Source organism: Aedes aegypti, chromosome 2, assembly GCF_002204515.2.
Source record: "Aedes aegypti strain LVP_AGWG chromosome 2, AaegL5.0 Primary Assembly, whole genome shotgun sequence".
Taxonomy (NCBI): Eukaryota; Metazoa; Arthropoda; class Insecta; order Diptera; family Culicidae; genus Aedes; species Aedes aegypti.
In genome coordinates, this window is record NC_035108.1 from 244650869 (window position 1) to 244722957 (window position 72089).

Below are 72089 nucleotides of genomic sequence, written 5' to 3' on the forward strand. Positions count from 1 at the left end.
TAGCTTATTTATAGTATAAATAGTATTTCGCGAAATGCTTGTCGATTGTGCAGTAATATTTTTGCTCAATAACCAGTAAAAAGCAAAACCGATCCCTCAAGGGTCATCGGATTGTATAAAATAACGATACGCGTAAAAAAAAATCACGCCTATTGAAAAACTGTACTGTGCCCATTGAAAAACTGTACTAGGTGGTACTGTATTTTTAGATAATCGAAAAACGAAAGGAAGCGCGTTCGAACTAAACACCCTAGGATAACACAGTAGGTTTTTCTGCTCAAAATTATACGAAAAGCAGAATCGATCCCTCCAGGGTCATCGAACGGTTAAAAAGCATCCATAACCGATTGTTAGTTGCGTAACACCCGCCCGGACAGAATGCGCAATCTGAACATAATTACCAAACTCCGAAAATAACATTTTCCGTTCAAGAAACGATCACAAGTTCCACGACGCGGACAAAAACGATCCGGAAGGCTCACAAAAGAAAAAGTATCTTACTGGAACAAACTCACCGGATTGATTCTCTAAATTTATGTGCTGCCTGTCACTTCCGGATGGTTCGGTGAACTTAGGGCAGCCAAAAACCAACAGTACTGAGGACACAAATCAAACAAATCACTTTTTCATTTTTCACTTTTCACTATTCCATTTCTGAATGTAAAAACTGTCCTGCTTGGGCTTCATGAAGCACTACCCAGCAAGACGCTCCAAAACAGAAAAAAAAAACAAAAGAATCTCCAGCGACGAAAACACGCGCGAAACCGTGAGCCGATAGATTTAGGACGACGCAAAACCGAACTTGCTTGGGCTTTACGAAGCACTCGTCGAAACGAAAAACAATCTCCTGGCGTCCCAAAAACAAACCGTCTTGCTTGGGCTCTCCGAAACACTGCCCAGCAAAACTCGCGAAACGAAAAACAACTCCCGGCGTCCCGAAAACAAAGCGTCTTGCTTGGGCCCTACGAAACACTGCCCAGCAAAACTCGCGAAACGAAAAACCCATACATGTTACATGTCACCAACACTACTTAAAGATTGCTGGTTGAAAATATAAACAACGATCAGCAGTTCCCAGCAAAATCAAATGGCAGCACGTGTTCGTGACACCGCTCGGCGAGAGCTCAATTCCCGAATAAACTCTGAAACTGATAACACCTGAGATGCACGACTTCGGGAAATATTGCAGATAAATTCCTTTGATGCTCGGTTTCGTGAAATTTAACTTCGTTGAATATCGCGTAGTCTGGGGACAATGTTAAAAAATTGCGGCATCTGAGGATTACTCCAGGCTCGAATCGTTCACTTTGTTCCGTTTCGTGGAAGAGGCAAGAACGGTCAATTTTTGTTACCGCATCGTAGTGTGATTGGAATGGTGAAAAGTGAACATAGTAAACTCGACAGATACATAGTTAGCTAATTTAGGTTCATTAATATCCCTCTAGTTGAGCGCTGGTCATTTATGCGCTAGCAATTTGGTTGTTTGATAGTCCCAGTGAAGTGCGATCACTGTTTCGAAGGTAAATGTGCGATGTGGGATGTGTGTGTTGTAATTTTTTTGGTTCAGGTTTGTGGCAGTAGAATGCAAAGCCGTCACACTACATCGAGACCGTTTTTGACTCCATGCAACGGCTTCAAAGCTTCCCGGGGTACACGTGGTCGGAGCACGACGCGATCGTCAATTTCTCAAGCCTACTTCGTTAATCAGCAAGAATCGAGAGGAGAACATACCCCCCCCCCCCTGCAGCGAGCATCGTAGCATCAAGCAAACTAGTAGGGGAACTTGGACGAACGATGAGTTTTAGAATTCTTTTTTGACGTTGGATAACGTCTTACGGCAACATACTGGGGTACAATTTCGAAAAACGAAAAATCGCTCGCGTCACGAAAAGTGGTTAGATTTTGACTGTTAATAACTTACTAACGCCCGCATAAATTTTCAAGATTCTTGCACCAATCGATTGCAAATCTTTCTACGAATCTACTAAAATAATGAAAACTATTGATTTTCATGACTAAACTATTGAACAATTGGTAAATATCGAGGCATGTCTTATTTTTAATAGAAAAGCACATTTTTCTAGCTGTTATAAGGTTTTGACGTTTTGAAGTTTACATGTGCCGTAATATAGTGATAATTGATCATTTTCCATGGTTTTTCTTGTCTGTTTTCAATCATGTTGAAAATGCCAAACAACTGAATACAAGTACGACGGTCAGCATCTTTGGCTCATGTGCCAAAATTTTATAACAAATGTGGTTTTAGTGCTAAAAATCATCCCTTAAATAGAAAATCGGGGAATCCCATTTCGGGGTGAAATTGATTACTTGTCAATGCGATTATTGTTATTTTTTGAAACGACTCTACATAATGAATATGAGCTCCCTGAATTCGAATATGCTTGCAAAATGCTTAATAAGGGATCATCCAAAAATGACGTCCATCATTAGGGGGAGGGGGGGGGGGTCTACGAAAGTGTGACAGTACGTGTAGAAGGTATTGGAAAAAGCGTGACAGAGGGGGAAGGGGGGGTCTAGAAATCTCAAAAAACGATGGACGTCATATTTGAATCGTCCCTAATGCAATATGTAAAGAAATAATGAATAGTTAATTTCAAGAATTGTGATAAAAACGCCTAGATGTAGGCAATTTCTTAAGGAAAAACCTGATATATAACAGAAATTGAATTATTTCAACCGTATGAGCTAATTGGTATCAGTTTAGAAGATGAAATCGGGCTCGGGGATATATTTTAAGCATCCTTACAAACTTCACTTACTTTGAATAATTCCGTTGTCGTCGTCGCTACCTACATGCAAATGCATGCTACAGCGATCAGAGTAATTATTTGTCAAACAAAAAGCTAAAACTAATCAGCAACAGCTAACTAGAAAACTAATCAACCAAAATTATAATTGATAAATAAATAAATTAATTAATAGTTATAGATGAAGTGTCTCTGGTTGTAACTCTTTTACATCGAATGACCCGTTTTGTTTGAAATTGTGCTGCAATTCAATTTAAGCGCGTTCTCCACGGATACGACGAGTCAGTTGGATGTCCTTCGGTATGATGCTGACACGCTTGGCGTGGATCGCGCACAGGTTGGTAATCTTAAACAAACCGATCAGATAGGCCATTCGCTTCCTGCAGGACCATGACGGCCGAGCTCTGGAATCGCAGATTTGCCTCTACATTTCCCCGGATACCACTACGAAGCAGAAAAAGTTCTTCATGGTGCGGAACTTTTTCGAGTATCAAAAGGAACTTTAACATCGATTTGAGCAAAGAGGAGAACATGGAGCTCGCGGACTACATACCTCAACCTCAAACTGGATTCGTAAACTACTAAAGCAACCAATCTTAGTGGATCATGCGTGGACCTAACGCTCGACCGAAATATTTGTTTGGGAAGCAAGAGTCGCTTATGCTTATTCTTCCATCGACCGAGTCTATCGGTGTTGAAGTGTTAACCGAACCAAACTTACACCACAGATTTTCTGTGCTAACACACAATGTCCACAATAGGTCAGAATTGACATGCAACAAATAATATGAAAATTGATTGGATTTTTATCAGTAGAAATCTTTCATAAGTTTGTGCCGGTCTTAAGCCAGGAAATAGATGAAGCTAACGTTACCCAACGTCAACTTGGCGGTTGTATCTCGGAAACAACCTCTTACTTTTTCACTCTAGATTATAGACAATGCACAATGGTCGGGCTCCATGTAAAGGGGCGGCCAAAACTACCAAAAACTTTTTTTGAGATTTTTATGTTTTTTATCATTTTAAAATATACCTCATGTATTATATTATTATGATCCTCAATTGAAATTGACCTAAAATTTGAATTTCTATGTCTTTTATGACGGCAAACTGGCTGAAGTCAAAAAATTGAAAAATGTTTCAATAAAATATAATACAAAATTTATAATTTAGGAATGCAATATTTTCTCAAAGTTACGCACTATCTGAAAGCTTATGGTTTAACACTTTTATCGAGGATGAGGATGAAAAAAATATTTGGTTGAAGTTTTAATTCTATTCAATATTACACTTGAGTAATTTTGATGATGTTTAACATGAAAAACAATTCTTGTCGCGTCATGTCGCCGCCATTCCGAATATTGCACATCAAAATGCATCCTTAGATCTTACAAAAAACGTTTAAATTTTTTGCAGAAATTTGCTGATTTGCAAGTTAAAGCTATTTGAATAATTCAATATTTTCATATATTTTGAAGATATTTTTCATACGAAGTTTATTTAAAATATATTTCATCACTGTTCATACACATTTTGATCAAACTCGGTCAAATACAAACAAAAAATGTGCTTTCAGCCCAGTTTGATAACATGTTTAATGAAAAAAACTTTTTTTTTTTAAATGTTACGTAATATGTGAATAACCCCTTCTGAAACAATAAAAACGCTAAATAACATATTAGGTTTACATATTTCATCGATTAAGGCAATAACACTAGTTTTGGCCAAACTTCATGTTTTTCCGACCATTGTGCAATGGATAAAAAAGCTTCTCTTATTATATGTTTACGTGGTTACGTGTACGTCAAGAAAATTGTAAAAACGTATAAAAACGTTTTTCGCTGTTTTCGTTGCAATGTTGTGCGACTTTCAATGTCATTTTTTACGTCGATAAATATCCAAATTTCTGAAACTATCTCCTAGAGCCAATTTATGCACTGTCATAGTTCGTATTACATGCAAAAAAAATTTGAATTTGTCCTTTAACAACTTATTGGAGGACCTAAACTTTAATCAAATGTACATTTTGTGCATCAGCATGTATACTATATTATTGAATAATAACATCTGAACAAACGCCCAGATGTACGCAACATATAAGCAAGCATGATTGTTTGCGTACATTTACAGTACGAGTAACGTCGAACTCAAGCAGGGGGTTTAACCCCGCAATACAATACATATGCAGTTAGGCAAGCATTTTTTTTAAATGATTTATAAACTCCAGAAAAGCTAAACTATTTAGCTGTTTCTACTTATTTGATAGAAAACATGTTTGTTTATCCGATCATAATTTAAAAAGAGCATAAAATAACGTTTTTCACTTCTGAAACCATTGTTTTCATTAACGTGAGCAAATTACCCCCAGTCCCCAAACACCGCCGTAGCAAATCCCCGACGGCGCCTCAACTCGTTTTGCGCGCCAATGGAGTATCGAGTGTATGTACCGCACTCACGCGTAAGTCCGCGCACCGGTGCGGGAGACATCACCAAAAGCATCGCCTGTTCGATTGCCATACCGACAAGAGTTTCAGGCTGGAGGTAGTGGGCTAATCTGCCCCAGTCATCGTAAGCGTCTGCCAATCCACTTCAAAACCCTAGGTAAAGAGTGAGTACCCTTTCATACTTGTTTGTTAGTGACGTCCATGGCCATGTAACTCATTATAGGCAGTACCTACATTTAGCAAGTCCGTCGTAGCCCATGTTCGACGGTTCTAGCATACACTGAGGCAAAACTCTCGCATGATTTTCATAAGATCACACTAATGAACACGTTTTTGATTATTTTGTTGGTTCATAAGACACTTGTGTATTCATACGACGTGATTGAAATTTATACGACTAGTGTAATTTTTTCATAACTATCAATTTTCAATATCATAAGAACGCTTATGAACCACATTGCTCATCACTGTAAAGAACCACGTGAAGCAAATTTTCTCGGTACATGCATCAGAAATTCAATATGGTTTCCAAAATTGACGTGTTTGCTGATTTTTCGCTGGTTGATGCATTGAAGGATAAATATTTTCTACTTATCATTGATTCTGCTGTAACTAACACTTTCTTTCGATCGGATTGAGGAATAGTATCCGATCAGTAAGATTTTTGTAAATTGCAAACAATTTGTATGACGCGCTAGAAATCCTAAACCCCCTCAGCCATTAATCCCTTCGTAATTCATGGACCGCTCCTAACGTAAACCTGCACCAATTGAAGCATTCTTCACAACTTTTCTCAATATTTTTCCGCAACTATGATATACTTAATCGCGTTTAAAATTGGTTACCAAATCGAATTTTCATGCACTTGTCGTATCGCAACTCGATTCTTATGCTTAGAGTAAAGTGCTTTAAAATCCCGACGAGGTATCTTATGGAAACAACATCTGCCGAAAATCATGCGATGGTCTAATGAATTTCAAAGATTTTTCTTGTGTCGTAATTTCATAAGCAAATCTTATGACAGTCTTACGTCCGCTTTCCCTAGTGTAGAGCTCCCTAGGGACTAAGTGTTTGATGGTGTGTGCTCCCAGGAGCGAGTGTCGGAGTTTGGAGTATAAGGAACAGAGCAGTGTAACAAAAGTCAGCCAGTCAGCTTACTTTCTTAGCAAGTGACCCTGCCCCAAAGAAGGTCTTAACCCGGACAATGTAATCTTTGTTGGGTGGTCTCTTTTCGGAATGGAGCATAAGCCGTCCAATTCATACCGTAAGCTCGACGAGATCAATCCACCACGCGCAGCGCTTGCATCGTTTTTGTTCGCGTTTGACGTTTACACACAACTACCATCTGTGGCCCACCGGCCAAACACACCGATTTCATGATTTGGCGTACAAGTTTTCTCGACTATGATTTTGATTGCGATTTTTTGTAACCCCATATGTACTGAATTCGAATCATATCTTTAAACCTTACAAATTGCTGATAAATCGATAAATTCTAGAATTGAAGATTGTGAATTACAGATTAATTCACATTAGACGCCTAAATGTAGGCAATTCTCAATGAATTTGGCAACCTGTTCAGGTAAAGAACATTTTTTCTCTGCTGGAAAAACATTTTTTTCGTCAATGCAAATTCCAAACTGGGTTCAGAAAACTAATCTGGAATATATGATACAGTTTATTTGAATAGAGTATTTGTATGGCAATGGAAATAGTCGATAGTTTAGAGAGTACCTTTCAAAGTTCATCAAACATTTTCAAAAAAAAAAACATGTTTTTTCATGCTACCGAGAAACGGGGTAACTTTGATAGTTTTTTGGAAGAAAATCTGAATGCAAAAATTCTGATTTTAGGATTTTTATTTTATATTTTTAAAACAAGTACTGGTATCTCAGTCATCTATTGCAGTTGAAAGATTGCATAACGATTTGTTTTGGATGCACCTATATTTTCTCATATAATCGAAAGTCGATTATCGATATTGGGGTAACTTTGATAATGTGTAGCTAGCCTTTCCGAGATGAACTAGCCTAGGGCTAAAAGTCATAACTTTTGAACAGCTAAACCGATTTCCAATCTTTGTTTATGGAATAAAAGCTTAAGATTTCAACTTTTCTGAAAAAATATAATACCGTGAAAAAAATTACATGAAAATATATAAAAAAATCCTAAAAACTAGAAATTTTTGTATTTTTTCACGTTAAAAAAAACGGAGGTTCATGCAAGCTCGATAATATCTGGTTCCAACACACCGTGTGGATTGTTGTGATACTGTGAATTTAAAGTTTAAGGTATACAGTAAACCCTCCATGAGTCGATGTTCTATTACTCGATATCGACTCATGGAACATACTAAATTCAAAAAAGCATGGTTCTATGATGGTCCCCTCAAACAGCTTTCCAAGGAATACCTGTACCATTACTCGATATTTCCATGAGTGGATGGTCCCTTCAATATCGACTCATGGAGGTTTGACTGTAGTTGCAAAGTATTTTTGAGTGGTTTCAAAGTAGTAAATTATTTGTGCTACTTTTTCCCAAATGTCAGTTCACCCAATGTTGTTTACCCGAATACCAGCTCTCCGAATGACAGTTTCCATAATACAGGGGTAACATTAATCACCTTTTTTTAATATTTAAAAAAATCATTGGAAAATGCAAATGCTGCAAATTTTATATTTTTGATTCAAGTATTGGTACCCATCATTTGTGACTATATACTGTATTTTGTTTCCTAAATGTTTAAAACAAATGTTTAAGGCAAGTTTTTGATGTAGCTAATATGCAATATGATCACCCATTGCAAAATGTTCGGTAATATTGAAAATGTCGTTATTTACTCAAATCTTGGCCCCTGAAGCATGAGCATGAGCATGATTGACCGCCCGCAGTTGCTACTCCGTTATTGCAAGAACAGCTACACTTACACAGGGAACCAACAGATGCTACTCAGGATCAGTAGCATCTTCAATGTGTAAGTACTGGTGCTCTCAGGTCAATTTGGGAATGTGAGGGAAATGTTGACGTGTTACTTATTATTATTATTTATCTTTATTAGGGAGATTTTCAGCCCTTGGCTGGTTCATCTCCGTAACGTGTTACTTGCTTTACAGAAGCCGAGCAGTCCTCTGCACTTCCACAAGAAAACACTGGGAGTTTGGATATGGGAAAGGATTCGTTTTGGTAAACGATAAAGTTATAATTCGAAATGAATACGTGAGCATATACACGGATGACCGACACTGATAGTGCGGTTACTACGCAAACCGGACACGATACTTATTTCGTTGCTCGCCCACAAAAGAGCATGCAACAAATTCAACGGATCAAGCACTACAGACGCGTTTGTTTTTTTTTTTCACCGTCACTCTTGGTTTTTTCTTCCGCGCAACGCGAACCGGACGCAATTGATCCGGATTGCGTCGCTCGCCCACAAAGAAGCATGCAACAGATTCAACACTACAGACACGTTTTGTTTGTTTTTTTTTTCACACTTCGGTTTTTCTCTCGCGAAACGCGAACCGGACACAATTGATCCAGATTCCGTCACTCGCCCACCTCAAATCTTGGCCCCTGAAGCCTAGGCAAAGATCTTCGGTAGTGTCATTTATGATCATGGAAATCACAGTTTTCAAAAGTTAATAAATATACGCATAAACAAAACTTAATTTCCGCATAAACCTTAATTCTCATATGTTAATAAATATAAGAAAGAGCTTTGAAAATAAAAATTCATGCTTTGAAAATGTTCCACCAAAAAAAGTGATTCGCACTTTTTACAAGGATGGTCATTCCGAATCACGTTACCCCGCTAATCAATGTTACCCCGTTTTCCCGAATATCCCATTTCTCCAAAAATTTTCTGGCATTCATATTTATACATTTCAAATTGTATTCATAACATTATACATTTCAAAATGGAGATGGCTGTCAGATATACACCCTTCTTTATTTAATCTGCGATTCTTTTGAGTTTAACCGTCCTCAGAATTTTTTTTTGCTATATGTGTTTAGTCGAGAACACCCAAATGTCTTCTTTATTTGATTGCTTATCGTTCTTTCTAGTTCACCACCCTGTCACCGTTAAATCTTTGAATTTATTGTTTGTAGAGCTTCAAAGAGGTTCGCCATTTAAAAAGGTTGGAACCCACTGACCTAAGGTGACTGCACTGGCTTCTCGCTCACAAAAGGGATGAGCCCGGGTAAGTAGAGGGGAACACTCAGCTATGGTGATTACAGTTTTGTTCTGCTTCGAAACTGAAGCTAGATTCGAGGGAATCAAGTGAATGCATTCAGATTTCAAAACTATACTCGGCAGTGAGGAAAATGCTGTAAGTGCAAAGGTGAACAAGCCGGCAGTATGTGAAAGAGGTGTACGTAAAGCAGTCATGAAGAAAAAGCTTTTCTCGAAAATGTAATCAGGAAAAAGGAGCCCAGGAAGAGAGAAAATGCGGTGAAGTGCAGCATAAAAAGGCGGCAACCCGTATTTTATGCAGACAGTGTTTGTGAATGATGGTAATACGTGCACCATATAAAAGATGAGTATGAATGATAAAAAGGTATTGTTGTATCATCAAAATGTTATATTCTTCGTTTCTGGCTCATTATAATAATGAATAATAAAGCTGGAGATGTGCTATGCGGCACGGTTTTGTGGAATGATGATGAAGAACGTGCGGATTAGAGTAAGGCTCAGTTTTTGGAACTGCTTTGTTGAAGGATGCTGCAATCATTGGCTCGTATGGTACACATTGCATAAAAAGTGTCGCGCTTTCTATAGGGGCAAATAGGGTGGCTGTTACAAGCGATCAGTATAGTTACCGTAACCCTAGGTCAAATTGATCACTGGCCAGTACAAAAAAGCATTTCCTTTTGAAGATTCTGAATGTTTCGTAGGCATCACAGACATTATATATCTTCTAGTTTATAGATGTCCAATTATGATTTAAACTGTTTTAGTTTTAAAAAGGATTGATTTGCATAGAAATATTCACCGTTTTTAAAGGTGTAAACAATACTGTTTGAAACTCAGCACTAAACAATCTGTTGGTGATTACTAATATAACTGATTAGCCTTCCTTAGTCCATAGCTACAATGGAAAGCCATACAGAAGGTTTGTCGATTACTTGTCGGCCCAGGATCTTTTCGTAATGGGGCTTTACTTGATTTCCCCAGTCATAGAGTATCATCGAGCCTGCTACACAATACACCCGATTCTGTTTTTGCACAGGGGATGCGTACCGTGCAAAAAAAGTTTTCATTTCAAAATTTCAAAAACCGTGCAAAAAAAGTAACACCAGTTCTCGACGATTCATGCAAAAATAAGATTTTTACGGAAAAAAAGGTATGGAAACTTTTTTTGGCACGGCCGTATAAAAATAATACGTGCAAAAACAGAATCTGGTGTATACGGTTGCGAAAATGGCCATCCAGCCGTATGACAGCATCTACTTATCAATATATCACTGAATTATTTTTTCATTATTTATTATACATATACGGCTACGTTACCTAACAGATCATGCATGTTTTCCGCGTGAAGATGCTTTATCAGCAAGCCTTCTTCGGTTGAACAGATTATATTCTGGACGGCCGGATACTGGAGAAGGCTCATGGGTATTCCGTGTTTGGTGAGAAGTTAAGCAAGGGTTGTCCACATAATCTGCTTGTTCATGCGCTCCTAAACACTACCAACTTACTTCGTTGTCTTCTGCAGAATTCCGCCCATGCTTTGGCCAATAATTTTCTATGCCGTATGAATCTAGATAAATTTTCTTAAATCAGTGATGATTTTACTTCACATTTTGCAAAAAGTATGTTTTGCAGCTGCAAACCGAATCTTCAGTAGTGAATAATTCTACTATCTTGACGGTGAAACTTGCCATTTCTTCATGGAAAAAAAAAAAACACTTTTACGGAAACACCGAGTTTGTTTTCATCGTCAAGTCTAAACGAATCATTAAGACACTTCAAACATAATCAAAAATAATATCTCCACTAACCGTTTTATGTGGTCCAGATCATATTAATCAACAGGTTTCAAGGATATTGTGAGAATAGTGAATGACAGCAGTATATGTCAGTGACTCCTTATTAATGTCTTCAACTAGACCGGAGCAGACACATATAGGTTTATTCATCAACCCTGATAAAATGAATCGACATACTGCCGAGTGTCTGGATACATCTGCGGACTATTCCACATTATATAACATACCATTTGATAAGTTGCTGCAAGGGTTTCCTCGTGATCCCACACTACACATATCCAGATCTATTGAAAGATTACCTACCCCTTTATCAGCACGATCGAAGGCCCTTCCTAGTTTCGGAAATCTAATTGACAAAAAAAAACCACAAGATATTTCAAAGTATACCTCTACATACCCTGCAGATTTAGTAGGTGAAGATTACGAGTTGGCAGAAATCCCTGGCTCTGTCAACCCTCATTATACAGAGGTAACTCCTGAAATCATCGGAGTTGAGCACTCAACATTGGCAGATACTCTAATGATTGCGGATGAAGAGCTACCATCAAGAAGACATACTCAGACTAATAGTGAAACTATCCATCTGGTCAGCAAAGAGTTAGGGGAGTTTACACTATCCGAAACATTGCTGCAGTCATCTGATGTACCGTAATTTCGGGTGAAATTGATCATTTTTCACGGTTTTTCTAATCTGTTTTCTATAATGTTAGTTGTTTGGCATAACTAAATGCAGGAAAACAAGTACGAAGGTGAGCCTCATCGACTCATGTACCGAAATTTTCTAACAAATGTCATGTTAACAAATATCTCTAAAATAAAAAATCAGAGGATCTCATTTCGGGGTGAAATTGATCACTTGTCAATGCCATTATTGTTAGTTTTCAAAACAACTGTACATGATAAATTTGAGCTCCCTGAATCCGAATATGCTTGTCAAATTCATAACAATGCAATATTTATATAAATAACGAATAGATAAATTTCAAGAATTACGCTGAAAACGCCTAAATGTATGCAATTTCCTAAGGAATCCCTGAGATCTAACAGAAATTCAATTATTTCAGCCATATGAGCTAATTGGTACGAGTTTTGGTGATGAAATCTGGTTTGGGGATATATCTCGAGCATCCTCACAAACTTTCAGGTTTATACCATGTTCGAATCTTTGCTTATAAATAGAAGTTCATAGGTGTTTGTCAATACTGCACCGTGCATGATTTTGAAATTTTACAATATTTTCATAGTAATAAACATTTGTTAACGCAAAAAACTTCACAACACACAATTTGACAATAGTTACGACAAACAACGTTCATTTACTGCAGCTTACATTGATATTTGTGCTCCAGTACGATTAAATAAAATCGTGTGATACGATGATCAAGTTCACCCTTCTGATCAATTACACTCGATTTTACGGTATTTGATCTGGGAATAGAAAGATCAGAGGCAATGCTCCGATTCCAAAAGGGGACAGCAACTGCCACAGATGCCACTGGTACACATGCAGCGGAGAATCGGGCACTTCCGAGGGATACAGGAACAGAGGGGGATTATAATTGGCTAGAGGATTGGCCTGAAGTAATCAATCGCTACATAACAGGACTCCGGCACAACTTTTGACGTTGGATAACGTCTTACGGCAACATACTGGGGTACAATTTCGAAAAACGAAAAATCGCTCGCGTCACGAAAAGTGGTTAGATTTTGACTGTTAATAACTTACTAACGCCCGCATAAATTTTCAAGATTCTTGCACCAATCGATTGCAAATCTTTCTACGAATCTACTAAAATAATGAAAACTATTGATTTTCATGACTAAACTATTGAACAATTGGTAAATATCGAGGCATGTCTTATTTTTAATAGAAAAGCACATTTTTCTAGCTGTTATAAGGTTTTGACGTTTTGAAGTTTACATGTGCCGTAATATAGTGATAATTGATCATTTTCCATGGTTTTTCTTGTCTGTTTTCAATCATGTTGAAAATGCCAAACAACTGAATACAAGTACGACGGTCAGCATCTTTGGCTCATGTGCCAAAATTTTATAACAAATGTGGTTTTAGTGCTAAAAATCATCCCTTAAATAGAAAATCGGGGAATCCCATTTCGGGGTGAAATTGATTACTTGTCAATGCGATTATTGTTATTTTTTGAAACGACTCTACATAATGAATATGAGCTCCCTGAATTCGAATATGCTTGCAAAATGCTTAATAAGGGATCATCCAAAAATGACGTCCATCATTAGGGGGAGGGGGGGGGGTCTACGAAAGTGTGACAGTACGTGTAGAAGGTATTGGAAAAAGCGTGACAGAGGGGGAAGGGGGGGTCTAGAAATCTCAAAAAACGATGGACGTCATATTTGAATCGTCCCTAATGCAATATGTAAAGAAATAATGAATAGTTAATTTCAAGAATTGTGATAAAAACGCCTAGATGTAGGCAATTTCTTAAGGAAAAACCTGATATATAACAGAAATTGAATTATTTCAACCGTATGAGCTAATTGGTATCAGTTTAGAAGATGAAATCGGGCTCGGGGATATATTTTAAGCATCCTTACAAACTTCACTTACTTTGAATAATTCCGTTGTCGTCGTCGCTACCTACATGCAAATGCATGCTACAGCGATCAGAGTAATTATTTGTCAAACAAAAAGCTAAAACTAATCAGCAACAGCTAACTAGAAAACTAATCAACCAAAATTATAATTGATAAATAAATAAATTAATTAATAGTTATAGATGAAGTGTCTCTGGTTGTAACTCTTTTACATCGAATGACCCGTTTTGTTTGAAATTGTGCTGCAATTCAATTTAAGCGCGTTCTCCACGGATACGACGAGTCAGTTGGATGTCCTTCGGTATGATGCTGACACGCTTGGCGTGGATCGCGCACAGGTTGGTAATCTTAAACAAACCGATCAGATAGGCCATTCGCTTCCTGCAGGACCATGACGGCCGAGCTCTGGAATCGCAGATTTGCCTCTACATTTCCCCGGATACCACTACGAAGCAGAAAAAGTTCTTCATGGTGCGGAACTTTTTCGAGTATCAAAAGGAACTTTAACATCGATTTGAGCAAAGAGGAGAACATGGAGCTCGCGGACTACATACCTCAACCTCAAACTGGATTCGTAAACTACTAAAGCAACCAATCTTAGTGGATCATGCGTGGACCTAACGCTCGACCGAAATATTTGTTTGGGAAGCAAGAGTCGCTTATGCTTATTCTTCCATCGACCGAGTCTATCGGTGTTGAAGTGTTAACCGAACCAAACTTACACCACAGATTTTCTGTGCTAACACACAATGTCCACAATAGGTCAGAATTGACATGCAACAAATAATATGAAAATTGATTGGATTTTTATCAGTAGAAATCTTTCATAAGTTTGTGCCGGTCTTAAGCCAGGAAATAGATGAAGCTAACGTTACCCAACGTCAACTTGGCGGTTGTATCTCGGAAACAACCTCTTACTTTTTTTTTTTTATTAGTATCATTCCAAACATTACATTCATTTCTTATATCTAGGTGTTCTGTGTTATTAGACAACACTATCATCCTAATTTGGTAAAATAAATTTAAGATGTATTTAACATTTTGTTAACAACATATTACATTTCATTTGCCGTAGCAGTTCAGATTTTTTGTAGGTGAGTAGATTTCACCTGTTTATAAGAGAAAAAATAAACGTTTTGAATATACTTAACCTAACTTAACCTAAACATATAACGCATTAATCGTGGCAATAGAAGATTGTAACGATTTTTGCCTGAAATTATTTATTATTTTATTTGACATTTGTTCCAATGTTTCAACATTGGATATTCTATGTAACTCATTGGTACTATACCAGGGAGGAAGCCTCAGAATCATTTTCAAAATTTTATTTTGAATTCTCTGCAGAGCTTTCTTCCTGGTATTACAACAGCTAGTCCATATTGGTACAGCATACAACATGGCTGGCCTGAAAATTTGTTTGAATATCAAAAGCTTGTTCTTAAGACAAAGTTTTGATTTTCTATTAATAAGGGGATAGAGACATTTTACATATTTATTACATTTGGCTTGAATGCCCTCAATGTGATTTTTGAAAGTTAAATTCTTATCAAGCATGAGCCCTAGATACTTAACTTCATCTGACCAATTTATTGGAATCCCTCTCATCGAGACAACATGTCTACTTGAAGGTTTCAAATAAAGAGCTTTTGGTTTATGTGGGAATATTATTAGTTGAGTTTTGGAAGCATTAGGAGAAATCTTCCATTTTTGCAAGTATGAAGAAAAAATATCCAAACTTTTTTGCAATCGACTACAGATGACACGCAGGCTTCGTCCTTTGGCGGAGAGGCCTGAGTCATCCGCAAACAAAGATTTTTGACATCCCTGAGGTAACTCAGGTAAGTCAGATGTGAAAATATTGTATAATATTGGTCCCAGAATGCTGCCTTGAGGAACACCAGCTCTTACAGGAAGTCTTTCAGATCTGGAGTTCTGATAATTAACCTGAAGTGTACGATTTGACAGATAACTTTGAATTATTCTAACAATGTATGTTGGAAAATTAAAGTTTTTTTTAATTTTACAATCAAACCTTCATGCCAAACACTGTCGAATGCTTTTCCTATGTCTAGAAGAGCAAGACCAGTAGAATAGCCTTCAGATTTGTTGGAACGGATCTAATTTGTTACACGTAAAAGTTGATGAGTGGTCGAATGTCCATGGCGGAATCCGAACTGTTCATTGGCAAAAATTGAATTTTCGTTGATGTGGGCCATCATTCTGTTCAAAATAACCTTTTCAAAAAATTTACTGATGGAGGAAAGCAAACTGATTGGACGATAGCTAGAAGCTTCTGCAGGATTTTTGTCTGGTTTTCAAATTGGAACAACCTTAGCATTTTTCCATTTGTCAGGAAAATATGCTAATTGAAAACATTTGTTAAATATATCAACTAAAAATGATAAGCTACTTTCTGGAAGTTTCATGATGAGGATTTAGAAAATTCCATCATCGCCAGGAGCTTTCATGTTTTTGAATTTTTTAATAATAGTTCTCACTTCTTCCAAATCAGTCTCCCAGGCATTTTCGAAAACGTTCTCTTGATTGAGAATATTTTCGAACTCCTGAGTAACTTGATTTTCAATTGGACTAGTAAGTCCTAAATTAAAATTGTGCGCACTTTCAAACTGCATAGCAAGTTTTTGAGCTTTTTCGCAATTGATTAGTAATAATTTATTTTCCTCTTTCAATGTCGGTATTGGCTTCTGAGGTTTTTTCAAGATTTCAGATAATTTCCAAAAGGGCTTAGAGCCAGGGTCCAATTGAGAAATTTTATTTTCAAAATTTTTGTTTCTTAATTGAGCAAAACGTTTCTTGATTTCTTTCTAAAAATCCTGCCATATAATTTTCATAGCAGGATCGCGAGTGCGTTGAAATTGCCTTCTCCTCACGTTTTTAAGACGGATCAAAAGTTTAAGATCATCGCCTATAATCACGGATTCAAATTTTACTTCACATTTTGGAATTGCAATGCTCCGGGCTTCAACAATGGAATTTGTTAAAGTTTCAAGAGCATTGTCAATATCAAGTTTAGTTTCTAAAGAAATGTTAACATCAAGATTAGAGTCAACATACGTTTCATATATATTCCAGTCGGCTCGTAAATAATTGAAAGTGGAGCTGGGAGTAGATTGGGATATTTGAAACGTAACAGGGACATGATCAGAATCAAAATCAGCATGAGTAATCAGTTAGCTACAAAGATGACTAGAGTCGGTTAAGACCAAGTCAATCGTAGATGGATTTCTAGAATAGGAAAAACATGTAGGGCTATCAGGGTATTGAATTGAGAAATATCCTGAAGAGCACTCATCAAATAAAACTCTGTCGTTGGAATTACTTTGAGAATTATTCCATGACCGATGTTTGGCATTGAAGTCACCCATGACAAAATTTTTTGACTTATTGCGAGTCAATTTTCGCACGTCAGTTTGGAGCAAATTAACTTGCTGTCCAGAGCATTGAAAAGGCAAATTGGCAGCTATGATAGTATATTTACCAAACTGTGTTTCAACAGAAACACCTAAAGTTTCAAAAACTTTAATTTCAAATGATGAAAACAGTTGATGTTTTATACGCCTATGAATGATGATTACAACTCCCCCACATGCCCCATCAAGTTGATCATTACGATAATAAAAAGTTAGGATCTCTTTTGAGTTTAGATCCAGGTTTTAAATACGTTTCGGTAATAACTGCTATATGCACGTTATTAACCGTAAGAAAATTAAACAGCTCGTCCTCTTTACCATTCAGAGAACGAGCATTCCAATTTAATATATTTAAATTATTATTTGGATCCATTAGAAAAACGTAATCCAATAACAATTTGATTTGTAAATTTTACACCTACTTGGACTGCTTCAGTCATAGTGGTGGCTTTGAACATTGCATCAATCATTAGATTCAATTGTTCAGTTAGAAAATTAAAATCAGAGGCAGACATGTCATGTGATTTCCCATTAGAATTTCCGGTAGACGAATATGCGGAGTTACCTGTGGCGGTAGGGTTTTTTTCCATTTGATTTGAAACAAGTAGAATGGGTACTCATGGAACGAATAGGGGAGGAGTTCAAATTACCTGCTACTATGTCGGCAAAGGATTTTCCGTGGGTAGATACATTCGAAATTGAAAGATTCGAACGATTAAAATTAGTTTGTGAATGAGCATGATTATGATCTTCTTGATGGGTATGATTCCTAATCAAGCGATCGTTAACTGAAAAATGAGCATTGTTCGATACTCTACCAGGCAAATTCCGGAAACGACCGTTATCGTAACGGATATTATCTATCATCTACCTGGCACGAGCCTCAACGACTCTCTTGCGTGAAGAGCAATTCCAAAAAAATGACTTATGATTAGCCCCGCAATTAGAGCATATGAACTTGGTGGTAACTTCCTTCACTGGACAGACGTCCTTGGCGTGAGAAGAACCTCCGCAAATCATGTATTTAGCATCTTTGCGACAATTATTTGTACCATGACCCCACTTTTGGCACCGACGGCACTGAGTGGGGTTCTGAAAATTTCCTCCAGGTTTCTGTAAATGTTCCCATATCACACGGACATCGAACATAAGTCTTGCTTTTTCTAAAGCTTTAATATTATTTAGTTCTTTTTTGTTAAAGTGAACCAAATAATATTCTAGAGAAAGCCCTTTCCGAACAATGCCAGATTGGGTTCTGTTTTTCATAATGATTTCTTGGACTGGGGAAAATCCAAGTAAATCATTTATTCCATTTTTGATCTCTTCAGGTGACTTATAGTCATCGCAAATGCTTTATCAATTTCTAAAAATACCATTCACACATAAATTTAATATAAACCAAAAAGGTGTGGTTTTTGTTTTTAATTTCAAAACTAAGCATTGATGACCGAATCCGCGATTGACAGAATAATCAAAATTGCACAGGGAATCAACCTGAGTAGCATATCATTTTCAATGTACAATTTCGAGGTCTCCAAACCTAACTCCAAACCATTGCTACTAGAGACCGAGATCACCTCTGTATCTCTATGGTTTTCACTGGAAGGAGTTTTGTTAGTGGGTAGGTTCAAAAGTCCTCCGATTCATGTAGCTTCAATTAAAAAAGTTGTCTGTTAGTGCGTCGACAATTTTAATGTCGAATTATTCAATTTATTTGTTTTATAGTAATCAGGCGTTGCAGAATTCGCTCTCATTTGAGAATGAAGCACGATCAAAGCAAGCAAAGAAAAACATCCCATCTGTTGCGGTCCACGATCGTCATTGTATCGCAAGGTGTAACAAGTTTGATAAATGGAAGCAGCGAGCGAGAGCCCCAACGAGAGAGCGATGATAAAATCCATTTTTCTCGCTTGTTTACCGTTGGGGATAGGTGTTTTTCTTTACTGGCACGATAAACAATCCACGAACTTCCAATAACAACAGTGTCCCCCAGGCTTGGAGCATGTTTAGAGGGGTTTTATCATGCACTACTATCCCCCCAATCTGATCAAACTTGTAGCAGTATACGATAAACAGTCTCTCATAATGTGCAGCATGTTATGATAGTTACAGAGAGCGATACGTGAGAGATTCTCTCAATTTTCTCAGGATTCAATCCCTGATAGTAATTGTTTTTTTTTTATAGTATTTGCAACAAATGAATAAATGTACCGTAAAACGGGGTAACTTTGATAGTTTTTTCGAAGAAAACTTCAATATTTATGCATTCTGTTTCAAAGAATTACAATTTATATTTTTAAAACAAGTACTGACATCCTAGCTATCGATTGCACTTAATAGATTACCAAAAGATTTATTCTGAATAGATATATTATTTTTCATATGATCGAAAGTCGGTTTTCTGTTTTGGGGTAACTTTGATAATAGAGTATAAATCGAACAAAATTGAATGAATTACGGAACATTCATAGGGCGTTGCATACCTCTAGGCGTTTAACGCTATATGGATTTTTCTGACTTCGATTACAAAAATGGTCCCAGTTTGTAAAAAAGGTTTTCTCTAAGAGATTTGAGACTGAATTCATGTTCTACTATAACTAGGCTGACAAGGATAAGTGACGAACTCATTATGGCTTCATCAAATAGTGATCGTAAAACAGATTGTTGGTAAGCATTGCAAAAATGCTACAATCTTATAAATTTTTAATATTTGCATATAAATCCCCAAATGCACTTGATTCCAACGAAAATAGCTTTGACATGAAGTGTCATACTAATACTCTTTATTTTTGCATTTGTTTTGCTTTGACCGTGTATTAAAAAATTAACATCTATAACGCTATTCAAATATCCAGTATTGTATTGAAGGACACAGGTAAGGTTTAGTTCTCCACAGATATAAAACATATTTTTATTATGAAGCCCTATAAACTACATTTTCATATTCCTGGTTTTAAACCTTCATTAAACTGTGTATTTTAAACCAAATCCCCTGATCAATCAGATGCACAAGTTGAATTACTTCTAACCAAGATGCTTCATTTTGATAGCTGTGGTTTCGCCCTGCAGATTCGATGGAATTCAGGTTCTGAAGTAATTATGAATGCCACTCGGTAAACCGCAACGAATTGGATCCCCCCACAGGTCTGCATTCGTCTATTTATGTTCCACAGTCGATAAAATCCATCGATTCGCTTGCGGAAATGAACAAACACTGAAATAATGAACGCTAAACTACCGCTCTGATTCGAATTCTCGAACAGTTTCAATTTAAGTATTTGCTATCAGAAACTTCTCTGGAGAGTAAAAATATGGGAGGTAAAATTTTATCAGGTCGGTATCCAACAGCATTTCCTTTCCAGGATGCTTCATACTTCGTTAGCATCACAGATATTCTATGTTTTCTAGTTCATAGATGTCTAATGATGATTTTAAACTATTTCATTTTTATTAAAGTCAGTTTTGCATAGAAATATTAACAGTTTTTGAAGCTGTTAGCAATACTGTTGGAAATGTCGGTACTAAACAATCCCCTGGGGCTAAGCCTGCATGCAAACTTTGAGTGTTAAAAATGTTGTGTAAGCTTCAGTGTGAAATGCTGAACTCATTTTTGAATTCGCACAGCATTACAAGAATAGTTTTTTGCTCGTAAAACCGTTTAGGGACCGTCTATAAATGACGTAGCATTTTTTCACTGATTTTTTACACCCCCTCCCCCCTCGTAGCATTTCGTCACAAATGCTGGTACTCCCCCCTGGAAAATACGTAGCATATCGAGCACCCCCCCCCCCCCATATTTTTTTTATTTGCTTTCCTTAGTGACTGGGTTGAAACAAAAAATTGGAATTGAGAAGTTCAATACAAAGTTTGATATTAATTACTGACTGAAATGAAAGGATAATCTATTCTAACAGTTTGATATACAGTAGCGCTCAAAAGTAATTTGGAAAAGTTTTAAATAAACATTTTCCTTGGTTTTGGTTTCCAGTTTCTTATAGACTAAATTATATTACTATTGCTGTTCTTACCATAAAAAAACAAGTTTACTATAAAAAATGTATATTATAATATATTGAACAAAAATTTCGTTATATTAGAGGATTGTTTTGTTTTAATTATTCGTTGTTAGGACATAGATTTCAATGAAGATGATGATGAAAATATATTAATTTGAAATGAATCATCGTTAGTATTATCCAATTTCAGTGGCCAGATACATAAAAGATTACACTTGAAATATTTGAAATGTTTAGAAAATTTTAGCGATTATTATACAAATACAATAATCACTGTTAATATTTCAGTTGATTTTCATTATCGTTTCCATACTGAAAATATCTTACACAACCTATAATGAAACCGTTAAATAATAAAAATTCTTCAAATTATCGAGTTATTACCTAAACTTAATGATAGGGCAATTTTGTTAACACTCGAATCTATTATCCTCATTAATATTCAGGCTATTCCATCAAGAGCATTGATATATCAAAACAAATGATGAGTTGATTGGGTGGGGATCTCCTGAAACATTGAAGGCATAATTCACGGAATAAATATTTTGCTTTAAATGTAATATTTGCCAAAACTAAAACGGCTGACTTTATGTCATAATTTTATAACCCAAGTTTATAAGTAAAAAAAATAGAAGTTTCATAAAAAATAATTGTATGCAATTTTTTTAGCGCCTTTCTTTTTACGGACCTGATTCAAAATGCTACGGCCACTAGCTAGGACCCCTCCTTCCCCCTCGTCACACTTCGTCACAAATTCGTGAAGACCCCCCTCCCCCCTAAAAAGCTACGTCATTTATGGACGACCCCTTATTGTTCAACAACGTGCTTATTTAAAGGGAAATTGCATACATTTAGGCGTATTACACAGATTAACAAAGTTTAGTTTTGCAATTAAATAATGATATACACCAGTTGTAAGAATTTTGTTATCATTTTCAGATTCAGGAGATCCAAATTTAGTGGATAGGGAAATTTTACATTCTTGAATATGGTTTATCATATAGTGATCAATTTCGCCCCAATGTGTCATTTTCAATTTTTGATATTAAAATTAATTTTATGAAATGTTATATTTTATTTCATAAATAATCGATTACACACTCAATCTGTTCGGTAAAAATAACTGGGTTTTGGAACTCCGAAAAAGTCAGTAAACTGAAAAAAAATGTTAGAAATCGAAAAACCAGAGATTTTTAACTGAAATTTTGCAGAGAGCTTTCTTTTTATATCATATATCTCAAAAAAATAAAACATGGTGAAATTTGTTTTTCAATTACGCGTGGCGACAGTTTTCTTTTTACAGACTTTTTCGGTAGTTCCAAAACCCAGTTAAATTTTACCGACCCCAGTAATTTATTCTAAGTGTGTACATAAACTGATAGAGATCAATGAATTACTGATTTTACCGAAATAAATTTGACAATATTTGAATGACAAATGATAAAATCCCAAAAAGTTGTGAAATAGTGATCAATTTGCCCCCGGATTACGGTACTAAAATATAACCGATATTAAAACATTCTTAGAGTAAAATTAGTTTTTTTTTGTATTTACAACAAACATGCAAATACGTGTTTCCAGAATATGAATCAAAACGGTACATCTAACTCAATCCAGTCCTGTGGTACACATTCGCATCCCATGGTTCTGCTCCCAAAGCAATGAGCTAGCGACTTATCTGTCTGTCTGCGGTAGATTTTGCTAGCATCAGTGTGTTTTTAATTTATTAATAGTGATGAGCGATAGTACACACCCCTCTTATGGTTGCGTTCCTAAAGATGAAACGGTACCATATCACAGACAGGCTAAATTCAGACAGTATGCACTGCTTTCCAAATATGATGTACAGCCAGTGTATACACACGGCAAGCTACCTACAAAGTCATCATCAATCTGGATGGAGCTTACTCGTACAGCTCTAAAATACAATGGATCAAAATTGATTGAAATTTGAAATCACATACGATTTTATCTGTACGTACATCACCTGTCTTCGTTGAGTATGCTACATTTCCAGTTAATGCTGGCCCAGGCTTATGCATTTCGCTATGCAAACACACAGTACGATAATTTAAGGATCTACGTCCCAACTGGAGCTTTGCTTACCCTTTTAATCGACTCAATGAAGCACATCAGTTGCTTAAATTTGTACATTTCTGTAGCCACAAAAGATCCGTCAATGATAGGAAATCCATAAATTTTCGACTTTGAAGAAACTCGCAATCGCACCAGAAATAGGCACCCACATCTCTAGAATAGAAAACTGATGACTGTGCTCATTACGCTGAATCAGACATCTGACAATACAGGTAAGCATCGAATTTGTGAGACACAACCAAGCGTTCAAATTATACGGAAATTAGGTTTCTGACATTGTGTTTTACATTAAATAAGAATAATAACTATTATCCAAAGTGAAATACAATGCCAACATCCTTTATTGTCTTAGTTTTATGATAATTGAATTGAAAATACTGATATGACAATATATATTTGTGCAGAAATTCAGGTAGGGTAGGTTTACCAATTATGGATGCAATATGTCAACAGTGTGGATAAAAATCAAGTTTTAACCGCGTTCCTAAAACGTAAGAATGACTTGTTGGTGTTAATTACTAGTTTGAAGGCTTGCGAAGCAGTTGATTTAAACAGTTTTTGTACTAAATTGACTTTAAGCTTAAAAAAAATGGTTTTAAAAAGCGTTGTTTTTGTACCAATTATGGCAATCACGTTCCTAGCATTCGACATAAAAGTGTTCCAATTATGGACTATCGAATAATTGCACGAAATGAACTCAAACGTCATCCAGAGCGAATGATAATGCAACGCTAAGATGTAATGAAGTTATTGCTCATAAAATTTCCCAAAAGTTTTGTGTTAAATACATGTTAAATCAATTTATGGCAAATGGTTTGATGGGAGCAAATTAACTTTCGAAAAGGAGTCGAAATGTAGTGAAAACGCAAATTATGATACAAAACAGCATTAATGAACTCACATTACCTTTTCAGCGCCTAATTTTAACGAAAAAAGAGGGAAAATTCAAAAATCGAGTGTCACTGAAAACCTCCCTCTACCTTGAAATTAGCATCTTCCGCTTGCGAACGTTTTCGAACCTGTGATTGAAAAATCTTAGCAATTGAGTACAAAAAATGAAGATCATGCCTTACCGAACCTTCCCGTCGTGGAAGTCACCCGTAAAATAGCTTCACTTCTTCTATTTCACTGATCAAAATATGTAAACAATCTGCCAAACATATCGCCATAATTGGGTTCTCATACACTCCTTGTTCCAGTTATCGACATAGTGGAAATAACACGATTTCCAGCTTAAAACAGTAGATTTGGTTGCTCACCAGCTACATTTATTCATTTGTTCTCATTAGGCAACATACATTAATAGGTTGAAGCAGTTTTTCCGGATAAAATCATACATTTCGTAAGTGGTGTCCTTTAGCAAACTGCTAAGAAGGTGACATATGTGTGAGGCAAAATTTTCAAATGTTCATTTTTCGAAGCTTATTGCACGAATGTTCTTATATAGCTTTAGTTACCATCAAAAATAAATAGGTTTATCATTTCTGTGAATATAAGCCGTTATATTCTAGTGCAACAATAAGAAAAATCTCTTTTTGTTCCCACTATTGCCATAATTGGTGCTATAGCCATAATTGGTACTTCTACCCTATGCTCCGTTGGAGCATTTAGATTGTTCATTCTTATACAGGGGATAGGCAAAATGATTGAGATAGGCAAAATTTCGCCCAATTTCGAATGATCATAACTTCATGAAAAATGGATGAAATTGGAAGCAGTCGACGGCAAATTTGGTCTAGTTTTGGGAACTTGCTTGTTCATGCACATGAGCCACTGGACACCGGAGATGTTCCGGATTTTCTGAGGTCATGTCCTTGGCTGACCATAAGCCAACCAGATAAAAACGGGACAAATAAAAAACAAAAACGGGACAAATTTAAAAGACAAAGATTATGCGATTGAGCTACTTTTCCCCGAATTCCAGTTCCCCGAATGGCCCGTTTCTCCGAAGCCTTTTCCCCGAATGACCCGTTCCCTTGTAAAGCAATGCAGCTCAAAAAAGTGCAATAATAGTCTTCACCCGAGCAGGCGAAAAAAGCTAAGTAATAGCAAATTTTGATATGGACATACAAAAGTGATATTAACTTGAAAGATATAAGAGATAAAAGATCCGAAACTAATATCTAAAATTTACTGCTGAAATACTATTAGCATATCATATTTAGTTTTTATAAGATCTCACCAATATCAGCGAGCTATTCCTTAGATCTTCCAACATCAAATTTAGCTATGGCTCAGAAGTTCCAGAAATAAAATTTTGTTATTGTCTTCAGATCTTTTATCTCTTCAATGGTCAGAACTTTGCTTCTGCTCGCGTAGTGAGATAGTGTTGAATTAGAAAGATCAATAAGTTACCAAAGAAGGATATATTTGATCATTCTCGACCAAATACATATTGCCAAAAATACATATTGTTCACCACTTTGAAATGCAAAAGGTTTTGACAATTATGAGTGTTAGAACTTTTCGGAGAACTGAGCTATTCGGGAAAACAGAGTTTTCGGGGAACTAGCATTCTGAGAACTGGCGTTGGGAGAACGACATTCGGGAAACCGCCATTCGAGGGAAAGTAGCAGAACCAGATTATGCAATCCCAAGCTACATGTCTATATGATTCAATAAAAATCACTTAGGAACCTTGAAGCTCATTCTTGAATTTCCAAAAAGCAGCGTTTTCTTAAGAATTTTCTAAAAAAAAATCGTTACACTTTTAAATTTTTCAAATGCAAACGTAAATTTTTGGCTTTAATGAAATATTCACTTTATTGAAATATTCACTTTTCAAACAGTTAATTCAATCATTGCGTATCAGAAGTAAATACATAGTTGTTCTTTTTCATTTTAGGTATTATATGAAAAATTATCTTATGAAGATCCGTATTTTGAAAATCCACCAAAATTTGGCATAAATATGAGTAAAGAAACGCAAAAAATAAGCAAAAGCATGTACGAAACAAGTTTAACTCTGTTTGAGAATCTAATAATTGCTTGGAATAGAATGAGTAAGACAATAGATAGATGAGTAGACAATAAACTCTGAAATATTTGTAAAAACTGTTTGTTATGTTGTTATTTTTATTTTTTTTTTTGTGATGTTTAAAATTATGTGCCATTTCCTAAAATACGGGACAATTCGAGCATTTTCCATAAAACGACGGGACAGTCCGACGAGGGGATGAAAACGGTACTGTCCCGTTAAATACGGTACGTATGGTCAGCCTATCATGTCCAAATGTCATTTTTTCTGTTGCTTGTATTTTTGTGCGGTGTGAAGTTGTACAGGAACTAATAGGAAGTTGAATGCCGCCGGACGCATTAAGATTCGTTGAAAATCTTCAGAAATATGACCATTTCCGTAAAACAGGTTCCGGAAAATATGGTCAGTCATGTTTGTATTTCCTATCATGTAAATATCATCCGGAGCTATATCAAATTGAGCATCAAATTTCAAGATAATGCTTCTGGTAACATTTTCAAAACCATTATACGTACTGATTGCTCTATAATCGGTTCCAGGTGCCTTGGAGGAAGTGGCCAATTAGGAACACATTCGGAACCATATCTATACGGGCATCAAAGTTTAAGATTTTCAAAGGTGATGCGTTCGAGAGCATTTCCAGAACCACCGACTGCCATAAACACTCTATAGTAGGTTCCAGTTGCCCCGAGGGATGTGGCCATTTCAAAACATGTGCGGAATTACATTAATATGGGTATCGAATATCGCGATTTTACATCACCTTCTAAAGCACTTTCAGAACCTTCCGAAAGCACTTTTAGAACCACCGGCTACCATGACCACTGTATAGTTGTTCGATACCCATATTGATATGGTTCCAGACATGTTTCTAATTGGCCACTTCCCCCAGGGCACCTTGAACCTACTATATAGTGGTCAAAGAAATTAGTTGCTCTGTAAATGCTTCCAGAAGCATCACCTTGAAAAATTTTGGTGTTCGATACCCATTTTGATGTGTTTTCGGACATATTTTGAATTGGCCACATCCCCCGGGACACCTGGAATCTAGCCTAGGCATGACATGATAGACAGTAGTGCTGAAAATGGTTCGGGAAGCATCACCTTTGAAGATCTTGAAGTTTGATTCTCATATCGATATGGTTCCAGGTATGTTCCTGTGGTAATCTTCGGAATCCGGATGGTCTCCGGAATTATGAGACTCCATTTTGTTTTCGGACGAAACTCTTAAGATGATACGCGCACAACTTTACTGTCCGAATTTACGCTAGTGAATGATCGTTTTTTCCTTCGTTCCGCAAAGCGGTTGTAAGCTTTCGCAGTCTTCGTTCATTTCAAAAGCTTTTAATGTCGCTGCATCAAGACTGCTGTCGTTCGCTACCAACACAAGGTTGGACTTATCGTAAAGCAATCGATACACAATAAACACAATGTAAGTAAACTGCCAAACAATTCAATAATTTCAAAACTGGTTCTATAATATATTTTATAGTTCATTTTATTTGATCCAACCATTTATTAGTCCAGTATTTATGGCGTTCTTAATTATAGATTTTTTTATTTAATTTAGTTTAAACATTTATTGTTCTGCATTGTAGTACCCATATGCAGAACAATAAATGTTTAAACATAAAACGAAAACCTTTCTACGCCCCAGACTACTGCTAGCGCTTCCTTGTGCGAATGTGGATATTTTGTTCCGTCGTAGTAAGGGCTTTGGATGCACATGCTATTATGCGAGGCATTCCGGATTCATCATACTGCACTAACACTGCCCCCAATCCGATAGGTGATGCATCAACGAAGAGCTCGGTCCTATCCGCAGCATTGGACTAACCCAGCTTTCCGATTGTCTTCAGTGCTTCACATCTTAGGTAGTTGAACTCATCATCCTCGTCTTGTGTCCAGTAAAATTTGTCTGCGTTGGCTAGACGTCGAAGTCGCTCCGTTTTGTCTGCTCGATTCAGAATAAATTTATCGGCAAATGTCACCAGCCCAAGAAAACTCTTCACTTCTAAACAGCTTGTCGAGCGCCGAAAATTTTTAACCGCACTGATTTTTTCCTCCTCCATTTTCCATCCATCGCTAGTCAAAATAAAGCCAACGAATTTCACGGATTCACTACCGTAAACACACTTCGAATCATTGAGCTTTTAATGTCGCTGCATCAAGACTGCTGTCGTTCGCTACCAACACAGGGTTGGACTTATCGTAAAGCAATCGATACACAGTACTACAGTTCCTAATTGGTTACTTCCCTCAGGGCACCTGGAATTTACTATTTTTGGCTCAACTGAATGATATTAACTAGTATACGGAACGAAACAGTGACATAGAGTCAATTTTCAATATAATTGTAACATATATCCCATACAAACTTTGAATTGAATGCGCTAGCTGGGGGAGCAACCATTGGCGTAAATAGGGAGGGGCCAGGGGGGGCCTGGCCCCCCCGAATCATGGGCTTGCCCCCCCCCCCCCCCCCCCCGAAATAAAATGGAGAAGAAATGAGAATATAGTTAAAACTAGTTCTTAGTATAAAACATGCACTTATGAAACTAAACGCGTTAAATGCATTTCGAATATACATTTCTGGATGATCATTGTTTGACAGGCAATAGCAATATGTAATTTTAAAACATCACATACTGCCATACTGTTGCCTTTTTGCCCTTTCCCGATTTTGAAATTCATTGAAGCATGTTTTAGAATTAGCAGAACTGGCTTGATATATTTGTAGTGGTATTATTAATTAGAAAACCATAGTCTCTTCATATTTTAAAACTAGCTGCGATATTTTGTGATCAATTATGAATCGTTGCTACTAGGAAATGTTTGTGTATGAGAATTACGGTAAAATTTACAAAAAAAATCTCAAAAATAAACAATGGTGCAGCAAGCGAACTATGGTTTCTTCACATTTTTCGCGAACCTTTAAATGTTTCATATTCAAATTTTTGAGTCACTCGATGTATTTGTCTACAAAACGTCGGAAACAGATATGAACTGCTAGTAAGTTGACGACAGTGAAGCAGTTGTATTCAATAGTGACAGCTAAACTGATTACATTGAAATTCCTTTACGTATAGTAAGATAGTGGCGGATTCGTATAAAAAAAACAACATCAAACCGTGTAAAGGCGTAGATTTCGCAACATTTTTTCTTATTTTCAATTGACAAAAATGTTCTGAAGTGTTCAGATTGAAAAAATAGTAAGTCCATGTTACTATTTGTTTCTGTAGAACAAGCGTAAAACCTAGTTCATACTGAAGATTGTTTTTAGACACGCCTTTAATTTTTCTATAAGTATTTATAATATGACTTTTTTTTATTGATTTTTATTAATTTTTCTTACGCAACATTTTTTGGCGTCTTACGTAGGTTATATGGACATTACTTCAATTCTTTTTTTGTCTTTGTAAACGAGATTTTTAACCCTGGGCTAGTTCATCTCGAGACCAACAGCTTTACTTCCCTTCCAAATGAAGTCGACACTATAACTTTTTTAGTCATAAGTGACTATCACCGGGATGGGATTCGATCCCAGGTCCACGGTGTGTACGGTTAGCGGTTAGACTACACCAGGTCCGTCCCCACATCAATTCGGTTCAGAGATTTTTTCGTTTTCAATATATATGCATTTATGTACAATTTCTGTAAATGGAAGACGTTACGTTATTTGTAATAAAAATAAAAAAAAAACTTGTTTCTAGAATAATGAGGAGATATCGATGCTTTGTTCTTTATATGTTTTTATTGCAAGTATGAACAAATCTAGAAAGCCTAACTGCAATCAATTTTCTTTAAGTCAAACTCACATTAGAATTTTATACGTGTAAAATCAAAAAACATTCTTAAATTTGTCTTGGCTCAGATTGCTTATTTTAAGTCCAATGAAACAGCCATTTGTTAGGCGACCTTTACTAACATCTATGTCAATCTACTGTATGAAAACTGATTGTTTTCTAAGCATGAGCTCACGATTTTTCAGTAAATATGTATTTCTCAGTCGTACATTTATATTTTAAGACCGGCCGGATTTATTATTAGATTTTTAGTAGACCAAAATTAAACATTACTAGAGAGACTGGGACCAAAGTGCGAGTGAGACAAGATTTTGTTTTCAAGATTTCTAGCTCGATTCAAATCAAAGCTAATAAAAACCATAGTGTTCAAGAATAGATTGAGATTTGGAAAAATTATGGGTATTTGTTGTTTTTTAACGTGAAAATTAAAATTTTTGGTCAAACTTTCATCGCATGGAAATGAATAAGGATAAAATCTTCTTTTATTATTTATGTAAGGCCGTTATTAGGCATCATAAGGATGCTTTGAGGTGTATTGATTGCTACATAATTGCTTGGAATCAATTTTTGGCCCACAGTGTGGAAAAAGTTCGAATCAGCGGGACAAAAGTTCAACTCATATAAGCTTACAGAGAAATTTACAAATTACCCCAAATTCACAGATTATCTTTAAGTTTAACGAAATTTGTCTGATCGTACAAAAAAAGTCATCAACATTTCACATTTGCACTTAGTTTTGCAAAAAACTGCTTTTTTGGGCTTTGGGCAATTTTTCATTTCAACTGCTATTGTTTTCCATCCTGCTTTCTTCAAACAACTGTTATCGTACGAATTTGCTGACAACAGCTTTATTTGAATACAAAAAAAAACTTTCAATTTTTCAATATGATGGTAGCCAAGCAGTTTTAGGTTTTAAAGTTTTTAACTCTAAAAAGGTATTATTCAATCCTATGTTCAAATTTTGGTTTCGTGAGGTATAGAGAAATGAATCGTTCGCTACAGAAATTCTGAGCAACAATAATCCATATTTTCAAACTAGCAAGCGTTATTTTTTTTTTTTCAAAGGCTTGGTTTTTTTGACTTGTCTGCTTCAAAAGGTTTGAATTTCACATTGATCTTGAACCTGAATTGAACTGATACATTTAAATCTTTATCTTGTTTTATAACTTTGAAGAAGTTCTAGTTTAAATCTAATTGGAAAGGTAAATCCTGATTATAGTCTGTTTTTTAATTCTTGAATTCTATTTGAGATTATTAGATTGGGTTGAATCCGTCATCTTGGCAATATAAAACGATAAAATAGATTTAAAGATGAAAGTGACATTTGGTGTCTAAGTAAGTTGATCAATCGGTTTTGGACGATTTTTAGGTTTTGATCTACCTCTGTATGAAAGTGCGCGACTCGGTTCACAAATATTTTCGAAACAAGCATTGTTAAGTTATATAAATCCTTTATGACTTTTATCTCTCATGAGAAGGGGCCGTGGCCCCCCTCAAGTCTGATGGCTATTTACGCCCATGGGAGCAACCAAATTAGTTGAAATTTTGAGGGACCTTTTTTCTTACCCTAAGGCACATATCTAGAGGGTGCCCCGTTGAGTTTTACAACTTTTTTGTTTAAGGACCAGTCTAGGTCAGTGCTAATAGTTATGAATATGCTGCTGGAAGCATCATTTTGAAGTTTGATGCCCGATTGGATATAGCTCTAGATAATATATACACGATTAAAAATACAAACATGACTGACGAAAAATATGGATCCATTTTTACGGAAATGATCATATTTCTGAAGATTTTCAAAGAATCTTAATGCGTCCGGCGGCATTCAACTTCCTATTAGTTCTTAATTCTAGGAAAATTGTAAACATGTATGCAACTTCACACCGCACAAAAATACAAGCGGCAGAAAAAATGCTATTTGGACATGACCTCGGAAAATCCGGAACATCGCCGGTGTCTGGTGGCCAATATGCATAACCAAGCAATTTCCTGAAACTAGACCAAATTTGCCGTCGACTGCTTCTAGACGCATCCAATTTCATCCATTTTTCATAGAGTTATAAGCATTTAAATTTGGGCAAATTTTTGCCTAACTCAATCATTTTGCCTATCCCCTGTAGGTTCGTAATGAAAGTTGATTGCATACTCTTAGCAATCAATATGATTTTGTAATAAATCATTAATAGTTTTAGTTTTCTTGGTTAGAATTTTACTTTTTCTACTGTTCATCCTCATTTTTCTGCATATTCTTCTTTATGGCATTACATCCCAACTTAGAAAAAGCCTTCTTCTCAGCTTAGTGTTCTTATAAACACTTCCGCAGTTATCAAGTGACAGCCTTCTCTCATTTTTGACCACACCCGATTGGCGATTAAATATGGATATATGTTGCAGCAGTTTTGCAAAAGAAAAAGAATATTCACAGTTTCCTGTGCTTTGAATTGCTAAAATCTTATCAGTGAAATGATTGTGCTGATCTTTCTTCTAAAGTTTTCACTACCAACTTCGACAGGGATGCACCAATCGCCAATCTAGAACAGCACCACCATCAATTTACGTTAAATCAAGAATAGATTGGCAATAAACTAACCTAAACTTCTAGTTTTTTGTTTAGTAAAAATAATATTAAACTTTAGTGGCCCCGTCGAATTTCGTTTCGCTATCAAGTAGGCTGCTGAAAAATGGCATGCAAACTCTGATACAAAACGACAGATTAGTTTTCAGTTGTTTTTCCAGTTATTCCAGAGAATTTTCAACATTGTTTCTATCACTCAAACACGTCGAAACACTCGGGCCAATGCAACAGTAATAATCATGTAAGTCTATTAGCCCGTGTTCTTATGCTATTCAATGACATACAAACACCATTCCATTCTTATTTATATAGAAATTCATCAAAAACACAAAAGTGTACACACTTTAGGGTTCATTCACATATTACGTAACGCAAAATTTGCAAATTTTAGACCCCCTCCCTCCCCCACGTAACAGGTTTTGTATGGAAAATTTTTAATTTTTGTATGGACCGTAACACTACGTAAGACCCCCTTCCTCCCCCTGTTGCGTTACGTAATATTTGAACAAACCTTAGAACAAGCATCACCATATTAAAACTTGTTGATAAGAAACGCTTTTATAAAGTTTTATGAATAAACGTATAGCTGTTGGTTTAAGTCTCCTACTTAACCTTTTAGTCTCCATGTGGGGAAGGGGTTCATGTCTGCTCAAAGATCAAGATCCCAGCAAATTTGAGATGGCACCGTGCGTGACGTGGGTACGTACAGTATCAACAGTTCCTTAAATTATCAGTCATTTCAACCCTTTACCGCTTCCTCGATGCAAATATACTATATGGAGATTCCAAAAATTTCTATAGATTAGTTTTGCTGGACCTCTTCCCCTATCTCTTGGAACAGGATTTAATAAATGACTGTTTGCTATAATTTGTACAAATGCTATCGAATTTGAGAGATAGAAGATAATGTACAAAATATGACGGGGTCGACAGTCGTATCAAAAATAAAGTAAACTCGATCATATCTTTTGCCGTTGCCCAAACGTCTTGAGTTCATTCCCAACTGCATCCCCTATAAAAACGAGATGAACTGAATGGTCGTCCATAATCATTAAGTAGTAATGGAGAGTAGGGGTTGGGATTCTACGCAGATTGCTCGATGCACTATCACGGTTATTGCATTTCGACTGCGATAATCGGAGTCAATAGCATCATGCTGCTATCATCACCAGTGCAAGTGAGGCGTAGACGAGATATTCACTGATGGTTAGTTCCTTTAATAAGCAGATGAAATGGCAATTTATCAGTCGATTTTGACAGGTTGCAGATAATTGAAACTATGTGTTTGGTATGAAATAGTTATAGCATGATAATGACCAGTGATCAATCATTCTCTGTGATTTGATTAGATGATGTCGCATCACGCGTTGGTTGTCATCAAGTGATATTGATAGCTCGCAGTGATATTGATAGTTTTGACATCAGCATCAGTGATATGATTATATTAGCAACTCTGATCTTACGTGCATAAGATATAACTTTGACACAAATTGCAGTGTTGTATGACGTGACCAGCACTTGATTGTTGAAGGTGGTCATCTGTCAACAGACATGCTAAGTTTGAAACCTCATTGATAGTCGACAAAGGACACCTTATTGAATCGTAATATGCATATTGAGACGATGACAAAATCGGAACGTGATAAAAACGAGACACATACCGTGTACTAGTGAACCCTTCAGCGGCCGTCAACATATGTTCAGAACTTTGGCCAAGAGGACACCCTATTCAGGTTTCAGAACGTTTTCTTCAACATCGCTTAGAAGTATTTGATATAGACACTTAATGTCTAGAGCTAGTTTTCGTTCGATATCAAGCAGGTATTTTCGTGGCTTTTTGATTCGAATATTTAAAAATTGCCATGAGAATTTTACGCCGTTTTTTGAAACGCTTACAAACAATCTGTTCTACGATCACTATTTTATAAAGTTATAATCAGTTCTTCACTTATTCTTGATAGTCTAGTTATAGAAGACTATAGCTATAGTAGTGAATTCGTTCTCGAATCTTTTAGCGAAAAGCAATTTTACAAATTGAGATCATTTTTTGTAAACAAAGTCAGAAATTTAGATAGCAGTGCATGATAAAACTCCTCTAAACAAGCTCCAAATCTGGAGAAACTATTGCTATCGGAAGCTCGGGGATTGTTTATCGTGCCACTATAGTAAAACACCTATCCCCAACCGTAATCAAGCGAGCAAAATAGGTTTTATCATCGCTCTCTCTTTGAGCTCTTTCTCGCTGCCCCTATTTATCAGACTTGTAACAACTTGCGATTCATTGCTGATCACAGACCGAAACAGATGGGATATATTTCTTCGCTTGGTTGGTAAATGGCTGGGCATGGCGTACCATTGGTACCTCGCGTACCTGAAGGAATAAAATAGACCCCTCTGTGCCTCTTAGTCTCTTGCCCAGCAACTCCTATCCCTACCTCCTCGCGGTACTGGCCGGGGTACGAGTAACTTTAGGGAAGATCGGGTAACCCCCGGGGGGAACTTTGGTCGTATGTAAACAGGGAAGGCGGGGTTTGCTTTTGCTTTTGCAAACCTTGAGCGTCTGTACCCCATGTTAGGAGCGGCTCACAACAGCGTCTGTTCCCCATGTCAGGGGCGGCAGTAGAAGCATTAACCTAAGAATGCTAATGTCGCTGCTGTTCGTGTTACCAACATCTAGTTTGCCACGAACTGACAGCCTGAGTACCGGGAATCAAAGTGTCAAATTAATTATAAAAACATAAACAACGACAAGGCATTGAACAAACAATGAAAAACCATAATTAAAGGTAAGAATAATTAAAATCAGTTTTGTGACAACAGCGCTACTAGCGTTCTACTACTTATATTTCTATTGGGGCGGCTGATCATCGTCCGAGTGCCAGAGAAGGACTCTTAGCTAAACTGCGCACTATGGTCCTCCGAACATTTAGGGGGAATGGTCCTCCGAAAATCTAGGGGGTTGGTGTCAGGCCCTGCAAGCCAGCCGTAAAAAATCAAGCAACGAATAATCAACGAGAGAATACAAACCGGGACAATCAGCGAAAACCACAGCGACATAAAGGGATTAGCGATTGGAAGCTCGGTACGTGGAACTGTAAATCTCTCAACTTCATCGGGAGCACACACATACTCGCCGACGTGCTGAAGGACCGTGGATTCGGCATCGTAGCGTTGCAGGAAGTGTGTTGGAAGAATAGACGTATTAGAAATTAGACCGCTATTGTCGCTGCTAATCTTGTGACCAACATCTAGTATGCGCTCTTAGGAGGTGGTACTCAAAGTGTCAAATTTTCTTCAACTTATCCATAGCAACCTGCTTTCGAAATCAAAAATATTGATTCTGTCACATTTCTACCCTTCGCCCGAGCGTGTTTGATGGAAAAGTCATTCGTGTGATTTCTCATACATTCTCGTCTGGATTTGTCGTTTGCACTGGGTGATTTTTTTAAGTGAGGTAACCAAAAACACATTGCTGAGCTGCTGCCTGATTACATTCAATGAAGACCTCTCAAGGGATGATGGATTTGAAGTATCCAAATCGTAATTAAACTATTTAAAGATATGCTCCCCCGGCACACTTCAACCTGCAGCAACATGAGCGTTAAAGCAAAAATTCCAGTACTATATGATGGGAGGGGAAACCAAAGATGCAGTATCGCCACAAAATTAAACTTGTATAAGCAATTTGTCCAACTGCAAGATACCATCGTTGTTTCATTAAGTTAAAACACACAATTCCCGTTTCGAGCCCTGTTAAGTTGCGAAAGTATTGCTTGCACTTGTGGTCATGTAAAAGCTTATGCATATTCTAGATTACTACCAATTGAGTTTATATAACTGCAACTCTCATTATGTGGGTTTTTCTTCCTGAGCTGTCCCAGAGATTAGACTCGTCACTTCTTTTTCAACATCAGAATATTAGAAAAAAAAAACAACAAACTGTTTGACACTTTGAGTACCGGTGGACCGCGCCAATAAAAATCAAGGCTACTGTGGTTGGTCCATCTACATCACAGCCATTGTATGGAGCAAACAGCGCCTCTAGCGTTCTAATTCAAATATTTCTATTGTTGGAAGGGATCAATGGTGCGAACGTTTAGAGGTAACCATACCATCTACCAGAGCTGCGGCAACACACATGAGCTGGGAACAGCTTTTATAGTGATGAGTGATATGCAGAGGCGCGTGAACGGGTGGTGGCTGATCAATGAGAGAATGTGCAAGTTGAGGCTCAAAGGCCGGTTCTTCAACTTCAGCATAATAAACGTGCACACGTATTCATTTCGAATTATAACTTTATCGTTTACCAAAACGAATCCTTTCCCATATCCAAACTCCCAGTGTTTTCTTGTGGAAGTGCAGAGGACTGCTCGGCTTCTGTAAAGCAAGTAACACGTCAACATTTCAACTTCACGTCAGAGCAATTTTCGTTGGAATTGATAACATTTGATGCTTTATATTCGAATATCATGGAGATTTGGAAAACTTATTTTAAAAACATTCGAAAAATGTTTAAACCGCAGCAATATTCTGATGAAATACTGGAGGAATGCCGAGTCAAATTTCTGGAGAAATTTAATGAAGAAAACCAGGACAAATTTATTAGAGTGGGATTTTCGAAGCCCAAGCAAGCGGATTCGATTTTCGCATCGCCGATTGGACAAGAAGGATTTTCTGTAACAAGATCAAGCTTAAGATAGTCACCGTGATTGTGGGCTGTCTGCGTGCTCAACGAGGAAAAAAATTTGTCCCAGAACAGTGGAATGGTGGATTGAGTTCACTTCGTTCAAGAGTTTTCGTTATCACGTTAAAAAGTAACACCCTTCATATACAGTGACAGTTTCAGTATTCTCATTTTAATCGCTTTCTGGCCCATTCTAGTGCCCCTGAAGTCTGGAGACCCGAAGGCTGGCCAGTATCGCCATCTGGATGATTGTACACTAATTCCAGTAAGAATCTTTTCCACTGACAGTAGTATACGCGTGGACTTAACAAAGGAAAATGTGACAGATTCAAGGCATGGCTCGATCCGGAGAGATTACTATCAGTTATAGAAAATAAAATGAATCATTTTATTTGCGTCAAAAAGATTCCATGTTTTAGTCTTGTTCTTTACAATTCTCCTAAATGTCAGATTTACAAGCCGATCCGCCCAAGGGTGAGATGTTGTTCTGTTTTTGTTTTCGGTTCCCAGCTTTTGCGTGTTGATGCCGAAATTGTGACTTCAGTTGAGTATGGATTATCAACTGGTGAGTTCGTTTCATGCTTGTGAAAACACAAATTTCGATCGTGGCAATGTTTCATTTATTTAATTGTTAAACAAACTATGGATGGTTCGTCACTGTAAGTGTCGGCATAAGCCCTTATTACTATTTTATACAATAATTTGAGCTCCACGTACATATTATTTTATTTATTTGTATCAGTTACTTAAAAATAACCTTTGGGTAGTTCGACATTAATATTGTCGTTTCACCGATTGAGACTACATGAATCGCTTCACTTACCATGGTGAATCCTGATCATGTAGCTTTCGATCCCTCCCACTAACAAAACTCCTTTCTGTGAAAACCATGGAGATGCTGAGGTGATCTCGGTCTCTAGTAGCAATGGATCCCCTCCTCGATGACCGTAAGGACGCGGCCAACGCCGTTATTGCCATCACTATGTTTGGAATTCTCGAAATTGTACATTGAAGATGATATGCTACTCCCAAGCTGCATCTGTTTGTTCTCTGTACAATTTTGATTATTCTGGTCAACTGGCAACTACGAATTGTACGGTCAGCAATGCTTATGCTAATACCAGGACGTATTGATCGAGGAATTCGTGGAAAAGTTGAAAAGAAATTTCATTGAATAATAGCTGAAAATTTTTTTGGAGCAAATGCTGACATTAATCATAGACTTAAAAATAATCTTTAAAAAAATGCCTGGAGTTGATGATACATCGGCGTAGGAATTATTGTAGGTTTTTCTGGAAAAATGTCGAAACTATTTTTTTTTAACTCTAGAATAAACCTTTGTGGTAGAAGGATCTGTGGAAAATCTCCTAGAAGTAACAACTGGAAAATCGCTGAAAGAGCCAGTAATAAACCCTCTGGAGGAAATCCTGGGAGAATCGCTAGGATTTCTTAAGAAAATTACTTAAGGTAGTAGCGTCGGAGTGCTCTAGGATTTCCTGGACCAAATTCTGAAGAAATTCCTCTAAGCACCCCTTGAGAAATCCCTGAAAGTGTACCTGAAAGTATTCCAAAATTAATCTCTGGAGAAATCACTAGAATTGCTGAAGCATTCCTCGGGATCTGAGAAAAATATCATTAAGAACTTGTGGACTAGTCGCGTAATAGTCTCTGAGTCTCTAAAATTTTGCACCAGGATTCACTGATTCAGGATTCAGACTAAGGGATAAAAATGAGCTTAGAGATTTGATTAAAATAAAGACTTAGAGACCTTACATCAAAAACAGTCTTTTTGGGACTTGCATTAAAATAGTGACAAAGTCTCTAAAAAGAGATCTGCTTACCTTATAAATGTACCGACTTTTTTCGTACCGGTTGTAAATTTTGCTCCTTCCCTAAAAAGTGTATTATTTGTTTAAATGATGAATGAATGTAGTGATGAGAAAACGATCTGGGAGTCACCTTTGGTCGATGATGCGTTTGCACTTTTGTCTCGCAGCGATAAGATATTGGTAAAAAAAATATAAAAAGTACGTCGACATTCATAATGTCGAACTATTCAGAGGTATATCTTGAAATTATGTATCTGAAACAGGAATAATGGCACGAGGTCAACACTTGTAGTATGCTTAGTTTGTTTGAAAATTACAGAAACGTAACGTTGCCGCGATAAAAATGTGTTATCATAAGCAAGGAACGAGCTCACCAATTGACAATCCATCATCGACTGAACACGAATATCTTACTTGTTTTTTAATTATGAATCGTGGTTTACGGCTAACCAGCCAAGTGGAAGTTTAACAACTACCGAAAAGCTAAACATTACATATAGTTTGCAATTGGATTAAATGGACAAATTGATGTGAGTATTGCAGTAATGCAAGCTGCAGGATCTAAGCTGGTTACGTAGTCCGTAAAAGGCCCTATTCACAGCCGCAACACGTCTTTTCACTTCGCGGGAAACTTCGTTTTCACATGTCACAAGTGTTCCAAGGTAAACGAATTCTTGAACAACTTCTAACACATCAGCATCAAACAGTTCCTCAGCACCTACACCACCAATCCTGACTCTATCTCTACCTGCAACCATGTACTTCGTTTTGGTAGAATTAATGGTCAAGCCTATCCTCGCTGTCTCCCTCTTCTACTATCCTGCGGTCGATTCGTACGTCATGTACGAGATTGACACCTCGTCTGTGATTCGAACACTTGATTTCGAACCATCCAGTGTAGCACGTATCAGCCTAATTAGTTTCGCCGGAAAACCATGTTCAGACATTATCTGCCAAAGCTCATTTCTTTTCACTGAGTCGTACACCGCCTTGAAATCAATAAACAGATGGTGAGTCTACAAGTTATACTCCCGGAATTTATCTAGGACCATACGCAAGCTAAACATCTGGTCCGTTGTCGAGCGGCACTCACGAAAACCAGCTTGGTATTCGCCAACGAAGGACTTCTCGAGCGGTCTCAGTCTGTTGAACAGGATGCGCGACAGAATTTTGTACGCCGAATTCAGCAGGGTAACTCCCCTGTAATTGGCATATTTCAGTCTTTGCCGTTTCTTGTAGATTGGGCGTATGAGGCCATCCAACCAGCCGGTGGGCAATTCTTCGTCCTCCCATACCTTCAAAAGTACTCGGTGGATCGACTGATAAAGCTGCTCACTTCTGTGGTTGAGAAGCTCGACCGGGATCTCGTCCTTCCCAGCAGCCTTATAGTTCTTCAGCTCGCTGATAGCCTTTTTAACCTCTCCTATGGTCGGTGAGTCCACAGCTTGATCGTCATCATCAATGTTCATCCTGTTCCTCGCTACATTTCCATTTTCACCGTTCAACATTTGCTGAATGTGCTCCTTCCACCTGGCAGCCACCGCCGTTTTATCGGTCAGCAAATTCTCTTCTCGATCTTGCACATGGCGGGCACTGGTACGTTGCATTGACCGTTGCATAGAATCTCCGCATATCATTCCGGTTCACGCTTTCTTGAGCTTCGGCTACCACACTGTCTTTGTGCTGCCTTTTCTTTCTGCGGTGGATTCGTTTTTCTTCAGCTCCCGCTGTCCTGTACATCGCTAGCGCATGAAGGCTCACCATAGTAGCATGTCCGAAAGAACTTGAAACTATTTAAAACCAGAGCTACAGGCCCAAAGCCCTGATAAAGGTGGCTGGTTGTGATGGCTATGATCATTAGAGTCATGCAAATTTTGAAATTTGAGCTCCCCTTTGCTTAAACGACTTATGTTATGGTAAATAGCATCCTCCCGAAGTTTGAAATGAATCGGAAGAAATTTGACTGTGCACAGGTCATTTGAAGTTTATATGGAGATTACTATGGAAAACGCCATCCTTTTGTGTTCAGCCCTCTATCTCTTCGTCATAATATTATATGGAAAAGTGAACACAATCTTCTCATGTGAAATCTTTTCAGCTACAACTTTGCCAAAGACCACATTTTGATAGGACTTAAGGATAAATTGCTATTCTTAATCAAAAACTGGGTTTGCATTTTGCATGCTTAACAACCTGCTCGGCAGGCAACAGTGGTGCTCCTGGCGGGTAGAATAGATCAGAGTAATCCAAGCTACTATGCTCTACAGCAAAACAGCAGTGTTGCTCTGAAAGTAATTGAATGAACATCTCAGCATGATTTAGACTTTTTTATCACTAATAATAAATTATCCTTAAGTCCCATCAAAATGTGGTATTCGGCAAAGTTGTAGCTGGGAAGATTTCACATGAGTAGAGTTTGTTCACTTTTCCATAAATTATTAGTACGAGCAGTTAGAGGACTGAACACAAAAGGTTTGTTTTTTCCATAGTAATTTTCATAGAAACTTCAAATGGCCTGTGCACAACCAAATCTCTTCCAAATCACTTCAAATTTTGGGAGAATGATTTTCATCATAATTGACACCGTTTAAGCATAGGGGAGCAAAAATTTCAAAATTTGCATCAGTCTAATGACCATGGTCATGTAAAGAACAAACGGACAATGCAGTGTCGTGTCAGCACCAAGAAGACAGCCCCTCTAGCACGATGTAGGTAGCGCAACCCTGGTTAGAAGACCTAGCAAAGGCTCTTTACCACCCAAAAAAGGCAAAAATCAAAAATGTCTCGAGACCAACGACTTTACTTCCCTTCCTAAGGAAGTCGACACTATAACCTTTACGTCATAAGTGACTATCTCGGGAACGGGATTTGATCCTAAGTCCTCGGCGTGAGAGGCGTGTGTTCTCACCATTACACCAGGCCCGGTCCCCTGCCTACTGTATTGCAAAAGATGCTGACGGACGATGGTGGAATATAAAAGAACTGGCACTGGTGGAACATAAAAGAAAAGTGGATATCGAATAACGGTTAATTCGCCACTGTCAAATTTATGAAGTAGGTAAACGACAATTATTAGTGCCAAAAACATTTCGGGGACGTGGGCTATTCGGTGAACTGGCGATCGGAAGAGCAGCATTCGTACAACCGACATTCGGCGGAAAGTAGTAGATAACTAGCTGAGAAGCAGGTACTATCTCAGTGGATACGTAATGCCAAGAAAAAAAAGAAGATTTGTACAGACGTAGAAGGCTATGCATGCTCAAATTAATTCCTGATATTTGAGCAAACCAAGATGTCATATCCGGAGTTGGATTGGCGAACTTCTTTCCAGGAGCAGGTCAAAACGAGAAAAAGTTTGTTCGAAATCGCTTTAGCACCTCGAAAATCGATAAAACCTTCTCAAGAATCGACAGCTTCAAGTGAAGCAGTAAGTTTATGCCATATTTGACAAACAAAATTTACATTTATTTCCATTTTTACTTAGGACCTATCGTATCTACCAAAAACTTACAAATTTCAATTCATCCTAAACCTTCACGTTTATCTACGAGAACCATCTGAACTACAAACAATACTTCAACAGAATCACGTAAAAAATGAACATTTGTATGAACTTGAGCAGCACCCTCAACTTATTTCAAACAAATCCTTTCTCCCGCTGGAATGGTTCGACGATTTCGAGTATGATCCAATGTCGACGGAAAGGTGGCTATCCATAGACAATCTACAAGGATTCGTATTGATCAAGGACCCTGAATCGCACATATGGGGGTGGAAACTGGTAACAGTGGTTGATTATGATAAATGCAGCTTCCTGTGGACTGTTTCGGAAGGTTCTGAAAGTTGGAAAGTTCCTAGAATCCGATTGTACCTTGTGTTTGAAGATCCGGTTTGCTTCTGTGAACGAATTGGTTCAGCACTCAACAGCCGAATGGACGCTGAAAATCGGTTGAGGTTCTACTACCTTCGGCAGCTGGTAGACGTGGAAGGATATTTTGATCTGTCAAGCGATATGGGCGAGCGAATTTATAATAAATCTAGTGCGGAAGCTTTGGCAGCATTCAAATTTCTTTACAGGAAACTTCACATAATGCTGTCGTTAAATGTGTGCCTGGATCAGAACGAGTGGTTAAACATCAAACCGATTCCAGTTGCTATGGAGCGAATATTACCTTCTTGCAATGACAACATTCAAAGCCTTTACAACTTTCAATCGTCGTTTAAATTAATCAAGAGAATTATCATGTTCAGTCATCCTGCAGTACCAAAAGCTCTCGAACAGGTTCATCATGAGTGCGAAAGGGTGAGAGAGTTGTCCCTATTTGCGTTAGATTTCAAAGATCCAATTACACTAGCCGAATTTAAAACAATCAATGAAGCCCAACTGGTGAAGACGATGCGATATTTGAAGAACAACTGGATTGAAAAAACTACCATGAAGGTTTGTTGATTTAATTTTTATTTGTGGATTAAATTAACTTGACTGCTAGCGAACACCTAAACTAGGATTAAAAACAAACGACATAAAATTTAGTTCTTTGAATATTTTAGTTTCCAATTACAAAATAAGATATTGTTTCGTTTCACTCACCTGTCTGCATAAAGGGAGGTAGAAAGTTCTTGACCGGGTTTTGATTTTAGGGTGTAATTTCCAAAATCAATTCACATTGGTTCACGGAACTAAATTAAGTGGTCGATATTAATAACTTGAAAAATGTGGGTTTAGTACAAGTTATGGATAAACGTAAAGTGACATAATAAATAAGTAATTTTTAGCGTTTTTAAGATGCCGAACAAAGGTTTATTTTTCAATCTACCTTGCGAAAAACGAATGCATGTTATTTACGTAGTTAAGTTTGTTTAGATTAAAACACTTTAATTCTAAACGATAAATAAAATGCAAATGCATTTGCATTGGTGGATTTAGTGAAAGCTTTAAAATAAGGTAAGATTTATTGTTTATATTAAATTATTAACGATGAGAAATTCTCGCTTAAATCTGACCGTCATCGGCACCCATCATTAGAATTAAAATGTTATGTCACTAGCGATCAGTATATGCTAAAACTAAAGAGTGGTCCTTTCGGATTTCTCAAATTGGTGTACGCCAGCTAGCAAAACAGTTTGCGAAAAAGCCCATTTTTTATAAATCGTAGGTATTTCTTCTGGGGCCTTCCTTAGCCGAGTGGTTAGAGTCCGCGGCTACAAAGCAAAGCTATGCTGAAGGTGTTTGTGTTCAATTCCCGATCGGTCCAGGATCTCTTCGTAATGGAAATTTCCTTGACTTCTCTGGGCATAGAGTATAATCGTAACTGCCACACGATATACGAATGCGAAAATGGCAACTTTGGCAAAGAAAGCTCTCAGTTAATAACTGTGGAAGTGCTCATAAGAACACTATGTTGAGATGCAGGCTCTGTACCAGTGAGGACGTTAATGCCAAGAAGAAGAAGAAGAAGAAGAAACTATAATTATTTGAAACAACATGCATAACTATTCAAGTTTTCATAGAAAAAACTATCGAATTAATTATATTTGTTTGAAAAAAAAAACAGCAAGTCAAATTGTCCCATAATGAAAAGCAATCGCATATCAGTCCCACTAAAGATATCCGCACTTTGTAGGGGGAGATCCCCCAGTACCGGACACTTAAGCCACTAAATTCATAATTCGAAAAATATTGTTTTGATGGGCTCGTGTTACCCATTTATGATAAATATTATCATTTTTATAGTGTACAAAAATAAGTTTGAAAATATAAATATGAATTTTGACATTGCATTTCGATGGTGTATTTTAGTACTAAATTGATCGATCTTGGAAGGTGGCACCCAATACCGGACACGATCTGGAAATGCGTCGAATTCTGTAAATTTGAACATCATTGAATGTGTACACTATAGGAATAGTTTATAATTACCAATTCAATGCATTTGCAACAATTACAAGAATAATTTGAGGTTTTTCTTAGTTTGCAAGATGCCTATCAAAAACCTCTTTCAAATATGATGAAAAATAGCACATTTTACGATGTTGTTCTGAATATTCATTCTTCTCAATTTTATTGCATGTTTGATACCATGATCGACGGAATCCATGAAAAATGAAAGTAATTTGAGACACTGATGCTTTAATTACAAAGATATCATATAACAAATCAAGCTGTCCGAAACTAAGGGACAGGTGGTGCTTAACCAAAATTGTAATGTGACAATATTTAGTTCAATTATGGTACAAAATACATTCATACTATCAAATTAGGATTATGTTCGATCATGCTAGCGGGATCCAAAGTATTTTTTCATGTTGAAAATAATTACTAAATAGGCTCAAAATTAAGTGGATACGTCATTTTTTGAAAGATTTTCAAACTTTTTCTACTTTTTTAAAAAGGCATGCATATTTCAAGGTTGTGTTATTCTACGCAAACATTAGTCTACAGAAAAGCTTTCTTTCTATTAATACACCCTCTTGTTTGGACCATGATTTCTCAATGTTTCGACTTTGTCCGGTATTGGGTGCTGTCCGGCACTGGGGGATCTCCCCCTAACACAAAAGTGAACCGTGTTTAGTCCATCTTTATATTTTCTCGGAAATATATCTTAGTGAAAAGCAAGTTGGGGAAGTTTCATTGAGATTTGAGCTTTTTCCAATCCTCTGAATTTTTTTGAATATTCGTATGGAAAACAAGTTTGGAAACTTCATAGTCCATTTTCTCAATGCCTACTTTTTACAGATGGGACTGGCTTGCGATTCACGGCAAGTCATAGGAAATCTCATAGAATATGGGACTGTTATGCGAATATGGGCAGCTTACTTCCTATAACATGTCGGACTCTGGTTTTCATTACTTACGATTACTATTTACCGTTTCTTATGAAATTTGTTTCTTTAATTCTCAGAATTGATGTGTTAGCATGTTATATAATGTGATGCGATTATTCTATAAATGGATGATCACTTTAATATCGAGCTATGGATAAATGGTGATTAGACCTATTCATATTTTTAAAATTGTCTGTAAATTCGTCAGTCAACCAATATTTGGATTTTTCATGTTGAAATGAACTTCTGGTCAAAATTTCAGTTAATTCGGAGAAAATTTAGGTGTGCTTCAAGTCAATTATGTGTTTTTAGGCTATTTTCAAGCTTTGAAAATTCATAACTACTGAACGGAACACCAAAACTTATCGGAAATACCTCTACATAGTAGTTTATTCAACTGTACGAACTTTTGTCGAACACGAATGTATGATTGGAGCAAGTTTTAACATAGTTTGGTTGAGATTTGTGCTTCGAGGTTCTTGAAAATCACTATTTTTGGGGAGTTTTCTGTCTAAAAAACATACCTGTATGAAAATTTTGGATTTCAAATTTCTAGAACATGATGCCTATGCATATCAAAAACCCAATCACTATTAAAGTTACCTTTTATCTTACGAAAATAAATTGTAAAAAATAAGTAATTAGGAAGCACAATTGTAAATCCGCTGTGGGTGAGCCAAGAACAACACCATGTGCTTCAAAGAATGTAAAAAATGAACACGTTAGCACTGCTTTTTCCTAGTCGATGATGATGATTGTTTTCAAATCGTTCTGAATAGTCAGTGAAATGCGATCATAACTATCATCACTCGGAAAGAAAAAGCAATGCTAACTTGTTCAATTCATTCATTCGTCGGTACATGTGTCATACATGATAGAACTATCATCAGGTTGGGATGGGTTGCTCGATCTTTGGGCATTTTTTGTAATTTATTGCCTAAAGCAACATGTGATATATTATTCACTCTTTGTTTTATTTATTCATTTAGCATATAAATAAACATTTGTAATTTGTTAATGCTTGTTAACTAGGCTGCGCCCAATTATTAAGCACCCATTTATTCATCAGGTCCATCAAAATCTTCTCGATGCCGGAAGAGGCTGGTTTGACGTTGCAGTGGACGACTGGATGATCTACCAATCAATAAAGCTTTATCGACTGATTGAACAAATCAAGTACAGAATGCAGACAGCACTTCGTGACGTTGTACTAATCTCAACTAACGAATATTTCCATCGCTTGTGTGATCCCTGCGTTTTAACCTTTACGGTTGAGGAAGACTTCACATGGCAAGACAATTTGATCCAATCCCCGTTTGACGCTGGACTACGACCGGTGTTCTATCTTCTATTAGAGATGGGAGATGACGTTCCATATTATTCTACCAACCCAGATGAGTTCGAACCGTGCCTAAAAATGTTGTTTATAGAAGCCGTGGCCAATACACACGATGTACACCAGATCGATCCATCCTTGCTCGGGTCCTTGATATTTGATCCCTTTCTATATTTATCATCAATGGGACTGATGGATCCTGTTATTAAACAACGTCGGGAGTTTCTCACGTTGTCGTATAATAAAACAATCATTCCCTTAAAAGCCTACGCTGCTCGATACGAGGAGTTCAAAGAATTGTTCTTCACGAATGTTGTGGATTACGTCGAAAACGTCCGATTGAATAAAACTTCATTACAAGTTAAGGAAGAGATTTCGTTTCAAATACGCATGCGTGAAAGCTTGGAACGAACCCTACCCTTAAGTATAGTGATAGGATCGTTTTGGATCAATGTAAAACCACTTCGAGAAGCACTAATTCAAAAGCGTCTAGATTTAACGGCTGCACTATTGAAAATGTTAACGGAACGACTAAGCGCCAAAACATCCGATGTCGTATCCGAATATAATGAAACATACGAGAAAATGTGCGAAAAGCCTATTTCTATCGAGCATATTTACGATTTACGATCGTTCATGGATACTATACCAGAGCAACTGCAAAATTTAGAGGATCGAATGAAGACAATTGTATTTGAATACGAAATTTTGGATTTCTTCCGTCACGCTCTTCCGGATGCAGATTTTTATCAAAAATGGAACGCTCTTGCTTTCCCTCAGACAATAATAAAGCAGATGGTCGTCGTTCAAGAATTTCACGAAAGCGAAGTCGATCGATTTCGAAAGCAGCAAGTTAGCGATGAAGCTGAATTTGGTGGCAAAGTTGAAGACATTAATGTTCACATTTCAAAATTCACAACAATTTATGATGTTGCCAAGGTGGCAGAAATATCAATTGAGGTGAAGAAACTTTGGAAAACAATTAGTGAATTGATTCAATACGGAGAAACATTGAACAAGCGTCAAGAATTGTTTGAACTAGCTGCCATTGACTTGTCCAGTCTATTTGAGCTGAAGGAAAGTTTCGAAAGTTATAAAAACCTGTGGACTTTTGCTGCAGATTACATCAACGTGGAGGAAAGTTGGCGGGAGAATCCACTATCCAGTTTGGAAATCGATAATATTGAGAAAACAGTTAACTATTATAGATTATCTTTTGAAAAACTGATAGACGCATTCAATGAGCAACCCCAAATTGGAGAAGTCGTAGACACGTTTTTAGAAAGAGTCAAAACATTCCAACCGCATCTTAAGATTATCGAACTATTACAGCATCCTCTGCTAGAGCCAATCCACTGGGCTCAGCTTGCTAAAGCTGCTGGGATCAAAGTAAAAGTGTCGCTCGCCACGAACTTTCAATTATTTTTAGAACACAAAATCCACCACCACTTGGAAGTACTATATGATCTTATTCAAAGAGCAGAAGAGCAAAAAGAAGAAACCGAGCGGATTCAGGCCGAGCAGGAGGAGATAAGACGCAAAGAACAAGAATATCTGCGCAACAGGGAGATGAGACGGTTACAGAGGACGGAAATTTGATTTATTGTTTTGCTTCAGTTCAGAAAATAAAGAAGGCCCAAGTTATGAATAATCGATTTTGTGTCTGATTCGCAAATAATAGCCTCAGGTCAGGTAAGAAACCGAAAACAAATATTTTCAAACCCAAACTCCAAATACTCCAATCGACGAGCAACAGTTACTTCCCATTCGACGAAATTCAATTCATAATTGAATCGTTATTTTCTCATAACTCTGGCCAAACTTTGTTCGTTTATCCGGGGCAAAACTTTGCGGTACAAACCGTTCACCGAGCAGTCGAACTTAGCCTATTCATGCGAGCAACACTGGGAATCTCGTAATATCTCACAACATTTCTATATCTCTTCATTTCCTATCGAATCGTCGATTTTCGTTGGTCGTATATCCGTTCAGAAATTTTCCCTCGCCGTCCTTTCCACTCGTTTTCCCTTTCTCACTCCTGCCTTATCAACTTTTCCATTCATCGATGAGATCCGGGCTTTCATATCTTCATTCTATCTGCCTCTACGGCGCGCTTCGAGGGAAAGCAAAATGCGTTCTCCTTCCTAATACGAATATCTCCTGACTAGGATGTGCTAGGTTGTGTGTTCGTGAATAGAGAAGGAACCCCATAAATGATATGAGAAAAGTTAATAAAACGAATTTTCCAACTTGAATCGAAAATCTTATCGTTTCTATGGTTGCCCACCCGTCGATGCCGAACTAGAGATGCCAAAACTGTTGATTTTTGGTTCTTAACATAGCCTATGTTAAGCTAAGCCTTTTTTATTTTGGTTTATCTTACTAGACTTTATTCACATGCCAGATTGTCATTTCATTAATTGCTACTCAACTTATTTATGGATTATTGGTGAAATTTTCGGAAATTTTTTTTCTCTGAGATGTCTACAGGATTCTTGGTGGAGGCTTTTTGCAAACCTCAGCAGAGCCTAATATTGGGAAATCAATGGTTAATCCCTGATATTTTTCCTGTAAAACATCGTAGCTCACCTCACAAGTGATTCCTAATTCATGGTGTTATGAGACTTTATAGTTGCCGTTCCTAGGAATTACTAATTCTAATGTGCTAATGTTGCCCTTTTGGCGATACCAGGAATATTGTGTTTAGCGAAATCAAAATAGCATCATCCTTTTTTCTGATGTTTTGCAATAGTAGTTTACGTAACAATTGGCAGAATAATGATTTTTACAGCAGAGTCGTACATTTATCCATCGAGGCTTGCCGAGTTGGATAATAACGACGAGCGCTGTAAAAATCGAGTTTGTAACGAGTTGCGTACAACATATTTTGAGATTTCGTAAAAGACCACTTGAGCCAGATTATTACAATTCTTATTTTATAAAATTAAATTATGCTTTTATCAGTGCGCATCGTACCTTCGTGCTGTGCGTACACAAATTTTCTCTGCTCCAGGAAGGATTTTGAAAACTACCTTAAGTAATTGAACAGTGCTTCTCAGTGCTACAAAAAACAGTACTTTTCAGTACTATTTTTCTACTATCGATCCCTTTTCGATCCTTGTTTGGACCCGTACCTTGCTGGACCCGTTAGCGGAAGCCAGCGATAGTAGTCCCTCTTGGACAGCGTCTTGGAAAAAAAAACCTCATAGAAGGTCTCTTCTTTCGTTTATACACTAACGCGTTGCAACCACAAACTAAAGGAAGAGGTAATCTCTAAATTTACAACTTTTTTTTTCTTGGGATTAGGGGAATCAAGGTCTCCTTCCAAATCGCAAAGAAAGGAGACTGTCGCGTTTTGCCGGAAACTCTTAAAGATCGCGAACTTTTTCTCAAACATCTTGAAGAGAAGACGCACAAATTTTTTACTTTTGACGACAAAATTGAAAGGTCGTCTTGGCCGTCGGTGTCAAAAGTGGGGTCATGGTACAAAAAATTGTCGCATGGATATTAAATGCATGATTTGCGGAGGTTCTTCTCACGCCAAGGACGTCTGTCCAGTGAAGGAAGATACCGATAAGTTCTTATGCGCCAATTGCAAGGACAATCATAAGTCCAATTTTTGGTCTTGCCCTTCGCGCAAGAGAGTCATTGAGGCTCGTGCCAGGCAGATGGAAGATAATATCCGTTCCGATAACGATCGTTTCCGGAATTTGCCGAACAATGCTCATTTTTCAGTTAACGATCGCTTGATTAGGAATCATACCCATCAGGAAGATCATTATAATGCTTATTCACAAACTAATTTAAATCGTTCGAATCTTTCAATTTCGAATGTGTCTACCCACAGAAAATCCTTTGCCGATATCCTTTGCCGATATCTATTCGTACTATAAGTACCCATTCTACTTGTTTCAAATCAAATAGAAAAAACCCTACCGCCACAGGTAACTCCTACTCCGCTTCTTCGTCTACCAAAAATTCTAATGGGAAATCATCAGATAATGTACCCACTTCAAGTGATAAGTCTGCCTCTGATTTTAATTTTCAAACTGAACAACTGAATCTAACGATTGATTCAATGTTCAAAGCCACCACTATGACTAAAACGGTCCTATAACACTTCCCCAAATACCATTACCCCGAAAACCATCTACCAGAAAATCAGTACCCCGAAACCAAAGCCATTAAATATAACTCAAAATAATCGAAATCATCATATGATTTAACAACTACCGAAAAGCTAAACATTACATATAATTTGCAATTGGATTAGATGGACAAATTGATGTGAAGATTTGCGAAAAAGTTACACGTCTTCTCAGTGAGAATCGAACTCACGACTCCCCGATCTCTAGTTGGGCTTCCAATGGGTCGCGACGTTCTCAAACGACCGGTTATGGAACATGAGTCCGTTGCTCGATAAATACTTGTTTTTAATTATGAATCATGGTTTACGGCCAACCAGCCGAGTGGAAGTTTAACAACTACCGAAAAGCTAAACATTACATATAATTTGCAATTGGATTAGATGAAGACACTGACACGTTAATGCTTCCAGTGGGCATTATGCCCTTTGAAGGAAGCACCACACTAGACAACGGACTAGTATGCAACGCCCAGTGGCACTGTCCGAAAACATTCCTCACGAAAAGTTTTCCGGACTGCAGCGGGAATCGAACCCACACTTCCTAGCACGATGTGGCTAAATGCCTGGTGACACTAACCGCACGACTACGAAGCCCACAAACACAATGCACAAATTGATGTGAAGATTTGCGAAAAAGTTACACGTCTTCTCAGTGAGAATCAAACTCACGACTCCCCGATCTCTAGTTGGGGCGCGTAACCGGTCGTTTGAGAACGTCGCGAACCATTGGAAGCCCAAACAATAGATACCTCAGCCAGCGCAGTTGCTGGCTAGTGTAGTGTGCTATTCCTGTACCTAAAAAACAGTGCGCTCTCGGGCTAGGCATTGGATTTATATAGAAAGCGTTGTGTTTGGATGGGCATCTAATTCTTCCGAAAGAGGTGCACTTTGCAAAAAAGGACCACGTGATTATTGAGCTGAAATCGAATTCAGATTAACTTCTGCGTTCATGAGTCCTCTCATGGCGTAGTGGTAACGCGCCCTGACTAGAGATCGGAGAGTCGTGAGTTCGATTCTCACTGAGAAGACGTGAAACTTTTTCGCAAATCTTCACATTAATTTGTCCATCTAATCCAATTGCAAATTATATGTAATGTTTAGCTTTTCGGTAGTTGTTAAACTTCCACTCGGCTGGTTGGCCGTAAACCACGATTCATAATTAAAAACAAGTATCATATGATTTGCAAAGTATGTAACTAACTTAGTTTTCTAAAATCTAATTCAAAATATGAAAAGGGTACAAACTATGTCTTTTTAGACTAGCTTTGACTGTTTATGGATTTACACTAGAAAATATAAAAAACGATTTTTTTTTTTGGTTCGAATCGGATCCGAATTTGGTATTAAATTATTGCCTCGGATTCGGGTCGGTTCCGGGTTTGAAATGAAAATAAGTAAGAGCCTGGTTCTGGCTTGTTATATGTGAATGTTATTTGAGAGGGTATATCGATCTATCTCCCTTATTTGTAAGAAATTTTTCGTATTCTTAATGTATTGTTCATCACTCAATCAAGAAGTATCGCCGCTCTGTATAAGCGTGACGTAATTAAAGAACGATTCGTATGGCAAATGAATAACAGTATTTTATTGGCGTTTCTATATTGCAAATACGATTAAACCTCCGGAGTTGATGTTCCATTACTTTATATTGACTTATGAAACTAAACAAAAAATCAAAATGACTTTATTGCATGGTTAGGGAGCATTCAAATATAACGTCCATCGTTCGGGGAAGGAGGAGTCTACAAAAATGTGATAATCCATGCATTAGGTACTGTAAAAAGCGCGACAGAAGAGGGAGAGGGAGGAATGTAGAAATCCCAAAAAATAGAGACGTCATATTTGAATATTCCCTTACCTCCCCTCAAACAATTTTCCAAAGCATTTCTATTCCATATCTCGATGGTCCGATAAGTCGATGATTCCCTTCAATATCGAATTATAGAGAGTTGAAGAGAGAACTGCTGCGCATAGTAAGGAACATAGTGGAAAATGGTTCCTTACTATGCGCACTTAAGAAGAATAAGAAAATGAAAAGAAAATAAGTTGCACTTTACCAGTTATGATTGCATAATAAATAAACTTGTGTCTACGTAGTACGTACTAAAAATCTGAAATATATTCTTTTTAATTTGCTTCAAATGACTTAAGTGATGAAGTACTCCCTTAGCATTTTTGCTAACGGGCTGTCAATTTGGACGGTTTTCAATGTTTTCAAAGCTATTTTATTTTTTTACTGAAGTAGTAAACGTAAATTTGTCGAGAAAATTCTTCGCGTACTTTTTGATTACTATTGTAGCAATATTTAAAAATAAATTTTGCACGAAAATTTAAATATTTTACCAGATTTTGATGGATTTTGGTGAAAGTGCGCAGAGTTAGGGGCCTTCACGGTACTTTTGAAATAGTGGTCAGTTTAATATCAGTTAACATTTTCATCTGACATTTTTCAAACCATAGTCTAGTGCCATTTTAGAATATGTAGAACTCGCATTGCCTCCAGCAATATAGAAATATAATTATGTATTACCAAATAATAAAACGCTTTTGAAAGAGGGCGGGAGAGGTCTCTAATATTAACATGTCAGCATTATCATCAGTTCGAAAAATGATTTATTGCTGTGAACACAACCATTCTCACAAAATCAAGAACACGCCTGTGAGTGATATTTTGGTTCTCACTTGGCCCACGAAGAATAGCTGTAGATTAAAAGAAGAATAAATCTTTGATAACAAGAACATGACTTCAAATGAAAATCAAAATACTATAAAATAGGTAAGGTACCGTGGGGGAAGTGGGTAATGGAATTCTCACAGTTAAAATTCTTCAAATTCTAGAGACTTTAAATTGAAACAAATGAGATCGTGTATATTTTTTTGCTTGACTCCCACCAAATAGGGTAGATATACCAATAGTGGAGGTACTAAGCACGATTGAACTTCATTTAACCGCCTTAATTCAAGAAGCGCAATCAATGTACATGTTAATATTGTAACGGGAAGTAACGACCTGGGAGGGAGAAACCAATACAAAATTTCTGTACGTCATAGTGAGCCGAGATTCCGCTGTCACGAACTGTCACTGTGAGCCCAGATCTCAAACATTGGACTAACATGAAAAAAGCGCGTAACTGATTAAAACACATTTTCGTTTTTCTTCAAAAGTGATAAAAATCGAATGAAAATCAATTCATGCACATAATGCAAGTCATGTCACGTGAGCACCATTTAATTTGATTGAACATAAAGCATTGAAAAACGCATCGTTCTACTTTTTCTAATGAAAATGAATATTTAGTGCATAGAAAACATTGGCCGTTTTTTCATGTTTGTCAGGAAAGATCGAAGGTGCACAACAAAAGGAAACTACCGATTTTCTCGAAGCCTGCCTTGATTCTTTTTGGCAAGCTGGAGTTATCTTGCAGTTCAAAATAAAGTTATCGTATATTTCGTGTGTAGTATCGGTGCCTCCCTCCCAGCTTAAAACTAGCTTTTTTTGTTCTCTTCTTATATTGGAACTTTTCAATCTACGTATTCCTTTTAATCGGCTGTCCGAAGTAGACATATTAATATCGTAATGTTTGGCAACCTCTTTTAGAGAAGTTCCATGAATTCTAATAGCTTTTAACGCTTTGAGTATAGTGTTTCTTAAATTATCAGCACGTTCTGTTCTTCTATGATATTTGCAAACAATGTTTACTTATTCTAGAGAGAAAATACAATTCCAATCTCCAATGAAATACTTTTCACTTGCCCCGCGCGATTTGAAAATGAATGGTATTTCAATTTAGTTATTTTTAGGTCTACGTCGAATTAATTCTTATTTTTTTGTTGCAGTTTGAAACTGTCAGAGGGGACAATTTAGAAGTGGTATAGAAAATTGTTTTCCGCAACTTATTCCACTGAAAATATTAAAATAAGATTGCACGCCGCCAACTTATTACGGAGTGATAGTTGACAGGTTATAACAATCTTTCGCTCTATTATGAAATAATGGTTGAAAAATCTCAGGAATTTCTTACCTATCGTAATGTTCTGGCTGGTCTCAAAGGTTTACGCATGAAATTGAAACGTTAATTCACATATTCAGTAAAATATACTAATTATTTTCATTTACCCCATTTACCCACTTGCCCCGCGGTACCTTATATGGGATTCATTTGTCGGATCTTCATTTTGAATTTTGCGTGCCAAGAAAATACGGGGTTATGGTTCATTCGGGGAAATAATATTCGGGGTAACGGACTATTCGGGGTAATGGATTTCGGGGTATTTGTTTTCGGGGTACCTGGCCATTCAGGGTATTGACTTTCGGGGTAATGGTATTCGTGGAAATGTTATAGGATCGACTGAAACAGTCCAAGTTGGTGTAAAATTTACTTATCAAATTGTTATTGAATTACGTTTTTCTAATGGATCCAATAAATAATAATTTAAATATTTTAAATTGGAATGCTCGTTCTTTGAATGGTAAAGAAGACGAGCTGTTTAATTTTCTAACAGCTAATAACGTGCATATAGCAGTTATTACTGAAACGTATTCAAAACCTGGATCCAAACATAAAAAAACTGTTTTCGTCATTTAAAACTGAAGTTTTTGAAACTTTAGGTTTTTCTGTTGAAATACAGCTTGGTAAATATACTTTCATAGCTGCATATTTGCCATTTCAATGCTCTGGGCAGCAAGTTAATTTGCTCCAAACTGACTTGCAAAAATTGACTCGCAATAAGTCAAAAAAATTTGTCATTGGTGACTTAAATGCCAAACATCGGTTATGGAATAATTCTCAAAGTAATTCCAATGGCAGAGTTTTATTTGATGAATGCTCTTGAGGATATTTCTCAATTCAATACCCTGATAGCCCTACATGTTTTTCCTGTTCTAGGAATCCATCTACGATTGACTTGGTCTTAACAGACTCTAGTCATCTTTGTAGCCAATTAGTTACTCATGCTGATTTTGATTCTGATCATGTCCCTGTTACATTTCAAATATCCCATGCAGCGATTCTCAATCCTATCAGCTCGACTTTCAATTATTTTCGAGCCGATTGGAATAAATATATGAAACGTATATTGACTCTTATCTTGATGTTAACATTTTTATACAAGCAAAACATGATATTGACAATGGTCTCGAAACTTTAGCAAATTGTATTGTTAAAGCCAGGAGCAATGCAATTCCAAAATGTGAATCCGTGATTATAGACGATGATCCTGCTATGAAAATTATATGGCAGGATTTGCAGAAAGAAATCAAGAAACGTTTTTCACAATTAAGAAATAATCATTTTGAAAATACAATTTTTCAATTGGACTCTGGCTCTAAGTTTTTTTGGGAATTATCTAAAATTTTGAAAAAAAAAAACCACGGAAGCCAATACCGGCATTGAAAGAGGACAACAAATTATTACTAACTAATTGCGAAAAAGCTCAAAACTCGCTATGCAGTTTGAAAGCGCGCACAATTTTAATTCAGGACTAATTAGTCCAATCGAAAATCAAGTTACTCAGGACGTCGAAAATATTCTCAATCAAGATAACGTTTTCGAAAATTCCTGGGAGACTGCTTTGGAAGAAGTGAGAACTATTATTGAAAAAATCAAAAATATGAAAGCTCCTGGCGATTATGGAATTTTCTACATCCTCATCAAGAAACTTCCAGAAAGTAGCTTATCATTCTTAGTTGATATATTTAACAAATGTTTCAATTAGCATACTTTTCTGACAAATGGAAAAATGCTAAGGTTGTACCGTTTTTAAAACCAGACAAAAATCCTGCAGAAGCTTCAAGCAATCGTCCAATCAGTTTGCTTTCCTCCATCAGTAAATTTTTTGAAAAGGTCGTTTTGAACAGAATGATGGCCCAAGTCAACGAAAATTCAATTTTTGCCAATGAACAGTTCGGATTCCGCCATGGACATTCGACCACTCATCAACTTTTACGTGTAGCATATTTAACCCGTTCCAACAAATCTGAAATTGTAATTCTACTGGCAGCCCTGTCGTCGTAAAATTTTAGCTTCTTAGTCATCCCCTTTTGAGGAGGGCGTTACTATAGCCCAGAGGGCGGTTGTACTCCCAGGCGTTAATGAGGGAGTCTCACAAGAAAATTATATCAAATTAATATATATTCCAAACATATGAGAACTAATATGCATTTGACACATTCCAGCGTAACGCGACACCACGAGGAATCGACTTTCATTATCAAATTAGGCATGTTCTCGGAAATATGCCTTGTGACCATGTGATAAAACAGGTTCTATATCATGCATATTAAATGTACTTGATGTTGTGACATTCATTTTGAAACATAACACTGCATATATGGTAATTAGAAGCAGTTGCATTTCGTAACGCGACACCATCGCTGAAATGCACTTTTTTAAACGTCACTCTATAATCGCCTATATCTGCTCTGCTATAATTTTTACAATCCGGGTTTGTTCTAGGCAATCCTTCTATGTATTGATAAGAATCAGAGTGTGACTTCAAACTGGATGGAAATATTGAATAATTGCAGAAATCATTGGTTTCATTTTATGAGCGCCGCGTTACGTTTATCTTCCAACAGGGTTCTGCAAATGGTGTCGCGTTACGCAAAAAGCATTTTTTATTTTTATTGATAAATTCGGTAATGTTGCTTACGGGTTTCAGATAAAATGTATATCTAGTATTGTTATTTGTTTAATACATTCGACATTCTGCCTCACAGTGGGGTAATTTGATCCGACACTGGTTAAAATTAATTTAATGTTTCTGTGAAACCTTTTGAGAATGTCGTGCTTTGTAAAAGCGTCGATGGCACTTGTGGTCACCATGTACTTGATGATGTTGACTAAATTCTTTGCAATAATGTTAAGATATTTCTGTGATTTTTTTTAAGAATGTTTCCGGTACAGTGCTTTCGGATGGCGGCGCGAATAATCTTGAGCTTCGATACATGTTAGAATGATTGAATTTGATTGTAAAATAAAAATATGTAAACCTTTCAACGATGTACTTTTAAAAGTATGCTTTCGGAAGAGTCGACAAGCAGACATGTATGATTGTCGGAACTATCCGAAATTCAATAACACAGTGGAGTTAATGGATCTGATAAATGGGTAAAATTATAAAAAGATTCAATAAATTATTTTGAGAATATTGTTTCAGAAATTTGTAGACGACCACAAAAGCTTCCCAATGATGGGACGAAAAATATGTAGAGCTGCTGTACAGTGGGGTAATTGCACTTTTCTTGGGTTCAATTTTTTAACCGTTCCTTTGATCTCTTTCGAAGATGATGAGAATATCCGATGTACATTCGATTTTTATAATCTGCAAGTGTTTATGATTTACTAATGGTGGTCTGAAGGATACAGAATTTGTGGCACAGGGGTGTAATTGAACCAGATATTGCGCCAATAAAATTTCAACGTAGCCATGTAGTATTTTGAAGATCATGTTTTAGCTAAATTATTAAGGACGTTTATGGTCTCAAAATAGTGATCTGAATATCATGGAATTCTACCGCACTGCAGAGTTATTAAATCAGATTATTAGGCGAAACTGTGAATTCATTTTAACTCATAAAATACAGTTCCTCAATTATTCAACCGATTGTTTGAGCTTTCATTGAAAGGAAATAGTTGTACCAGATTTAAGCGTTGGCACTATTCTTCTGAAACCTTCCACGTTTTAGTGAGAGGAAAATAGGGTAGGTGTACCAGTTATGGACATAGTGAGTCCCTATTTCGCCATACGTGATTACTTTAATGTCTTCAAATTTTGAAAATGTTTGTTTGTTGTAGTAGTTAGATTTAACATATATCTTGATGTAAAAACATTCAAAAAGATTTAAAATGTTATAGTTATTAAAAATTTTCAAAAGGCCAAATAGGGAACTACTATGGCCATAACTGGTACACTTTCCCTATGTTTCTTTTTTTCTTTTTTTGCCAAAGCTCTGGTTTTAAAAAGGGTTGGTTAATATTCATAAAAATTATCAATTTATAAAATCATCCAATCAGGGCTGCCATGGGCCACTACAACTCCCTTTGTTAAATCCACAAAACTGGTCGTAAAAATCATCCTAGACCACTGCGCGTTTTTTTAACACGTAAAAAATCGTAATTATAGAACATATAAAATTTGTAATACACGTATAATTGGGGACATTTCTTAGCCGAGTGGTTAGAGTCCGCGGCTATAAAGCAAAGTCATGTCTGGGTTCGATTTCCGGTCGGTCCAGGATCTTTTCGAAAAGCAAATTTACTTGACTTCCCTGTGCATAGAGTACCTGCCACACGATATACGAATGTGAAAATTACAACTTTGGCAAAGAAAGCTCTCAGTTAACAACTGTGGAAGTATCATAAGAACACTAAACTGAGAAGCAGGTTCTGTCCCAGTGAGGACGTAACGCCAGGAAGAAGAAGAAGTATATTGTATTGAATTTAAACACCACCTTGATCACCGAAGTTTATTGCAAAATTAATCAAATTAATTATAATACAACGTAAAGATGAATGTCAACATAGATAAATGTCATGACAAGACATCCAAAAGATTTGAAAAAAAAAACTACATGTCTGAGTTGATTTTTACGAGATGACCATTTTTTTACGGTTGCTGCAAATCCTCTCAAAAGCTTTATAATGGCCACCTATATCCAAGAACAATCTCAATCATCCGTTATGTTTAGTAATTGATTTCTGATATGTTTTGAAAAACAGCGCAGTGATCCAGGATGATTTTCACGAAATGACCATGTTTACGGATGTTCCGGAACTTCCGGAGGTCATTATTGTGACCACCTAGGTCCATGAACAATTCAAATAATCTATTGCGTTTTATAATAAGGCTGATACAAATATTAATTTTCTTTTATGTCCGAGATCACTTGGAAGGTACGTAAAAATAAATAAGATACAAAAAAATAAAAATGAAAAAAAAAGTTTTTTCAAATTTTTATTTTTAACGGTAGTTGTTAAACTTTTTTCAAATGTCATCTGCATCATTATTTTACCTGTTTTTTGTTTTAAAAATTTATAAAACCTAACTGATGTCTTAAAAATGATGAATCTCTTTTTTCTCCCCCCTCAAAATTTTCGGATTTTTGTGGGGGGGGGGGGGGTTTTGGTGACATAAAAGAAAATTAATATTTGTATCAGCCTAAGGAGTTCTGGTGAGTTTACAAAAAAAAAACTGTCTTGGATTATTTTCATGAATTGACCATTTTTACGGATATTCCGGATTATCCGCTGGAGAACCACGTTGTTTACCATCGAAGCCAAGTATTCCACAACATGTAAGAGACTATTCTTGCACTAAACGGCACCTGTCTGATAATATTTGGGTCACTGGCCATTAAAAACCAGAGCTACTTGATCAGATTTGAGAGAAAAACAAGATAAAACAGACAAACCCACATGTCACAAAAACGGGGAGGGTTTTAGTGGGGTGGCTAGTATAACTATTTCCATCTACTAAAAATCAAAAATTTAGAAAATCGGTTGTAGCATTGCTGAGAACGAGCATTTTGAAATTTGTAGTTTCATCCTTAAAATTTACGGTGAAAATAAACGTAACGCGACACCAAAACTTTGCACCTAGTGTAACTTTTCGAAGAATGGTCCAATTTTAAATCTTTTTTTATGGAAACACGTATCTTGACGAGTAGGAAGAGAATCCAAAATATAAGAGTTTTATAAGAAGTATTTATTTTACAATGTCAAAAATAAGGCTATTTTCGTAACGCGACACCATAATAATGTGACTATTTGAAAAAAAAAACGTTTTCAAAGAACCAATAATTTGTTTGAAAAAAATAAACCCGCACATAACAATGTCATCTAATACCCTTCTAGTTAACGGATAAGACAATCATATTACACTTGATAAACTTTGATACAGGGCTTTTATAAAAAAGTTGTTTAATGTCTCAATTTCTCACCAATAAATTATATAAACTTTATATAACTTTTAAGGTATGTTTTTCACAGTATTTTCAATCAAATTTATGTTTTTTATACAATTCAACATATTGTCTTTCATGTTCTGCATAGCTTTGGAAATATTTCAGTGTTTGAATTTTTGATATCCTGGCGTAGATGTACGTGGAATGTGTCATTTGCCCGTGTTTAGTTTGTGTTCAATGCTCATTCCAATTAAAATGTGAAACGGTGAAACAACTATATTTTTTTTTAAATATATGGATAATTTTGAACCCTCTACATTAGACCTGTTCATATTTAAAAAAATGTGTGGAAATCTACCGGTCAAGCAGAATTCGGAATTCTCATGCTAAGAGCAATGTCTGGTCAAATTTTCAGCTCATTTGATATAGATTTCAGTATGCTTCAAGTTGAAAATGTGTTTTTGGCCTTATTTCAAGGTTTGAAAAATCATAACTAGCATGTGGAAAATCAAAACCACTTGCTGTTACCACTATTTGAAAGCTAATTCTATTCTGTTAAAGTTTGTCGAACACGCTAACAAGATTAAATTGAGTTTTAACATTGTTTTATCCAAATTTGTACTCCGCAGTACCCAGAAATTACAGTTTTCTCAATATACATGGTATATAAAACATGCATTGGTATTATTTTTTCAGGCCCTAGTCAACGGGAATCAAACATAATACATTTATGAATTCATTGACCATCAACAGATTACATGTTGCTAAAGGCAATAAATTACAATAAGTGCCCAAAGATCGAGCACCGCATCGCAACCTGATGATAGTTAAATCATGCATGACACATGTACCGGAAACGAATGAATTGAACAAGTTAACATTGCTTTTTCTTTCCGAGTGATGATTGTTTTGATCGCATTCCACTGATCATTTAGAACGATTTGAAAACAATCATCATCATCGACTGAGAAAAGGCAGTGCTAACGTGTTCATTTTTTGTATTCATTGAAGCTCACGGTGGTGCTATTGGCTCACCCACAGTGGGTTTACAAATGTGCTTCATAATTACCTATTTTTTACAATTTATTTTCGTAAGATAAATGGTTACTTTGAACGGGATTGACTTTTAGATATGCATTGTCATCATGTCTGGAAATTAAAAATCCGAAATTTTCATGCAGGCATGCTGTTCAGTGAAGACAATTCCCGAAAAAAGAGATTTTCAAGAACCTCGAGATACAAAGCTCAACCAAACTATGTTAAAACTTGCTCCAATCATAAAATTGTGTTCGGCAAAAGTTCGTAGAATTGGATAAACTACTATGTAGAAGTATTTCCGATAAATTTTGATGTTTCGTTCGGTAGTTGTGATTTTTTAAAGCTTGAAAATAGCCCAAAACACATAATTGATTTGAAGCACAACTAAATTTACTCTAAATTGAGTAAAATTTTGGCAAGACGTTCATCTCGCAATGAAAAATCAAAGTATTGGTTGACTGGGGAGTTTCCAGACATTTTTGAAAATATGAATAGGTCTACTCTACATATATCGGAATATCTTTAAAACCAGGGACGAATGATCAAAGTTCACACAGATTCCCAGAATGGAGAGTATTTGCTTCAAGTCAATTTTTATTTCATTTCAACATGATAAGCATCGTCATACTAAATAACTCATACTTTTGCTTAAAAACAAGATGGCGTCATAATACGATATAACCACCAGACCCAAAATTTAATCTCATTTTACAGTTAACTCGAGTAACTCGATTGATTAAGATTACTTATTACTTTGTTGTACGAATTATGTTGTTTTCATAATTTTAGAAAATTGTTCATTTCCAACGGCTAATACCATTACTCGCCTAGTTTTTGCTGCTGTTCTAACTCAGTTTTTTCTTAGGAAAGTTTCAAATATGACGTCCACCATTTTTCAGGATTTCTAGACCCCCACACCCTCTGTCACGTAAGGGTATGCGATATGAGAATTTTCCATGGCGATACGAAACGTAACGATATGCGGAATATTCAATACTGTTCGATGCGAAACGAAACGAATAATTGAAATATTCCGTAAAACCGTATTCAAACCCGCACGAAATTTTTCGAAACGAAACGAAATTTTTCTAAATATTCCGTGATTTTTTTTTTGTTTGGTGATAATTTTGATAAACATGCACATAAGGCGGTTTCTAATATTTTTGACAGGTTCATTCAATTGGTCAGGAGAGGGTGGTCTTTTTATGACCCATCGTGCTCAAAATATTTTTATAATGTTACGTGTATCATTTAAACATTTATCACTGTAATATTTACACAACCCTCAATTAGTACTCAATGTTCAATTCAAACGAAGATAATATTGCAAACCATGCTGAGGGTGACAGGTTTGTATCCCAATCCGGTTTGGGATTTTTTTCATTTTGGAAACCTTTCTGACTTTCAAGGACAAGCCTGCATGTCGTATGTATTGGTAGATAAAGGCCCATTCACAAATTCAATATCGCTCACGGTGATGTGTGCAACTAAGGTGTGGATCGAATTCAAAATATTCAATTAATCATAGTATAACGTTTTTGTGATTTTTTATAAGAAAAAGGGTCATCAAAATCAATATAATTAATCAATTAAATTATTGAAACTTTGATATCGGATTTGTGGCATTGATTCACTTTCAACTTAAACTCGATACCACCATGTGAAAATCAACCTTCATCTTTTCCGTTTTGTCCATTAGTTGGCTGCAAACTAACGGCTCCATCATATCGTCGTCAGTTGATGCCGATCATCGCACGAGATTTTGAATAACTTCATTTTAATAAATAAATGAAAACCGAATTTAATACTATCCCATTTCATTTTGTTTTTCTTGATAAAAACAGCGGGATAGTAGGAGGATGAACTATCAAAGGTAACTCTCAAATCCTTACATTATCCCACTAACCCAATATCCTTTCCATGACAACTGTGGAAATGCAGACGATTCTTTGGTCTTTAGTAACAATGGTTGTATAACTAACATTCCTTTCCTTTCCCGATGACCGTAAGGACGTGTCCGGAACCATCATTGACTATAAATTTTGTGCTCTCAATTTGTGCGACATTGAGAATGGTAAGCTAATCCCAACCCTCGCTCAGTGTTCTTGTGAGCACTTCCACAGTTATTAGCTGAGAGCTTTGTTTGCCAAAGTAGCCATTTTGAATTTCGCGAAATTTGGCGAAACGAAACGAAATCATAAAATAAAAATTCCGCTTGTATGAGTTCCGTGGGATTTTGCGGAATTTCGTTTCGAAGCGTGTTTGTTTCCAATACCTAATACATGCACTGTCACACTTTCGTCCTTTCCCTCAAATGATGGAAGTCATTTTTAGGTGACACCTTAGTAAGCTTTTTGATGGTGACCACAAAATTGACAACGAATGGTGCATGAATGGTGAATTTTTTTCTGATGAAATACAAGATGACCAAATTTAAAATGACCAAAATTATTGCATATGAAATTCTAGCTAGCGTAAGAGAGATCCACTCATATGCCTGCTTCCCCCTGACGAGATTTCCGAACAAACAATTTCACCAGAGATGTCATTGATTGAAATAAATACGCCTCAAAATGCGGCTTATGTGGAGTTGCCGAAAAGATTTGCCTGCAGTTCTTATGGGAAAGGCTGGCAAAGAAAATGAGGATGCAGGCAATAGTCACAATTACATGAGATATTTGAAATATTGTAAAAACGTTTCTCAAAAGTACTCAACAAGCCTGCCGGTGTGATATTAGACAGGATTGAGCAGCGCATAAATGTAACAAACATTTAGTTTGTCTGCGTATGTCAAAAAATTACAAATGAATCGCGACATCGGCTTAGACTGCTGACTGAATACGTAAATTTCCTTATATTACTTTATATAAAAACTAGAACCGAAAAATTAGGTTCACGAACAAATGCTCAAGGTGTCTTAAAGCAGGACAACTAGAAAAATTGAACCTTAATTTTGGATCAAACAAGAGGTCTTCAGCCAAATATATCGCTCTCAAAGTGATACCAAAGTGCAAAATATTTAACAATTGCCCTGGATCTCAAAATATTACGCTATTGTTTATTATAATAGTCTGGCGTTGGATCTATTAGTGGATTTTAGAATTATTTATTATTCATTACAGCAGGTTTTCAAACTCATTTCAGCAAATACAGTTTTTGATGAGTACTTTATAATGAATTTTCGTCACTATCGCATGATAACTATTGGCCCAAAATGAACAAGAATACGAAATGATGATTTTTTTTTCTGCTTCAAAACTCCATGTATCTCATCAAACTTTAAGAGTTACTAGAGATGATTCGATCGATATTGTTACAGCTCGGAAATTTCAATTGATTTTCTACAGGGCGTTAATTTGCTCCTGATTACTTCAGAGTGTTTATACAGTTTGACAATATCGATTGGTGTCCTACAGGGCGTAAAGTTGTGCCTGATCTATGTGGATTAAGGTCAAATTTCAGCAGGGCGTTGATGCAGCTTTGAATTTTAAATTATTGTTCTACAGGGAATTAAGATGAGCTATCTGAGACAATATCAAATTACTCCAGTACGTTAATACAGCTCGGGTTAATTTCGATTGATGTCATAGAGGGCGTTAAGATGCAGCTGATCCACATAACACAATATCAAATAATTTCACTGTGTAGAAGCAGCATGAAAATTTCGATTGATTTTCCAAAGCGGTTTTTAGATCCTTCAGATCTTGCAAAGATATAGGTGAAATAAAGTCAAATAACTCCAGGGCGTTGATAAAGCTTACCAATTTTAATTTGATACAGGACGTTCAAATACACCTGATCTATTTGGAATACTGTCAAATTTCTCCTGGGTCAATTGACGTTATACAGGGCGTTAAGATGCACCTAATCGACATAGAATAAGGACAAACTACTCAAGGGCGTTGATACAGCAATGAATTCATTAAATGATGATGTGTTAAGATACAGCTCATCTATTTGAGGCAAAATCAAATTACTCCAGAGCGTTGATTATTTCGATTGATGTTATACAGGGCTATGAGGTGCGCATGATCTACATAGAATAAAGTCAAATAACCGTAGGGGTTTGAAATAAAGCCAAATTTTTCCAGGGCGTTAATAAAGCTAGGAATTTTCAATTGATGTCCTACAGAGCGCCAAGATGCACCTGAACATGGAATAAGATCAAATTACTCCAGGACGTTAATACAGCATGAAAATTTCGATTGATTTTCTGCAGGGCGTTGTTTTAGATCTCGCAAATTCTTCTTCTTCTTTCTGGCATTACGTCCCCACTGGGACAGAGCCTGCTTCTCAGCTTAGTGTTCTTATGAGCACTTCCACAGTTATTAACTGAGAGCTTACTGTGCCAATGACCATTTTTGGCATGCGTACCGTTTTGATTCATATTACGGACAGCTTCAAATTCCGGACACTCTCGTTTGTATGGGAAACATTTCACATGAAATGTTTCAATTTTCGCCGTCCAAAAGCTCTCATTTTCGAGGCTCGTTTTATTAGGTTTTTTCCATAAATATCATTGCAAATTTTTAATGCCCAACTACCTTAAACGTCTCTTAAGTGGTTGGACGATTTCAATTGATGATTTGACTGTTCCATTAATGATTATCATGAGCTGTCCGTAATTCGAATCAAAGCGTCCGGAATATGAAGCAAAAGTGAGGGAGCGTCCGGAATAAGAATCATGAAAAGGCCACACGTTTTGATTTATTTAAAATTATTTAAGTTGCGGATGCGTATTCTTCACCCACCATCCGAAATTTAAGGGCTTCCGATGCTCGATAACGCTAAAAAATCATACAGAATGATTTATTTTGTAACGTCCAAGCTGGGTTATACTTCACTGAGGCCTTAAGTGTCCGTAATATGAATCAAAACGGTATATCGTGTGGCAGGTACGAAGATACTCTATGCCCTGGGAAGTCGAGAAAATTTCCAACCCGAAAAGATCCTCAACCAGTGGGATTCGAACCCACGACCCTCAGCTTGGTCATGCTGAATAGCTGCGCGTTTACCGCTACGGCTATCTGGGCCCGCATCTGGGATCTCGCAAATATCTATGTGAAATAAAGTGAAGCTACTCCAGAGCGTCGACACGAATGGATCGATTTATGTCATACAGGGCGTTGAGTCGTACCTGATCTACATAGAGCAAAGTCAAAATACTCCAGGGCGTTGATACAACTAAGAATTGATAACTTCAGACCGTTAAGATGCACCTGATCTACATAGAATAAAGTGAAACTACTCCAGGGCGTTAATATAGCTTGTAATAATTAAATGATATCCTACAGGGCGTTAAATGCAACTGATCTTATTGAGACAAGGTCATTTTACTCCAGGGCGTTGATACAGCTTGACAATTTCGATTGATGTTACACAGGGCGTTTAGTTGCACCTGATCCAAATGCAACAAAGTTAAATTAATTCAAGTCGATGATACAGCTTGAATTTTCAACTGATGTCCCAAAGAGCGTTAAGAAAAAAATCTGAGAAAAGCTTCTTAGTCGTCGACTAAGCGCGACTAAGCAGGACGACAGGGCTGTCTACTGGTCTTGCTCTTCTAGACATAGAAAAAGCATTCGATAGTGTTTGGCATGAAGGTTCGATCGGAAAATTAAAAAAAAACTTTAATTTTCCAACATACATTGTTAGAATAATTCAAAAATATCTGTCAAATCGTACACTTCAGGTTAATTATCAGAACTCCAGATCTGAAAGACTTCCTGTAAGAGCTGGTGTTCCCCAAGGCAGCATTTTGGGACCAATATTATACAATATTTTGCACATTTGCCTTTTTATTTTTAATACCCTCCACTGAACCCCATACCAAAAAGCTCACACTAAGCTCCCTAGAAATGGACACTTACAATAAAAGAAAAACTAATAATTAAATACAAAACGCGAAGATAAGGAAAAATAACAATGGCAAAATGAAATCCCAGTGGAACTTTGTTCCTTTTAAGGGAATAAAGAACTAAATTTAAATCAGCAATAAGATAACTAGTGATAGCTTTTGTGGCTTTAATGAATAAACTGGACTAAAAACTGAACATGCAGGGAAAAACCAGCAGAAGCCAGGAAAACATAAGTTATGCAGAAATATTGTAGGATTATTCCTAACGATGTTTTCGAAAAACACTCGTAGTTTTAAAATATAAGTTATATTTACTATTGAATAATAAACTGAAATCCTTCTATTCTTTTTATGAATATATTTGTATCATCTGTCTAGAACAATTTATATGGTCAAATAAGGTACGATACTATGCTTTCATGGGGCCTTCCTTAGCCGAGTGGTTAGAATCCGCGGCTACAAAGCAAAGCCATGTTGAAGGTGTCTGGGTTCGAATCCTGGTCGGTCCAGGATCTTTTCGTATGGGAAATTTCCTTGACTTCCCTGGGCTTCGTGGCCTTGCGGTTAGCGGCGTCAGGCGTTTAGGCATATTGTGCCACGGGGTGAGGGGTTCGATTCCCGCTCCATTCTGTGAAAACTTTTCGTCAAACGAAAAATTCATCGCTGGGCTACTGGGTGCTTTGTGTTGTCCGTTGCCTGATGTTAGTGATCGTTCGTCTGTGCAGCCTTGCTGAAGACGGTGCAAATTATCTTTTTTTATAAAGTATCATCGTACCTGCCACACGATATACGAATGCGAAAATGGCAACTGTGGCAAAGAAAGCTCTCAGTTAATAACTGTGGAAGTGCTCATAAGAACACTAAGCTGAGAAGCCGGCTCTGTCCCAGTGGGGACGTTAATGCCAAGAAGAAGAATATGGTCAATATGACAAATTTAAGCTGGGAATCAAAAAAAATGAAGAAAAACAACATTTGTGGATATTAAAACTTTCAAATTTTCATATTAATTAGTTTTTGCAGCTAACAAGTTTGCTTGTGTTAGTGTACGTGTAGTACTTGTTTTACCCCACTGTACCTTACCTCAGGGATGTCAAAAATCCTTGTTTGCGGATGACACAGGCCTCTCCGCCAAAGGACAAAGTCTGCGTGTCATCTGTAGTCGATTGCAAAAAGTTTGGATATTTTTTCTTCATACTTGCAAAAACGGAAGATTTCTCCTAATGCTTCCAAAACTCAACTAATAATATTACCACATAAACCAAAAGCTCTTTATTTGAAACCCTCAAGTTGACATGTTGTCACGATGAGAGGGGTTCCAGTAAATTGGTCAGATGAAGTTAAGTATCTAGGGCTCATATTAAATGAGAATTTAAAATTCAAAAATCACATTGAAGGCATTCAAGCCAAATGTAATAAATATGTAAAATGTCTCTATCCTCTTATTAATAGAAAATCAAAACTTTGTCTTAAGAACAAGCTTCCGATATTCAAACAAATTTTCAGGCCAGCCATGTTTTATGCTCTACCAATATGGACTAGCTGTTGTAATACCAGGAAGAAAGCTCTGCAGAGAATTTAAAATAAAATTTTGAAAATGATTCTGAGGCTTCCTCCCTGGTATAGTACCAATGAGTTACATGAATATACAATGTTGAAACATTGGAACAAATGTCAAATAAAATAATTAATAATTTCAGGCAAAAAACGTAACAATCTTCTATTGTCACGATTTATGTGTTATATGTTTAGGTTAAGTTAGGTTAACTATATTCAACTCACCTGTAAAAACTCTGAACTGCTACGGCAAATGAAATGTAATATGTTGTTAACAAAATGTTAATTAAATCTTAAATTTGTTTTACCAAATTAGGATGATAGTGTTGTCTAATAACACAGAACACCTAGATATAAGAAATGAATGTAATGTTTGGAACGATACTGTTAGTCCCGCTGCGTCTATAGTTCGTCGAGCTCCACATTCCCCAACATCGACCACGCCTGATGACCTCTAGAAGGATTGTTTCGTCTGCGAGAAACGTCATGCATGGTAGATCAGAACAAGAGAAATCTAAAGCGAGAACAAATTGAAGTGCCTGTGATGACATGCAAATCGTCCTTAAAGCTATTGTAGCGTAAAATTTCTAAATCGAGAACAAGTGAATTATTTACAGATAGTTGTAAATAATTCACTTGTTCTCGATTTAGAGATTTGATTAATGATTACCTTAAATGCTATTAAAGACTAAGTGAAATTATTAAGCTACTTATAAGTACATGCAAGTAACTTAAACAACTAAAGGCTAAAGTAATATTCCTATCAATGTTAATTTTCTTTACAGTATCGATAATGAATTATTAGTAAAGTAACATGCATAAAATTGAATTCGCATCCATTAATCAAAAACAATTATAAATAAGAGTGAGATGAACAAATTAATGAATTAATGACAAGTACTGAAAATGATTCAATTTGATACTTCTACCTTAACAGAAAACAAAAACTACATATGCTGAACTATTAACTAGGATATCTAAATTTAACATAATAAGCCAGATAAAAGGTGAGCAGATAAATTATTTCGTGCATATTAGATATATGAAGTACACTCTTGTTACAGGACGAATTATATGTCTATAGACAGAAAAAGTCATATTTGGAAGGTTGAGCGGTAACGAATTACTACAAGTAAGAGTAACATTATTTAAAGGATCATCACACACTAAAATTAAATTGTTTCACAGGAATTTTGTAATTTATCTTTCGTATTACCCATCAATAAATTGACAGAATTGACGATTCGTTTATTACCGCCCAACAGATACTAATAAAAAAATATAAAAAAGAAATTCCAATGACAATCATTTCATTTTGCATAAATTATTAAGATCTGATATTCAACATTGTAAATGATTAGTTTTGCAATATTTAGAGTGTACCAGATGCAGCCACTAGAATCTAATGCCCTGAAGAATCGGCTCTACATTGGATACTAAACCGTTTCCATTCTCTAAAAGTAAAGCTCGAGCATAATAGTTCATTAAAATTCGTTCTCATAAGTTTGACACAGATTTTAAGACTCAAATTGTCTACTTTATCATAAAATTGAGGCGTCCCCGAAATGGTCATTTGTTGGATTAATCAAATTCAGGAAACATGTTTATCCAATTAAATCGTTTATCAGAAGGTTTACGCTGATGGGTTTTTTCTTAAAACTCCTTGATATAGTTGCCACATTATAGCCGATTGTGGAAATAACTCCGGCTGCAGGAGTATTCCCGAGTTCCCCCGGCCACTTCTAGAAACTAGATATGTGGGCCAGTATACTGACAAAAATATTTGAATCTGTTATGTAACCGCTGAGCAGTGAGGGTTTTAGTATTTTTGCTTTCACTCAGGACTATACGGGTTAACCCCTCTACCGGCAGCTACATTTTTTACCGCAAAATAAATATTCAAATCGTTATAACTTTTTTTGTTTTTCAATATTTTTGCACCATTTTTTCACAAGTTCTCAAACAACTCTTCTAGTTTAGGAGTCCGTGTCGATATTAATTATTGGTGATCTGGTTTTAAAGATATTTCGATGTTCCTTGGGGGACCGACGTTTTCCATATAACATGTGTTTGGCGTCCATTTTGTTTTTGATCAATTTATCAAAAAAATAAAATGTGGGGTATATAACGCCAGGTAATAAGAAGCTACTCTGAAAAAATCATACAAATCGGTTCAGTATTCTTGGAGATATCTGAAAATTACGATATGATGTTTTTTGAAGTTTTTAAGATATTA

At 36.6% G+C, this 72089-nt stretch overlaps 1 protein-coding gene across 1 annotated transcript; it reads left to right on the plus strand.

The window, feature by feature from the left end:
* Positions 1–42485: 42485 nt before the first annotated feature.
* Positions 42486–49004, plus strand: LOC110675597 (dynein heavy chain 1, axonemal). The gene is made up of 3 exons (XM_021841012.1): positions 42486–42619; positions 42677–43633; positions 47087–49004. Exons 2-3 carry the CDS (start codon positions 42884–42886, stop codon positions 48950–48952), a joined length of 2616 nt encoding a protein of 871 aa, XP_021696704.1. The 5' UTR covers positions 42486–42619; positions 42677–42883; the 3' UTR covers positions 48953–49004.
* Positions 49005–72089: the final 23085 nt, after the last annotated feature.

Bases quoted from the DNA above. Each gene is read 5' to 3' on its own strand.
- LOC110675597 (XM_021841012.1), top strand. From the start codon at position 42,884: ATGTCGACGGAAAGGTGGCTATCCATAGACAATCTACAAGGATTCGTA. The intron at 43,634-47,086 runs GTTTGTTGATTT...TTTATTCATCAG, and splicing joins TTGAAAAAACTACCATGAAG to GTCCATCAAAATCTTCTCGA.